This window comes from Papaver somniferum, chromosome 10 (genome assembly GCF_003573695.1).
Source record: "Papaver somniferum cultivar HN1 chromosome 10, ASM357369v1, whole genome shotgun sequence".
In the NCBI taxonomy this organism is placed as follows: domain Eukaryota; kingdom Viridiplantae; phylum Streptophyta; class Magnoliopsida; order Ranunculales; family Papaveraceae; genus Papaver; species Papaver somniferum.
This window is the reverse complement of record NC_039367.1, coordinates 29,788,877-29,849,824: the sequence shown is the minus strand read 5'-3', so window position 1 is coordinate 29,849,824 and position 60,948 is coordinate 29,788,877. Positions and strand designations below refer to the sequence as shown.

The window sequence follows — 60,948 nt, the reverse complement described above, 5'->3', positions numbered from 1 at the left end:
AGACCCAAATTCGAAGACTTGACAATAAACAAATCCGTCTCACACATACAAGTCTATCAAAGGATCAATCTGTCTCCCATAGATAAACCCTAAAAGGTTTTATTTCGTCTTTTGATAATAATCAAGGTGAACAGGAACCGATTGATAATTCGGTCTTATATTCCCGAAGAACAACCTAGAGTTATCAATCACCTCACAACAATCTTAATTGTATGGTAGTGAAACAAGATGTTGCGGAATCACAAAAAATGAGATGAAGATGTTTGTGATTACTTTTTATATCTTTTCTATCGGAGATATCAATCTCAAGCCAATCAATCTGATTGTACTCGTACGATAGAAGATGCAAGATCAGATCACACAACTACGATAAAAGTAGTATCGGTCTGGCTTCACAATCCCAATGAAGTATTTAAGTCGTTAACCTGGTTTTAGAAGAACAAAAACAAAGGTTAAAGGAGAACCGACTCTAGTATGCAAACTAGTATCACACGTGAGGTGTGGGGATTAGTTTTGCACAATACTAGATGTCCCCTTTATATATTCTTTCAAATAAAGGTTCTCAATTAAGTTACCTTGGTAACAAAGAAATCAATATCCACTGTTAGATGAAAACCTGATTTAGATTCAAGCTAATATTTCTCAACCGATAGATCCAAAACTTAGCTTGTTACACACACTTGACAATGCACGCTTCTAGGTTTGTTAACCGTACCCAAACGTATGCACTTGTTGGTTTAACAATAGTTAACCAAATGGTTAGCCATATGATCATTTCATATCAACCATGTTCTTCTTCACCATAACTAGTTCAAATGACTTCAAGATGAACTAGTTAGAGAGTTGTTCAATTGCAAGGAAATCTCATGTACTACATAAGACACAATTGAAGCAAAGATGATTTGATTCACTTGAATCGGTTCATGAAATTTTATAGCCACGGTTTGCAAACTGCATTCCTTAGTATTTTTAAGTTTAAGTTCAGAAATCATCTTCAGATATGTAACCTTCTCAAGTTCGCAGACAAGGTTCGCGGACTTAAGTTACCGGGTAGAGTTTACAAACTCCAGCAGAAATTCTCGGGTTTGCGGACTGGGTTCGCGGACTTAGCTTCACGCAAGTAGTTTGTCAACTCCATCAGAAATTCTCGGGTTTGAGAACCTCGGCAGTTCGCGGACTTGGCTCACGCCATTCTTCCGATTCTCTTGACCATTAAAGTTCGCAAACTTTGGTTCAAGGAATAGGACTTATACATAAATGTGTTTCCACAACAATTCTTATGTCCACCATTGTCTATGTAATTTAAACTCTCATTTCAATCATTTAAACATTCTTAGAGGACGTTATGTAGTTGTTACACCATTTCTCGTCAAAGCAATTTTCAAGATGATTGAAACATATCATGACTTTCGTCACATGGTAAAGATAAACTTGGTTAAAACGAAAAGCTTACAAACTCATATTTCGAGATATAGATAGGCGAGGTATACTCGGTTCGAAATACCAAATGTGTATAATCAAAGTCTATATATATAGCATACCACTTCTTGTCTCAAAGAGTAGGATATAGAGTATATAGACTTTTGAGTTATAGATAAGTTCAAGTCTCCACATACCTTTTTGTCGAGAAGTTCCACCGGTTCCTTTAGTAGTTCTTGTACTTGTATGATGAATCGTCATGAAGTCCTTGATCTCAACTACACTTTCTATCCTAGTCCGAGACTTAGGTATAATAGACTAGAAATCAAGACTTATAGTTTTGATCACTAACATTGACAAACATGCTTGAGATAGCAACGCATGCGAGTTCGACCGAGCAATGCTCTAACACAATTCTCCACAAAAGACGATATCGCGACGCGATCATGTTACAGCATTGAGTTCTCGGCAGCATTAGATAATACCGAGTTAGCTATAAGTGTCTTGAACCTTCCATATTCACCGTTTAAAGACCAGTATTTCAATATTTTTGATGGTGTGGCAGTGGTTTGAGCAGACGAATCGCATCGGAATGATACTATTAAACACACAACACATTAAAAAATAAATATAGTAGAATTACGAATTAAACGACAATACGTAATAAAAATAATTTGATTATTACCTCGGTTTTGTAAATTTCTTTGTCCCAAGAGTCTCAGAATCCAAATAGCAATGCTCCTCCATCTCTAGGTAGCCTAGGGATTTCTTCTTCAAAGAAATTGGAGCAAGGTGTGATGCTTTCTTCGCGATTGTTTTTCTTGTAACTCCTCCTTCTTCTTGTGTACTACTTGGTTGTCCTTCTTCTTGTACTCTAATTTCAGGACCGCTTGGTTCTATACCTTCTTGAGTTACTGGTGGATCGCTTGGTTCTACCATTTCTTGAGTTACCAATAGAGTGCTTGGTTCTACTCCCTATTGAGTTCCATCATTCCTTGAATTTACTTGACCACTCCTTTCTCTCCATGCACTAACACTTAATTTGTTACCTCCTTTACGACGAGGCCCTATAAAAACTGTATCTTGGGCGGTTTTCTTACTTCGCTTATCCCTAAAAACAATTGGTTCGTAAGAATACATTTACAAATTACATAATCGGAAGTTAAAGACCACACACAACAACGGATTGTATATAATCGGAGTCAAAGCTAAACTCATAACAAATGATTATTAACAGGGATATTTTATAAAGTACCCCTTTTTGAAATGCACACTTCAAAAGTACCCCCGTTTTTTACAAATTTTCTAAAGTACCCCGTTTTATTCAAAAGGCAAATTCCATCCAGTTAAGTGCTAGGTGGCAGTTATCTTTCCTATTAAAAGTCCTATTTACCCCTGAACTACATCTCCTTGGTAGAGAGGATAATGATTCGACGATCCTGAAATAGGGTGTAACGATCCTGAACTAGGCTCGACGAACCTGAAAGTGCTGTAACGACCCTGAACCGGGCTCGACTAACCAGAAAAATATTGTAGAAGATTGATTCTCCACCAACCAAAAACCCCAAGACACTTGGGAATGATGAACCCTTTCAAGGAATCATGAAACGAACCTGAAAATGATGACACGATCCTGAACCGAGCTCGAGAAATTGAAAAAATGATGTAGAAGGTAAACGTGCTAACAAGTAAAGGGTAAAGAAGTAAACTTTAAAGAAAGTAAACTAGTATTGACTAACTAGGATGGAAAACTAAACAGTTGGGGTACTTTAGAAAATTTCTAAAAAACAGGGGTAACAAAAAAATGAGGTCAATAAAACGGGGGTATTTTATAAATTCTCCTTATTAATAATCGGTAGCACGAGTTAAAGATTACCTACTGATTATAGTTTGATTATCAAACGAAAATATCTAAAGTCATGAAGGTATTCATAATCGTAAGATTAATAAACAACCTAACTTCCGATTACAACTAAATCGTAGGATACCAATTATACATTTCTTCCTATTAAGATGCATTTTAGAGACAGTAAATTCTAATTTGATGAGGCAAATATAATCGGAAGCAAAAAACAACAACCTATCTTTCGATTCCATCGAATCTATGTGTCTCAATATTGTCTACTCATCTGTTATAATCGGTAGACAAAAAATAAATTGACTTCCGATTAAGGCCAATTTAGGGTTAAATATTATCCTGCGTATTGAGAATCGAAACTAAACTTAAAATTATATCACCCGATTATGATCGATGTTCACGAAGAATGGAGAACACGAGCATAATCGGGCGTTTAAAAACAGATCTATCTTCCGATTCTGGGCAAAAAACAGAAAACCCTAGAAAATCTTTTCATCAACTCGTCGAATTAAAACAACATAAACCCAAACAATGGTAGAATCTTACCTAATTGGGGCCATTTGAAGTTGTTTGAAAGGACAAGTATCAGAATCAACACCACCACCTACATCAGAGGCTTCTTCATTATCAGCTTCATCTTCTTCGTGTTCTTCGTCGGCAGTTACAATGGCTTTGTTCTTTGATAATTCTCCGATTTTTGGATCGTCACCACGGTAGACATTTTTCACTCGGGCTTTATTGGGCTCACCTATTGTCTCCATCATTTTATAGAACAATCGACGATGTTTTTGATTCAGCGATGAACGACGACGATGAATTGAAGTCGAATAATGGAGAGAATTTTTTTTCCTCTTTACAATTGGGAATGAAGAAGAAGATGAGAAATGAGTTGAAAAGAAAAGAAATGAGAATGAAATTATGTTTTGGGTGGTTTTATTCGTCGAAGGGGTGTATATGTAATTGTATAATCGGTAGTTTAGAACCAATACATATCTGCCGATTTAATTCTTTGATCGGTAGTATTATTAAATCTATTGGCTATCGATTTTTAGAGGAGCCCAAAATTCAAAACATCAAATACATATGAAATTCGAGTTTTCTACTTTCACAATCGGTAGTTATGATATGTTTTTTACTTGCAGTAGCCCATTTTTAAACAAACCAATAATCGGTTGCTATTACTACTATAATAACTGCCTAGTATACAAGGACATTTAGGTATTCAAGGAACCGTTAGGACATTCTATAATATTTTTTATGAATTGGGAATAAAAAAGTGGCCGCTAAAAATGCCATGTTGTTACGAAGTCACAGTACATATTAGTCATCCAGTTCGTTGAGATCAACCTCTAGCCCACTCTAATATTACCACTAGAGTAGTAGATTCAACAAATGACACGAACTAAGATAATTAATTAAGATACATAAATTAATGAAGTTGAATGGACACAAAGAAGAGGATATATGGGAACCGACGAATTGTATTCCCTTCTTATCTTATTGATTTTTTTAAGTCTCTCAGACCATTACAACAGACCACCAAGAGGGATATATATAGGTGATGCTACAAAACACTAATGTGCCACGTTTGTAGTTAACGTGTCACAGTACATTAACGTTTTTCTGCTGATGTTTATCAACTTGGGATTAATTGACCAAGTCAATGCACTATCCACGAAACACTGGAATATTCTCGATGGTGGGCCACCAGTCTATGTTTATACAACACTCCCCTTGTACCACCATTACTCCAAATTAAATGCGTTGTCTTGTCGATATCTTGCAAGAATAACTTTGCGTCAGGAAAACCATTTAGGAAAAAACCTGAGCTTAGAGTGAGGTTGGTCGCCGCCACGAAATATGTTCTTTGACAAAATTGTGCCAGGAAAACTCTCTTGGGACAAAACCTGAGCGCTAGAACATACTTCCTCCATTAAAATTGTGTTAGGAAAACCACTTGGGACAAAACCTAAACGCCTGCGCTAGGAAAACCATATCGGACAAAACCTGAGCGCTTGTGCCAGGAAAAACTACTTGGGAGAAAACCCGAGCACCCAAAATTCATAATAATTTCGACGTCAAAGTGCATGTTGCCTCGTTAAAAACCTCGTCTGGAAAACCACGTGGGACAAAACCAGACTAAAGGAAAAGAGTACAACGGACGTCGCCCCGATAATGGTGATGGACACGCATATGCTGCCTCGTTAAAACCTTGACAAGGAAAAACCCAACGGGACAAAACCTTGGTGAAGGAAAAAGAGTACAACGCGTTTAAGTCCAGCCAATGATTCTACGAGTTTACTCCCCCTGAAGCATGACATCTTAAAGCGGTTGGTGGTGCAAATATTATATGGCCTTCAGAAAACTGATTTACCATTTGCAGTTTATGGAGGATTGACTGCAGGTCTTGCGCCGAGTGTACCACTAGAAATGTACACCTCGCATTTAAATCCTCCATCATTGCACACCAAATTCATTTTTCCGCTTTAACCTCAGGCATAATAATGAAAGGCCTTTTGTAAACTCATAAATACAGTTGAATAAATTTCAGCCTCTAAAAGTATAACCTGCAAAACAAAATTTAGAAACACAACAAGATAATGCATGCATTATATTCGTATATGGTACTTCTGGACCATAAATTATCATTTCTACGTACGTATCAGATAGATCAATCACTTCCCACTTTTGGGAATCACATAGTAATGGTGCTAATGTTAGTAGCAAAATAAGTATTACCAGTATCAAAAATTAGATACTTTAGTCTGTGCTAACATACTCTCGAACTTCTGGCCGAGAAATATTTTAATTTCAACGAGATTTCAAAATTTAGTTCAAGCGTGGATTTTAGCGCTATTAGGTGCTCGTTAAGAGGCCAAGGATAATGCCATCAACTTATCCGGAATTTAGTCATTTTTCAACAATTCAAAACACACAAAGGATTCTTCACAAAATTTCTCCACTTCTAACTGGTGATTAAGACTTGATTTCAAGCCTGACATAGTTCAAATGTCAGGTGGCTGCCTGAGTTGGAAACTCGAATCCTTCAGGGATTCATTACATTCACTAATCATAACAAGATGCAATATGAGTCCTTCATGGAATACCACGCTAAAGTGAATTTATATTAGGAGAATACCGTTCGTTTTATAGACTCAATCCTGGGGGGTTCAGCAGGAAAAACCCTTAAATCGCACCTTGAGCGATTATATTACTCTCTCTGCGCTTCATCTCAAACACCAACCTGTAATATTCAGGCCTCATGATTTTTACGGTGTGAGTCGGATCCGATCTTTTGCGATTTTTGGAGAGATTCCATCCTCTACCTTATTTTGAGGGGAATAGACTATATGCCTACCAATCACGATGTCGATGTTCCTCTGCAAAGGGGTACATAACCACCATTGTAAATAGATAATCGACAATCATATACAATCTAACACATTCTCTAGTGCATGCACACTTAATAAAAGTTTCACAAACTGGTACCAGCGCCACTTCAGGGGCATTGTCATCTCCTCATTTTCAATGAGGGGTTTCAAACTTAGAGAATGCGGATCATATTTTGATAGTCTCCACGAGCACTATCTGTAAGTCTCTTTTCAAGAGCACTACATATTAGAAAAGTGATTGGACTCTCTTTTGAGAGGCATATATATGAGGCAGTTATTCAGGCCTCAAGCGTGTTTGAATACACGACTTGGTCATTGCGAGATGCATGATTTAACCTGCTGTGACAACTTCTTGTGTCTGCATCCTCAAGCAAGTGACAAACGAAATTTTCCAAGAGATACTACAGTTATTTGTTTTAATCATGAGTAATCTCCAACACCTCAATTACATCCAATATCTTGGTGTGAGAAAACAAATGAGATTGTTTCACGCCAATTCTAGTGGAAGACGAACTTTCTTTGATCAGGATAAAAACTTAATCGAATAACCTATTTAAATGTCGACATTGCTTACTGCAACCTTTATGTGGTGCATGTCATCTCCATGACTTCAAGGGAAAGCCCTTAAATTTGTCGACACAATACTCGCCATCTTCAGGTGGCAGTCTTTCTCCCCTGGTTAAGGCGGGAAAACCTTTTTAGGTTATCAACATAATTTGCACCATCCTCTTGTGGTGACTTTTCTCCCCCTGATTAAAATGGGAGAACCTCAAGGGTTATCAACCCTAATCTTGCCAAAATTCTGGTGGCGGGTTGTCATGCCAAGTTCTGGTGGCATTTTAGTTTTCCTGATCATGGCGGAAACATTACTATCTCATTTCTGGAGTTCCATAATTGCCTGATTTTCAAAGGCAATTTTGCTCATGATAGTTTTTGGGTTTTAATTTAACTACACAAAAAGTACCCAAAAGCAGCTGCAGGCTCGACAAGAGATGAGACATTTCACGTCATTCCTTTTTGACGACTTACTTCCTCCCCCTAACGGCGGGAATACAGTCTCATCTTCAATACGACATTATCAGTTCAAGGTTTTAAATGTCTTATGAACTGAAAACCAACATGTATATTTAGGTGACGCCACAGACTAAACACGTAAATACGAAATATAAGGTTGCTTTCCAAAATAATATTGATGGTAAACAGTTGGTCGAGCAATCAACTAAAGATGCTTAAATAGAAAACTCAACTATACCATGTGGAGTACGCACATGTGCTATTTAGTGCTCGACATAATACCAACTGAAGGCAAAGAATCAAATGCCTGTAAATTTACCACCAAAATAAATGTACTTAAGTGGAAAGTCCAAAAATGGATACGCAACCACAAGATTTGCACAAACAGTTTGGCAAAATCTAACATTACGTGTTAATATAACAAGAGACCATCTAATAGATGCGTCTATGAAAACAATAAAGTATTGAAATAATTGTCCTACTACAGGGTGAATAAGTTCTGCATACGCCACCTTGAATCCTTTCTAGGGATTAATGTTGGTGATTCAACAACAGGTTACCATAATGTTAATATTAATGCAATTTAACAACTAATTGTCTCGGGGATCAACAACACAATTTACATCCCCATCTAATAGAAGCTTCAGGTTCTGTAAAGGATGTCCATGAGCATTTTGAATCGTCTACTCATCTTGGTAAAATTTGGGTGTCCAAACCACACATGACCAAGCATGAGTAATTCAAGGGTCATTAAACTTCTGTCCAATGACACCGTGGAATTCGATTGTTCGAATTCTCCTATGGCACACCCCATAAAAGAGAGCCTTACGCTTCTTTGCAACGTGCTTCTGGCACAAAAACAAATGAAGTAACAAAATACTCCATGAAAATGCTCATTTATCGTTTCAAGGTGGTAATACAAAATATTTCTAAAACTCAGCAGATTTTTCTGGAACCTGATAGAATATAAGGCAAATACTATACCACCAGATAAAATGATATACGTTCTTCTGCAGACGTCTATCATACTATTCGAACCTGAAATGATATTTTTACATTTCCCAAAACCTCTACAAGGTTATATAAGTGGTTCGAAAATTTGTGTTTGTTGTTCTGCTATCTTTGAGACAAATATCTCCATCATCCATATCTTTACTGGATAGATTACTTTTGGAATCCATATCCTTTAGCAAAGATAGACGAGAGAAAAATAGTGGATTCATCAACAAAAATATTTGGTAACCATGGGCTACTTCGGGAACCCAAAATTTAATGACTATTCCTGAAATCCAAAAATTTCCATAAACCACTTCTGGGGTCCGTATTCATGGGGTATTACAGGAATTAACCATTTCTATGTTGGACCGCTTCCGGGGTCGACAACATCTCATGGATTGCTTCAGGACGAATCCATTAATTGCGAAAATGGATACGCTCTGGCAAAATAGCCTCAAAATCAGTTGCAGGTCACTTCAGGGACTGCTGATAGAAATCGGCTAGCACTTTGTGGCGGGTCACTTCGGGGACCGACCGACTGACGGAACGCGCCTTTCGTATCCATATCATGCCACACGATATTCCAACTTCTGGTGGAATAATTTTCACTTCTGGAGGTTATTGTAGCGAAGGAAAATCAAATTTGTGCCATCCATTAAGGATGCAAGCGATCCTTCACTTTAATTAATTAATTAAAATGCTTAGTACCAAAAGCAGAAAAGGAATAACACGGGAAATTATCCATTGTTAGTGCATGAACTCACCATGGTTATACAGTTCCTTTAATTAACCTACCCACAAATATCGACCTTTGGTTGATGTCTTTAAGGAAGAAACAAATTAGCCGTTGTTTGACGATACATGATGGGGACAGGATTGGGTGAAGCAACCAACCCATCCAAAATCAAACGGTATCCTACACTCAAAAATAATAATCAAAGTGAGATACAACATTAGGCAAGGCTATATACGTATATAAAGAATAGAGAAAAGAAATCAAGTAAAGAGAAGAAGAATATTTGTCTATCTTCTTTATGCGCTCAGCTCCCTGTTTTCTTTGCTTGTGAATTTGAGCTGGCCAATTCGTAGTTCGTAGATTGTTCCATATGTAATTGGACATCAAGTGAATCAGCTAGTATTTGTCAAGAGCAAACTCGTGCTGATAACGTGTTACGAAGTCACAATACATATTAATCATCCAGTTCATTGAGATCAACCTCTAGCCCACTCTAATATTACCACTAGAGTAGTAGATTCAACAAATGACACGAACTAAGATAATTAATTAAGATACATAAATTAATGAAGTTGAATGGACACAAAGAAGAGGATATATGGGAACTGACGAATTGTATTCCCTTCTTATCTTATTGATTTTGTTAAGTCTCTCAGACCATTAAAACAAACCACCAAGAGGGATATATATAGGTGCTGTTACAAAATACTAATGTGCCACGTTTGTAGTTAACGTGTCACAGTATATTAACGTTTTTCTGCTGATGTTTATCAACTTGGGATTAATTGACCAAGTCAATGCACTATCACGAAAAACTGGAATATTCTCGATGGTGGGCCATCAGTCTATGTTTACACAACACATGTTTTTTACTTCTGATTTCAAAAAACTACCTCACGTGATATCCAAACAGCCTTTCAGTATTTCCGAATCCGAACACGTGCATTTGTATCGCCCTCCAAATTGAGTTCCACAGTACACGAGGTCGTGTTTGGCCCCTTGGAAATGCCTATCCTACGTTGGGTTATCAAGAAAATACAATTAAATTATGTTTGTTTTGTTATAATTCTAGTCTAGGATATGAACAACTAAATCTTCCTTGATTTTAGGAAGCTAAAAAAGCAAGGTTATGCTATTCTCCAAAATAGCCAGGATACCAATATCCTTGACTGGGTTAGACGGTTATAGAAGTAGTTATTTTAATTAATCAAAATATTTTTAATTTTTTAATTTTATCTTTTATTTTTTTTCTCCGACAATTTTATCCATAATACATAATTATTTTATAAAAATACAGATTTAAAATATGGAGAGACAAACATAATACATGATAAACCCGTGATGGATATAACGGAAAGACAAACATCATCTTTATTAATACATCTTGAGATAATCCTGCTCAAGTTAGAGAAAAAAATTCCCTAGCTAAGCTTTATGCAGTGAAATGAGCCCAAACACGGCCTTAGTCTCCCTCAATTTCTCCAAAGTCCTAACCCTAGTTTTTTCCTGTTTCTTAGTAAATCTTTCCCCAAGATTTTTGATGGAACTCCCAGACGACATCTTAACTCGTTTGCCCACCGGATCATTTTCAGAATCCAAATTGGAGAGATGTTGTTCATCATCCATCCATCATTCTCTCAAAACCATTTAAATCATCTCTATTCTTCAGCTAATGATTCAGGTAACTTGGGTTTTCTTTCGACTGAGAATTAGCCATTCTACTACTTTGATTACTATAATGAGACACCCATTATTAGCACTAGAAGGATCAATTTAACCCCTGAATTAGATTTTTTTTCTTATACTGATATTGTGAGTTCATGCAATGAATTGATCTGTCTTGATGGGAAAACAACCTAATTTCAGCGAAAGAATGTGACACAGATTGGAGTAAACTGATTAAGTGATTATGCTTTCAATATCCTGCACTTACTATTTCATTGTTGCAATAGGTTAAGGATAGCGCAATTGCGTTAGAATTATATTTATAGTACTGTGCATACTGCGATAAATCTACCGAATGAAGTTAAACTTGATTGCTCTCGTATGCTGGTGCTAATTTTGACCACTAGCAGCACGCCTTTTAAGAAAATGCCGATACCATCTAATGCCTTCTTTATATGCTTGGAGCAACTAACAACCAAAGATTACGATGGTGCAGTATGATATGATATCCGTTAATGTGCATGAATGGGATAATATGTACCAAAAAAATATTGATGTCGATAAACACACACATTGCCAGAACTTAAGAGCCTTGAGCTCTATTTAATAATGAGTATGTATGTTTGGTAATTGGTTAGCAATTAGAATCTGATTACCTGCTGTTTGTTTCCTGCTCTACACCATTGCCATTTTTTTAAATAATTTAATTGATTAAGGTCAATGGTGTTAAGATAAGGATAAGTAGTAAAAATAGAGTTCAGTAATAGTTACCGATTGTATCGTGGTAGAGCAAAAACAATGGAGATAGTTAGTAAATTCATGATTTTATAGTGCAAGTAAGCCGATAAATTGCAAAATTTCTTGTTCAAGCATATGATTTGGTTGTATATAAGGAGAATAAATATCATGGGACATGGAACTAGTGAATATAGACAAAAACATAAGATGAAGAACACATATTTGGAGTCAAATACAAAATTCATTGACATTTTCCTGAATTAAGTTGCTGATAAGTGACTCCTAAGTGTTGAAGAGATTAATGTCTCCTATTGTTTAAGAATGTTGAAAACTGAAACTCTATTCTTGAACAGATTCAAGTCCACTTTCAAGATCTTGGAGATTCATCTCTACTACTTCCAATGGCTTTTTGACAACTCTGATTTAAACTTCTTTGGTTTATAATGCAACTTTGATAATTTGGTGCGCTTCACCTTTGGTGGACATCAGTTTAGAGATCAAAGACTTGTTCTGAAGATCTTAGTCGGCACCAATACATGTACGTATATAGGAAAGAAAATCACTTTGCAGGTTAGTATCTTCAAAGTTGTCGCTTTGTCACAACTAAGAACCATCAACCATTTATGGCTGTAAATGCATGCATAACGTAATTGTGCACGAGTGGCTACTCTTTTGGTGGAACAGTCTCGACATTAGGAATCTTGACAGCCTTGAATTTTTTTAACAATGTGATGCAAACGTGTTATCCTGAATAATTCATTCGCATCTCTCGCTGATCAACCTATATATATGTTCCCTTGTTTCTCTAACAATTAAAATCTTGACAACCTTGCATTTGATACAATCAATGTGATGCAGACGCGTCATCCTGAATGATTCTTTCATATCTCTCGCTGAACAGCCTATGCATATATGCCGCTTGTTTCTCTAACATTTAGAATCTTCACATGTTTATCTCAGATATTAAAAGCAATGTCAATGCTCCTTAATCATTTAAACAAATCCAGGTAGAACAAGGCCTTCACTAATTACTGAGTAATACATTTACGTTAATGATGGATCGTGTAATTACTGGAAAAAAAAGATAATTTGCAAAAATTGTTTCGAGTAAAGTGATTTCTTATATTAATATACTTTGTTTTTCATTTGTATACAGTATGTACAGTAAAAATTCCATGAGGCATTTCCTAATAAAAGGCGGAAAATACCAATGGGAGATCAATATATCTATGGATCTATTGGTTGAGGATGTTAAGAAGTGAAACTCGGTTCTTGATCAGACACCTAAAGACAGATTCTAGTCCATCTTCAAGTTCTTGAAGGTTCATTTCAAGGGAAGCCAATGACTTCTGCACTTCTTTTGCTTCAATGGCTTTGGATTTCAATGCGACATCGACCTTGGTTACTTCATTGACAACTTGTTGGGTTGCACTTTTGGTGGTCAACTTTGAGACTAGTGACCTTTGCTTTGGTGCAGATAAGAAAGACAAGATAGATTCAAAGACTGCAAGAGTAATTGCTTCAACTTCTGTTAGGACATTGGTAACGAGGTCATTGTTCTTGTTGGTATTTTTTTTAATGTCTGAAAGGCATTTTTGAATGACTTTGCAGGCCTTTTTTCTTGAGGTCATGTATGCATCTAATTCGTTTGATTGCCTTCGGATAGATGATTGAAGATCTTGGGCAGATTGCTTCATTTGAGAAGAAACATCCTTAACGGCTCCACAGACATCCAACAACATGACAGATCTGTCCAAGACTGTGTCGAAGCATTTTCCATCTTCGGTAGAGAGGAAATCCTCAACACATTCATACAAGTTTGTTAGAGCAACCAAGTTGTTGGAGATGGATGAGGTGAGAACCGAAGATCTCAATATGCAGAGTTGTTCTTCAACTGCAGCAGTGAATGGGTTGGATCTGGTGGGCAAACTGATTGAACGAGCATGGAAAGTTTTGTTTGAGGAAGACATTTTCGCCTATTTTAAAGAGGAAGAAGATAAAAGTTAATGTAGAGAATGATGTTTTGATGATGGCTATTGGTTCTCACCTGGTGCTCCTTTTATAGTCAAGACACAGGCTACAATGTTCAGCAAGGGGATGTATATATTCATGTGGTGGAACTTCCTCTATACATGCCATTGTCTCCGCACTGTTCCCTCCATAAATGACAAATAGTACGTTCCCTACTGACTCTATAGCATCAATTAATGTATGAATTTTATATCATAAATAACGAATACTATAGAATTAGCCAATTGTGCAAGTACGTGCATTAATGCGTTACTGCCTTGAAAGATTTGTAATGATACACATAGTGATCGATATATACGTTTCCCAACCATTGGAATCTTGACAGCCTTGTGTTTTATTATAAATGTCCGAACTTAGGAACCAAAAAGCATGTTAACAGATAGTGTAAAATGATATTTCAACTTACTAACACTGTGCAATTTATTAATTATCTCTGTCTCGGAAACAAGATGAATCAAATGGCTCCTCCTGTTGTCTATATTTGTTTGGTTGTTATGCGAATATCTCTCCATGTAGCATATCAAGATAAATAGTAACTAAAGAATTATATATCCAATAAGTTGCAAGGGACAGTCAATTGAACAGTCACAAAATCAGCCATTAGTCCGCGGAAGATTAGCAAGCTGTTCAATTTTTCCTGGATACCCTGGCCCGTCAAAAAAAAAAGTGACAAAATTTGGAACCTCTATATTGAAACTTTTCAGCGAAGTCTAACCTTAAGATATAGCTTGTTAATAGTTTGAAGGCTTTCAGCGATTTTTACTTTAAGATTGGGTACGTAGCAGCATCCAGTGCTTACAACAAGATAGGGAAGGGAATGCGAAAGGCTTGGGAATATTGCAGAAGCAGCTTATATATGCAGGCAGGTGGCAATCAAGATGATTGCATGTTGCGTTACCTTTCCTTGGAGGCAATGCTTCTATTTGGACAAATTTGGAAGAAATGAATGGAAGATCTAGAGTTGCCAACTCCAACAGGCGCTGCTTATATATTTTGATGCACACCACATGAAGAATCGGGTAAGCATTTGATTACTGTCCAGTTTGCATACCGTTCTAAATTGATTAATGCAGATTTATTCATTTAGGTTGTTTATTTATAAGAAATTGCACGCCGTCGCCTTCAGAGAATAATGATACCCATATTGCCTTCTTACATGCTAGGAACAACAACCAAGGATCGATACGATGGTACGTGCAATATGATGTGATAGCCGGATATGTGCATGAATGGGATACTAGGTACCAAGAAAATACTGACATTGATAAACACACACATTGCCAGAGCTTAAGAGCTTTGAGCTCTAGTTAAAAATGAGCAGCCATGTCTGGTAATTCATTAACAATTAGAATCTGACAGCCTTGAATTTGTTACAATCAATCTGACATGATGCTAACGCGTTACCCTGAATAATTCTTTCGTATCTCTAGCTGATCATCTTATAAATATGTTCCCTTGTTCCTCTAACATTTCGAATCTTGACAAACTTGAATTTAGTACAATATGTGACACAGACGCGTCAATCTGAATGGTTCTTTCTTATCACCCGCTGGATGGCCTATGCATGTGTTCCCTTGTTTCTCTAACATTTAGAATCTTAACATGTTCATCTCATATATTTAAAAAAAATGTCAATGCTTCCTTAATCATTTAAACAAAGACAGGCAGCACAAGACCTTCATCAATTATTTGAGTGATTCGTTTGCGTTAATGATGGATCGTGTAATTACTGGAAAAAAAAGAAGATAGATTTGCAAAAATTGTTTCGAGTAAAGTAATTTCTTATATTAATATACTTTGTTTTTCATCTGTGTACAATATGTACAGTAAAAATTCCTCGAGGCATTTCCTAATAAAAGGCGGAAAATACCAATGGGAGGTGAAATATCTATGGATCTACTGGTTGAGGATGTTAAGAAGTGAAACTCGGTTCTTGATCAAACACCTAAAGACAGATTCTAGTCCATCTTCAAGTTCTTGAAGGTTCATTTCAAGGGCAGCCAATGACTTCTGCACTTCTTTTGCTTCAATGACTTTGGATTTCAAAGCGACATCGATCTTGGTTACTTCATTGACAACTTGTTGGGTTGCACTTTTGGTGGTCAACTTTGAGACTAGTGACCTTTGCTTTGGTGCAGATAGGAAAGACAGGATAGATTCAAAAACTGCAATTGTAGTTGCTTCAACTTCTGTTAGGACATCAGTAACGATGTCATTGTTCTTGTTGGTGTTTTTCTTAAGATCTGAAAGGCACTTTTGGATGACTTTGCAGACTTTCTTTCTTGAGGTCGTGTATCCGTCAAATTCATTTGATTGCCTTCGGATAGATGATTGAAGATCTTGGGCAGATTGCTTCATTTGAGACGAAACATCCCTAATAGTTCCACAGACATCCAACAACATGACAGATCTGTCCAAGGCTGCGTCTAAGCATATTCCATCTTCGGTGGAGAGGAAATCCTCAACACTTTCATACAAGTCCTTTAGAGCAACAAAGTTGTTGGAGATGGATGAGGTGAGAACTGAAGATCTCAATTTGCAGAGTTGTTCTTCGACTGCAGCAGCGAGTGGGTTGGATCTTGTAGGCAAACTGATTGAACGAGCATGGAAAGTTTTGTTTGAGGAAGACATTTTTTCCTATTTAGAAGAAAACTAAGAACAAATTTAATTAGGTATACAAGTTAATGTAGAGATGATATTTTGATGATGGTTATTTGTTCTCACTTGGTGCTCCTTTTATAGTCAGGACTCAGGCTAAAATGTACACCAAGGGGATGCATTCATGTGGTGGAACTTCCTCTATACGCGCCACTGTCTCTGCATTGTTCCCTCCATCAATGACAAATAGTATGTCCCCTACTGACTCTGTAGCATCAATTAATATATGATTTTTTTTTTCTTACATAAAAAATGAATCTATAGAATTAGCCAAATGTGCAAGTACGTGCATGAATGCATTACTACCTAGAAAGATCTGTAATGATTTTGAAGGCTTGTTAATTGTTTGAAGGCTTGTTAATTGTTTGAAGGCTTTCAGCGGTTTGTGCTTTAAGATTGGTTACCAGCAACCAGTGCCTACAAAAAGATAGGGAAGTGAATGCCAAAGACTTGGGATTATTGCAGAAGTAACTTATATACGCAGGCAGGTGGTAATCAAGATGATTGTATGTTGCGTTACCTTTGCCTTGGAGGCAATGCTTCTAACTGGACAAATTTGGAAGAAATAAGTAGTAGATCTGGTGTCGCGCCAACTCCAATGGATGCTGCTTATTTGGATGCACTCCACATGAAGAATGAGGTAAGCATTTGATTACTTTGTCCAGTTTGGATATCGGTTCTTAATTGATTTAATGCAAATTTATTTATTTTGGTCTTTTATTTTTATTTGTCTCTTGACTGAACTAAGAAGAATACGACATATACTAAGTTGCACGCCTTCGGAGATTACTGATACCCATATTATACCTTCTTACATGCTTAGAACAACCAACAACCAATAATAACGATGGTACGCGCAATTTGATATGATATCCGGATGTGTGCATGAATGGGATACTATGTACCAAGAAAATATTGACATTGATAAACACACACATTGCCAGAACTTAAGAGCTTTGAGCTCTATTTAAAAATGAGTATCCATGTCTGGTAATTCATTAACAATTAGAATCCGACAGCCTTGAATTTGTTATAATCAATCTGATGTGATGCTAACGCGTTATCCTGAATACTTCTTTCGTTCCCTTGTTAGCATATAAAATTTGAAATGCTGAATAAAGAGCAGTTCTTGGTTTCGTTAGCATCTCTCGTATCTGTCTCTCTTTGTCATTGCTTAATCAATACATGCTAAAATTGCTATTGTGTATGAAATATGCATGTGTGCTCGAGTGGCGCTGTTTGTGCATCTACCGTTTCGTACCTGTCTTTAAGAACCTTAAGCATTGACCTTGCAGAACAAGATTTTGTATGATTCCTTTTGTCACCTCTCTTTAAATTAAAGATATGTAGAATCCATTTTTTGATATTCTACCAGCTGGAACTTAATTGATTGTCAGAGCTCTATTTAAGATCAAGAATGCAATGTTCCCTTGCTATCTCTGACAATTAGCATCTTCACATGCTCATCTGATATAATAATCAAATGTCAATGCTTCCTTAATCATTCTGGATCTTAATTGAGTAGTTCATGTGCTTTCATGATGAAACATATAATTAAAGAATGTAAATTTGAAGAAACACCAGAAAAGAGGATAAAAAAAAATAATGAACAATTGTTTGAGTAAAGTGTTTCATGTATTGATTTACTTTCGTTTTTCATTTGTATACAGTATTTACAGTCAAAATACCATGAGGCATTTCCTAATAAAAGGCGGAAAATACCAATGGGGGGTGAATATAACAATGGATCTACTGGTTGAGGATGTTAAGAAGTGAAACTCGGTTCTTGATCAGACACCTAAAGACCGATTCTAGTCCATCTTCAAGTTCTTGGAGGTTCATTTCAAGGTCAGCCAATGACTTCTGCACTTCTTTTGCTTCAATGACTTTGGATTTCATAGCGACATCGACCTTGGTTACTTCATTGACAACTTGTTGGGTTGCACTTTTGGTGGTCAACTTTGAGACCAGGGACCTTTGCTTTGGTGCAGATAGGAAAGACAGGATAGATTCAAAAACTGCAAGAGTAGTTGCTTCAACTTCTGTTAGGACATCGGTAACGAGGTCATTGTTCTTGTTGGCGTTTTTCTTAAGATCTGAAAGGCATTTTTGGATGACTTTGCAGACTCTCTTTCTTGAGGTCATGTATGCGTCAAATTCATTTGATTGCCTTCGGATAGATGATTGAAGATCTTGGGCAGATTGCTTCATTTGAGATGTAACATCCTTAATAGTTCCACAGAAATCCAACAACATGACAGATGCGTCCAATACTGCGTCTAAGCATTTTCCATCTTCTGTAGAAAGGAAATCTTCAACACACTCATACAAGTCCTTTAGAGCGACCAAGTTGTTGGAGATGGATGAGGTGAGAACTGAAGATCTCAATTTGCAGAGTTGTTCCTCGACTGCAGCAGCGAGTGGGTTGGATCTGGTGGGTAAGCTGATTGAACGAGCATGGAAAGTTTTGTTTGAGGAAGACATTTTTTCCTTATTTAGAAGAAAACTAAGAACAGATTTGATTAGATATACAAGTTAATGTAGAAATGATATTTGATGATGGTTATTGGTTCTCACCTGGTGCTCCTTTTATAGTCAGGACTCGGGCTACAATGTACACCAAGGGGATACATTCATGTGGTGGAACTTCCTCTATACGCGCCACTGTCTCTGCATTGTTCCCTCCATCAACGACAAATAGTATGTCCCCTACTGACTCTATAGCATCAATGAATATATGAATTTTTTTTTTTATATAAAAAACGAATTTATAGAATTAGCCAAATGTGCAAGTACGTGCATGAATGCATTACTACCTAGAAAGATTTGTAATGATACACACAGTGATCGATATATAAATGTTCAAACTTAGGAACCAAAAAGCATGTAAACAGATAGTGTAAGATGATATTTCAACTTACTAACAGTGTGCAATTTATTAATTATCTCTGTCTCGGAAACAAGATGAATCAAATGGCTCCTCCTGTTGTCTATATTTATTTGGTTGTTATGCGAATATCTATACTTTCCTGTTATCCAATAACATGTAGCACATCCAGATATATAGTAACTAAAGGACTATATATCCAATTAAGTTGCAAGGGACAGCCAATTGAACAGTGACAAAATCAACCATTAAGCCACAGAAGATTAGCAAATTCAATTTTTCCCGGATACCCTGGCCCGTCAAAAAAAAAGTGACAAAATTTGCAACCTCTATTCATCAAACTCTAACCTTAAAATGCAGCTTGTTAACAGTTTAGAGGCTTTCAGCGATTTGTACTTTAAGATTGGTTACCAGCAACCAGTGTCTAAGACAAGACAGGGGAGGGAATGCCAAAGGCTTGGGATTATTGCAGAAGCAGCTTATGTAAGCAGGCAGGTGGTAATCAAGATGATTGCATGTTGTGTTGCCCTTTCCTTGGAGGCAATGCTTCTAACTGGACAAATTTGGAAGAAATGAGTAGTAGATCTGGGGTCGCCAACTCCAATGGGTGCTGCTTATTTGGATGCACTCCACATGAAAAATCTGGTAAGCTTTTGATTACTTTGTCCAGTTTGCATATTGATTCTTAATTGATTAATGCAAATTTATTCATTTTGGTTGTTTATTTACAGTCATCTCTTGATAGAACTAAGAAGAATACAACGTATAGTTACACGCCTTCAGAGAATAATGATACCCATATTGTGTCTTTTTATATGCTAATAAACAACCAACAACCAAGGATAGCGACGGTACGTGCAATATGATATGATATCCGGATGTGTGCATGAATGGGATACTAGGTACCAAGAAAATACTGACATTGATAAACACACACATTGCCATGTCTGGTAATTCATTAACAATTAGAATCTGACAGCCTTGAATTCGTTATAATGAATGTGATGCTAACACATTATCTTGAATAATTATTTTGTATCTCTCGCTGAACTTCGTAGAAATATGTTCCCTTGTTTCACTAACAATTAGAATCTTGACAACCTTGAATTTAATTAGTACAATATGTGAGACAGACGCGTCATCCTGAATGATTCTTTCATATCTCTCGCTGAACAGCCTATGCGTATGCCCCTTGTTTCTCTAACATTTAGAATCTTCACATGTTCATCGATATATTAAAGAAAAAATGTCAATGCTTCCTTAATCATTTAAACAAAGACAGGTAAAACAAGGCCTTAATTAATTAACGAGTAATTAGTTTGCGTTATTGGTGGATCATGTAATACCGAACACACACAAAAAAAAAAGATAATTTGCAAAAATTGTTTCGAGTAAAGTGATTTCTTGTATTAATATACTTTGTTTTTCATTTGTATACAATATGTACAGTAAAAATTCCATGAGGCATTTCCTAATAAAAGGCGGAAAATACCAATGGCAGGTGAAGATATCTATGGATCTATTGGTTGAGGATGTTAAGGAGTGAAACTCGGTTCTTGATCAGACACCTAAAGACAGATTCTAGTCCATCTTCAAGTTCTTGAAGGTTCATTTCAAGGTCAGCCAATGACTTCTGCACTTCTTTTGCTTCAATGACTTTGGATTTCAACGCGGCATCGACCTTTGTTACTTCATTTACAACTTGTTGGGTTGCACTTTTGGTTGCCAACTTTGAGACTAGGGATCTTTGCTTTGGTGCAGATAGGAAAGATAGGATAGATTCAAAAACTGCAAGCGTAGTCGCTTCAACTTCTTTTAGGACATCGTTAATGAGGTCATTGTTCTTGTTGGTGTTTTTCTTAAGATCTGAAAGGCATTTTTGAATGACCTTGCAGACTTTCTTCCTTGAGGTCATGTATGCGTCAAACTCATTTGATTGCCTTCGAATAGATGATTGAAGATCTTGGGAAGATTGCTTCATTTGAGAAGAAACATCCTTAATGGTTCCACAGACATCTAACAACATGACAGATCTGTCCAAGACTGCGTCTAAGCATTTTCCATCTTCGGTAGAGAGGAAATCCTCAACACATTCATACAAGTCCTTTAGAGCAACCAAGTTGTTGGAGATGGATGAGGTGAGAACTGAAGATCTCAATTTGCTAAGTTGTTCCTCAACTGCAGCAGTGAGTGGGTTGGACCTGGTGGGTAAACTGATTGAGCGAGCATGATAAGCAATTTTGTTTGAGGGAGACATTTCGCTTTTTTTTGAAGAGAGAAGGTAGTAGCTAAATATACAAGTTAAGTAATGTTATGTTTTGATGATGGCTATTGATTCTCACCTGGTGCTCCTTTTATAGTGAGGCTAGCTACAAGGTACAACAAGGGGGCGTATTCATGTGGTGGATCTTCCTCTCTATTCTCCACTGTCTCTGCATTGTTCCAAACATGGATGACAAAAGTGTGGCCACTAATAAATGAAGGTATCATGTCAGATCTTAAGTTGTTACGTATCATGAATTATAAATTATAACTAAAACCTATAGATGAAGACTTGGTACAATGTCTTAACGTACATGAATAGACTAATACCAATTAAAAAAAGATCTGTAATGATATAGTACATGCTTGGTAGTTAAGTGCGCTGTTATTTAATGATCAATATATATTTCCCGACTGTTGGAATCTCGACAGCGTTGGTTTCTTACCGTATACATGCTGTATATAATATGTTTTGGTTATATCTTCTCGATCTATGAATATGCTTGCATTATGTTAAACTCTGTTCCCTTACCAACAACATAGCATTATTTAACAACCAACAAATATGATATTTCGACTTACCACAGTGTGCAGTTACATGAAATCAAATTACTTAATCCTCCCGAATCCGCTTGTGGGTGCCTTGTTTAGTTGTTATAAGAACTTCTGTTTCTACTACCAATTGTTGTAAGCAAGATGTTCCATTTTTCAGGGACATACATATGCTAATAATATACACATAGCTATAATGCAATTCATTGGTTTTCTTATGTTGAAACTTAGAATTGATTTTCTTACTGATGCAAATTCTTATGTTGAATTCCACTACTTAATATTTGCATCTCATTTTGAAACATGGATGAATTTACACTATAAGCTTGATGAAAGAGTAGCTGCTTATCTCATAGAATGACAACCAGTATAATTACAGCTTAAGTACAAAAACTGAATCAGCTAGTTAAGTGAACCATTTCTACTCCCAACCCCAATCTTTTCATGTAATCTTGATTCTTGATGTGTACCATGAAATGAAGAGAAGAGTCTTGTCGCCAAATTTGCATCAGTAGATTCAATGCCAATTGAAACTTAAGAATCCGATGTATGCTTCCTCTCTTACAAGGGGTTGCTGGTGTATGCTTCACCAGAAGGGGTGTTATTTTTTGCCTTGGCAATGACATGGGTAGTAAAAAAAAGGGAGGTTCTACCGAGAATTGAACTCGGGTTACCAGATTCAGAGTCTGATGTCCTAACCGCTAGACCATAGAACCTCTTTCGATTCTTAAAACTGTTCTTTTGGCCATCTCATGCGCACAACCAAAAATGCACCCGTAACAACTTTCTGGCGCTTCATTTTGTTATACTGGTGTCTTCATTATTAGGTCATTCAAATTGATTGGATCGATTTGGTTTGCTTAGTTAAAGTTCCTGTTTAACTTTTCGGTGGGCGTTGGTGGCTAATGAAGAATTCATCTTTTCATGTCTAGGTAGAAAATGGGGTTTCCTAGGATATGCTGATTATATATGACAGTGCCAGTGGACATTGAAGGTCTACTGCAGGGACAAGTGTGATATTGAAGATACATGCTCCCGGGTGATGCTGCATGATGTATATGATCCAAACAAGGTTGGCATATGGCGCTGTTTATTTGTATTTATGCACAATGCTTGATATTCTCCAGATCCTTGCTTTAATAGCTGAATATTGACCTTTCATCAACTCTTTGTTCAAGATAAAGATTGTTTCTGGATCACCTGTGTAGCGGTGGCTGCAGAAGCCAAGGGAACTCAAGCTAACTGGGACCTTCTGGATAGGTAACAAAGATTCGCCCTCGCTTTTTGGCTTTAATGCAAGTGTTTTGATGTATACCATGAGCTTTTAACTGCAGAATTTGTTTTGTCTCGTTTCTTGCTGAAGCATTCCTCGTCCATTTTTTGAACCCTCAAATTTCAAAACTAGAGAGTCATAATTAGCAACTGTTTTATAATTTTGACTCACAATAGTAGGAAGTAGAAATAATTCTCTGATGCCATTTATTTTGGATGGCTTTAAGTTTTCGGGTTGTATTGGAATCTAATCACAGTATGCAAGCAAGTATGCTTCAAAAAAAAAAATGCAAGCAAGAACTGCATCCCCATGTTATTCTCATAAATCCAAAGTTATTCTTAAATATTCAAAAGAAACATTTAGCATGAACTACAATCTCCAGCTTCAAGTCCCCCAATCACCAGAGGGAAAATTAGCTATCACAATGGCATTACAGACATAGAAATCTCTAGAAATGAAAGAAAAAAAAAACTAAAAAAAATGCAACAATTAATTAAAACAATGAGAGCATCTCCAATCCAAAGGGTCAAGGTCATCTAAGGCGGAGGTTTTGTTATCACTTTTTTTTTGATGGGTTATTTGCTAAAAGACAAAAATAAATAAGATAAAATTTTTGATCTAAAGTTCATCTCCAATCTTCGAGGTCTTACCTACACCTTTTTATTTAAATTTAGAGACAAAGTGATGATGCGGATCTAAGACCCAAGGTCATGAAGAAAGTCTTATTTAGACTTTCTCATTTACCCCCACTTATTCATGTCATCCTTTTCTATAATCTTTGCCCTTGCATTGGAAAAGAAACTTTGGTAGAAAATGTCTTAAATCTTACGTATCATACTAATTTAAGACCTTTACCCCTTGTATTTGAGATTGTCCGATAATGATAATAATATGAAAGACGAAATTGCTCGGGAATTTTGTGAAAAGCATACCTGGCTTGGGTTTCTCAAAGAGACTTCGCCAGAGTTTACATACTCTTCTGCATTGCAAGATGGATTTGATAGGCAATCGAGGACGTATTTCTGATGCTATATCTAAACTAAGTTCTCCATCACTACAGGGACGGATGCAGTTTCTATCTTCTCCAGAAATTGATCATTATCTCTTGTTAAATAGCTGGGGTTTGCTAATCGGAATTTTTTGATAAGCTCTTATTTGCCGATCAAAAAAAAAAGAATAAATATCGCACTCTAAATAGAAGCTACGGCTTTGCATTTCAAGTGCAACTACCGGATTTGTCCCTGACTTTTCATAATGATGGAGAAAAAGTCTTTAGACGTGGTTTATGTCTACCCACGTTTTTAATTTCTAAAAAATCTGTGACTTTTGTTTCCTTAATACAAATATAAACGGAAACAAGAATAAAAGTTTACCAAATACATTTCGAATATGTGGTTTCGTTTTCTTCGGATTTTGATGAGGGCTTTATATGTTTGGATGGAAATAGAATAGAAAATATATACACACACAATGTTTTTACACCGTGAAATGCACAACGAGAGCAATGGACGGTTTCGATATGCGTGCTTAGCATCGGGATAGGTGCGGGCAGAAATGATCCCCACCAGGCTTCTCAACGCGATGCTTCGATGTACCCCGCGGTGTAAAAACACGGTGTGTTAATCATTTCTGAAATACATACGAGTATATTTTCCATTTATTAATATTTCAGTTCTTTTCAAATACAAAAAAAAAGTCAGTTTTGACCTTCGAAGTTCAGATTTGAAAACGTAACAAGACTCATATAGGCTGTCAACGGGTCCGGGTCCTCCCGGGTAGTACATGGCCCAGAACCGGACCCGACATATCAGCGTCGGTTTCGGGTCCTAACGTTTTCGAGTCCGGTTCCATAATGTGTTGGCCCAGAACCGGACCCAGTAAAGGTCACGGGTAATCACCGGGTCCGGGTACCCATCGGGTAAAAAACAAACTTATATGACTTCCCAATTTTATGGCTCCTGAGTACTGAAAAAGGATTATTCAACACCTGAAAAGTGACCATCTTTAACATACATACAAAAGTAGAGTAAACTTGAGCTTAGAATCCTTAGATTAGGAAAATCAAAGTTACTTTCCTAGCTATAAGTAAGAATCTGCCATTATATATGATAAATATTAAATACAAAAATTGGCAGACATTTTTTTAGCCGATAACTACAAGTAACGCCAGCCCTAATGGCTAATATAGTCTGTCGTATTATAACCACAAAAGTTGACAGACATATCATTCTATAAAGTGTAGAAGCCCCAAAAGATAAATGTGTTTCCTTCACAAGTACATATACAAAAAAGAAGGATGTAGTTCGCACTTCGCATGTTCTTTGGCTATGCCTGTATAATATATATATATACCGAAAAGAAGTTCCAACCAGTTCACTGAAGATTTCACCATCATATTTCCAATTGTTCCTGCAAGAGAAACAAAAACAGTTGATCATATTCCCAATTTTTCCCAATTCAGAAACCACCTCAAAATTATTATCACTACCACATTCTCTACCAAGTTTAAGGAAATACATTACGTAAAGACAATGTGCTACGAGTAAAAAAGTACAAATCTTGCATCTTCAACCAAACAACGTGTACAAGTAACCATATCACAATCAAAGACCTTGCCTGTGATGAAGCAAGAGTTGCTTCCGTGATTGCACTCACCAAATATACAACTAGCTAGGGCCAGGACCACAAGCAAACATTAAAATTCCCAAATATACAACTAGCTAGGGCAAATATTGTATAGACAGACACAAGTCAAACTTTCTTACGAATGTAATTCCTTATATTGTACTACTACTAATCACATTTCGACAAAGTTTAAGGAAATACAAATTTGTGCATTCCAAGGTTAGCTGGTTATTTTACCTTAAATTGATAGTCAGTCAGTTAGACAATGTGCGATGTTGCATCATCATCGTCTGACTCGAGCTCCTCCATTGCCTCCAAAAGAGTCTGAAGTGAAGTACTACCTAACCCAAATCCCTCATCTAACACAATAAAATAGTTAGTTGACGTACAAGAACCATAGTAAATGAATCACTAACTAAAATTGATATAATAGCAAACATGAATTGAATATGTTACTTACTCTTCAGCGCACTTCTTATCCAATCTTGTGTGCATATCAGAGCTTCAATTGTTTCTGGAAGCATTGAAGAACGAAATTTATCTACAACTCTACCACTGGTGCTGAAAACAGATTCAGAAGCCACCGATGACGCAGGAATTGCTAATATATCACGAGCTATCACTGCTATAATTGGATACATTGGTCCATGAAATTTCCACCACCCCAAAACATCAAAACTAGAATCATTCAGATCAATACCACTTCCTTTTCTAATAGGGTGAACATCAGCTGATAGGTATTTCTCTAGATCTGTGCGAACAACGTCATGTTGTGAACTTTCTTCCAGAAATGCCGTCAAACCTTTCCTTCTAGAAGTAAAAGAACTTTGAGAAGATGAAGTACTACCACTACTACCAACTGAATCTTCCATGTTCACTTGATTTGTCGAAATGTTTGCTGAGTATACATGAGCTGAAGAAGCATAATGTGTTGCATATTCATTATACAATATTTTCAAGACTTCCATAACTTCTAACTTCTTCTCCTCGCTGTTACCAGGATATATTAATGGGAAATAGTAATCCAATAATTTCATTTTAAACCGAGGATATAAAATGGAAGCTATTGCAAATGTTTTACTAGTAAGTTGACAATATCTTTCAAACTTTTTCATCATATTCACTGCCATTTTTGAGATTAATGCATCATCGGAATCACACCACTCACGAAGTTCTAAATACAAAGAACAAGCAGTATCAAAATAACGATTAACTGTCACGTATGACGTACCTGAAAAGAGAATGGTGACTTCATAAAAGAACTTCAAGCAAATTGAAAGACTACTTGCATTATTCCAGTCTTCACTCGTTGGAGCAACATTAAGAAAATCAGATTCAATCTTCCCGAACCGGTTAAATGCTTCCCGAAATAGAAGTGTTGTTTCAAGCATCAGATAGGTAGAATTCCACCTTGTATCAACGTCTTGAATCAACTTTTTATCAGGAGCATTGACTTGCAAGCAAACTTCTTTAAATTTTTGTTGTCTTTGTGGTGAACCTCTAATAAATTTCATTGAATTTCTAATTTTCTGTATTTCTTCTTTAGTTTGCAGCATCCCATGATCAACAATAATGGCAACTACATGAGCAGAACATCGAACATGGAATAATTCCCCATCCAAAAGTAATCCATTATCTGGTTTTAGCTGAGCAAGAAGTTCACTTACCACGACTTTGTTAGTTGAAGCATTATCCAGCGTAATTGAAGCTATCTTCCTATCTATATTCCACTTGTACAACTGCTCCATCAGTACCTTTGCAATGTTAACTCCAGTGTGTTGCACATCCACAGCGTTAAAAGATAAAATTCTCTTCTGAATCTTCCATTCTTCATCAACATAGTGAGATGTCAAAGCCATATAACCTCTATTCTAGGTGGTACAAGTCCACATATCAGTAGTAAGGCTTATGCGACTCTGTACCTTACTAAAAATCTCGTACAAATGCTTCTTTTCCATTTGATAAATCTTTATGCTACTTCGTAGTGTTCCGCTTCACAAGTTTAATATTGGGTTGTAATGAAGTCAGCACCTTTCTAAAACCAATGTACTCTACAAATGAGAAAGGGAGTTCATGCAAGATAATCATTCTTGCAATACAATCACGAGTTACTTCTTGGTTAAACTTAAAGTTGTAAGCATCTACTGACCCATCTTGTGTTTCACTAGCTTTCAAGAACATTTGGTTAATTTGCTGTTGTGCTCCTTTGTACGCCATACAACTATTTAGATGTTTCCTCAAACTGCTTGTCCCATTTTTGCTCTCTGCACCAATATTTCTCTTGCAGTGCTTGCATTCTCCGTGTGTTTTCCCTTTTATCAATACCTCTTGAAATTCAGCCCCATACTTTGAGGTTCTTTTGCGTTTACGTGTAAGTGACGGAACCACATCTGTTGTTGCCGCTTCTATATGATCAGAATCAGAATCACCAGAATCACTTGACTCACTGGCTACAGTTTCTACTTCTTTCGGCTCTGCTGAGTTTACAACTTTACTCTTCTTTGCAGCCTTCGAAACGGCAGCTTTAGGAGGCGGCATACACGGGGATTTCGAAACGGTAACTTTAGTCTTCTTTACAGGAACACAATGACCACCAACACTATTTCATGTTTGACTTTTCATGTTGCCTCTGCAAGGAAAAACCAACAAACATCTGTATCAGCCTATCAGGTGTCATAAAGTATAAACGATAATAAATTTAACAAGCATATGCAGTAAGAAAAAGACAAATGTTCCAAGCATATACGCATAAACAGCATACGCATCAACCACACACAAGGAATTAGTAGTTTATGACTTAATTGCCAAAATGGCAGTAGAAGACTTGCTCTTGTGCATGTTTGCTGCAATCTACTGAAAACACCCAACCTTCGAGCTATCATTGATTTCTCACAAAAACAACCATAGAGTTCACATATCATTGAGATTATAGGGATACCCATTCAAGCATAATAAGTTTGCCTTGTCTGTGCAAGAGAAATCATCAAGAACAAGGAAAAAAATTGATACAAAATGAAAGAACTTAAACAATAGACTAATAAGAGATGAGCGATACATTTCAACTAGACAATTAATAGATAAGAAATAGTATAATAACTAGACACAGCAACAAATCTAGGCCAGCCTGTTTGACAACTCTACCCACAAATCTAACTTCACTAGCAGCAACAATTAGAGCCATAAGTTCAATTATTGAATTTAGAGAAATTGAGCACACCAAATACTGATTAAAATTGAGAAATTGAAAGATACCCACTGATTAAAATTGAGAAATTGAAAGATACCCACTGATTAACCTTATCACCCCCTGATTTTTTTAATTGGAATCTCTTCTAAAATCATACTGTAACAGATTCAAGAAGATTCAAAAGCCTCTAAAATCGATTCAATAAAAAACACGCGCATCACTTTAAGAATTTGTAGAGTAGCATATCATACTTTTCTTTCAGTGAAAGAATTTGAGAAACAAAGGATTTCCACTTCCAGTGTGTAGAAGTAGTTGCAGGCAGGAGAAGAAAGTAGATCGGCTGAAATGGATGGTGAGCTTCTCATCCTTTATATATGACCTAATTTTTGCTGGGATTTTTACAGAATTAGCCTTTATGAAATACCCGAATACCCGCGGGTACCTGACGGGTAGGATTTGGATGGACCCGTTTATGATGGGTAATTACCCGCCGGGTCCAAAGTGGTTAATGGGTCTAATTTAAGGACCCGGAACCGGACCCGAATCCATCGGATCCGGTTCCGGACCCCGGGTAATGGGTACCCATTGACAGCTATAGGTCATAACCAACTAACCAAGCGAATTAAACTGAACCATTGCAAGGGAATGACCCTAAATCCAAGAATCAAGTGTCTACAACAGGAGATTAAGTCAATGATAATTAGCAACTGTTTTATTTATTGCGTGCACATTACACACAGGTTCTTTTTTTTTCTAAAGTAAGTTAACAGGTTCCTGTTGTGTCATTGTACTATAAACTTAGCAAAACTGGCCAAATTTAATGCTATTTTAGGGCAGCCCTATTAAAGGGGACCTGTGGTGTTAGTGGTCACTTTAATAAAACTCAAACCCAAAGTCCAGAATCATTATTATTGTTGATCATTCGCAGGCAATCAAAATTCTCGATGCTTCATATATAGAGCATATACATTGTTATCCTGAATTCCACGTTATATTAATATTAGCTTTCTTGTATCTAGAAAAGCTCTATTGGCTCACAGATCAAAATAATTCAAGACCAGAAGATGGCACTAAGATATGCTGGAAGATTTATCTCTCGGGGGCTCTTTGGTCAAACTAGAAACGGGAATGTTTTATCCGTTCTCCATCCCTAAGATGACAGTCGACTTTGGACATATCCCCAATATTCCCTTCCCTATTTTACTTTTGTGTGATACTGTGAAGTCACTATGATGACCATTAGTCGGTGATTAACCAACACTAAAACCAGCATGGTCCCCCGTATTTCAACTATTCGACCAATGGTAATCCTTGATTTTGCCGCAGTGCAGATCATGAATGCAGAATCTCTAGCACTGCAGTTGAGTGACCTTCACACAATTAGAAGACTGCCAAACAACAGTTAGAGTATCATTGAAGACATTAAGAACCTTTTTTCGTTTTTGGAGTAATTGGGTTTGTGAACTAAGTAGTGCTAGATGTGCAGATGTCTAAGCTAAGTTTTCTTGTAAATCAGTTTCCAACTGTTGTCACTAATCAAGCCTTTGCATGAGGACACCTGTAACTATTGCTTACTCTTTCAATGAAATTTCCTTCCATCAAAAGATAAATCTGACGGGTACCACTGAAGTCTGAAGATAAGAAAAATAACAAAGAAGAGAAAAGAAAGAGGAAGCTTATATACAACACATCAAACAGAAGTTCTTGTAAGAAGCAAGAAGCACAAAACTGCTCAAAGATGAAGCTGCTTTTCAAATTCATATCGACTTCTAAAAGTCATTCAAAGCGTGGTATTCATAGTTACTTGCATTGTCTATTTAAGCCATTAAATATGATGAGGAAACTAAACATAATGGTGACCTAGAAAACGGAGGGTCTTGGTTAAGCTAAAATAGACAAAAACTCCCACCTTGGCAAGCAACTACATATAACAAAATCCAAAACAAACCAAGAATTGAAATTGTATTTTAGAGAAAGTTGATTGATGAAATAAACGAAAGACTGATTAAAATACAAAATCTGTTCCAGTGCGAACAAAAAACACTTCAAAGATTCACCATGTTCTAATAGTATCGGCAGAATAATTTGAAACATAGCATCCAAAACCATAATGTTGAAATAACAACAAAACTTGCCTTATTTCTTCTTCATCCGAAGATACAGGTCGACTCCAATTAGTGGCGAAACAAGAGTATCCAGACTAGCTATTAGTACTGGTGTTGTTGTACGGAGTCGGATCGGTCAGTGATCAGAGTTAACTAGAGTAGTTGGTTAATAAAGCGGGCAACAGATTATAGTAACAATAAGCAAATATTTGCCAGCAAAGATGCCATAGCAGGAGAAGCCGGTTACCCGATAGAAAATAGAGTCACGAAATAGATTGTGGACATCCTTGTCAGCCTGTTGTTTTGCTTGACGGAGACGACGAGCCTCTCTCAAACTTGAATTGCCCGATGTGTGGGTGGTTTTTTCCTTGTGAAAACAATAAACATAGATACACAATTTAATAACAAAATTAAGAGAAACAAGCCCACAGAAATCAATACAGATTAGCATAACTGATGATTTTTTGATAGTTTTGATGATCTTTGGAGATGTATGAGCATATGATTAGTGTTGCCCATATAGAGCTCCTAGTATTTGGAACAAGACTAACACTCACTTTTTATTATGTTCTTGTTCAGGTTTTACAAGTGACACTCACTGCCTATTTAAAGGCTTACATTTGCCGACTTGACTCTCCCAGAATTCTCTGACCAATGCTGCCATCAATCTACTAGTTCGTCGGTGAAAAGAATAGATGAAATCAATGCAGACTAGAAAAAAAAAATTGATCATCAACGACTCCGCACAAGAATAAAAACGACAGACAAATCCTCACCTAATATCAATAAATTGATTTAATTTTAGACTCCTCGGATAAACAAAGTTACATGTTTAATCGTGGAAAATTTAAAAAACCCTAGATAATGAAACAGTTAGAGACAGAGAGAGCGAAGTAGATGAGATGATGAATAGTGTTGGTACCTGGTTGAGCGCGATCTATGATTTTGCTGCTGCTTCTTGTTTGTCCCGTCGGTGCAAACTTCAACCTTCCTTTCTCCAGACGGCGTCTCTCGGAGTTCTTGTCAGGTGTCAACCTCTACTAACTGCTCTTCAGATAAGTCCCTAATTGCTTTGGTTTGGGGGTTCATATTCATCGTTCAGGGTCCACGAAATTTTCATTAACGGCATTAAGGCCGGTTCCTATGGGCTTGGCGAAGGGGTGAGTTTGTCACATTTGTACCCACTAGGGCATGCAAAGAAGTGAGCAGACTTGGTTAAGTAACAAATTTATTATTTTGCCAGACAAGGTCTAATCTCTAGTCTCTACGGAATGGTGGAGAATTGCCCAACCAATCAAATGTTGACCGAACCTAGTATTGATCGCTAAGTTGATAGCTGCGTAATATTTTTTATTATTTTATTTTTAATATAGGGTGTGTAGGAGTTATAGTTTTACACGGCTGAAACTGTAGTATTTATTATTTTTTAATATAAAATATCTTATACGATGAAAAAGAGTCAAAAATAAAATCAACTCATCTAAATCTAAGAGTTTTTAATACCATCTCCAAGAGATTGAGAATAGGAAGTGAACGACGAAAGAATGAGGTCATTCCGAGTTCGAACTAAGAAGTTAAGGGAAAAACAACAGAAGGGAAAGAAAAACGATCTACAACACACCCATGCCGGCACATATGGAACCATGTCGGAAGTTACACTATTTCATATAGATTTTACGTATGTTTAAGTTCCTAAATCGGCATGGTTCACTTGGGGATCGACCATGCCAGCACAAGCAAGTTTTGGGACAGTGTTTTTCTGAGCTATTTTAGTCCTAAGTCAACACAGTTCATCGGAGGTTGACCATGTCGACATTGGCGAATCTAGGGGACGTATTTTGACTTCTAAAACAAGATAACATGGTTCGGGATGGATTTTAAACCATAAAATATATGAGACTTGAAGGCCAAGCATCGAGGGCTATAAAAGAAGACATCCAAAGACCTAAGTAGACAATCTTTTACATCTTTCACAACAATCTCTCATTCACATTATCATATTACAATTCTACATCTAAACCTGTGGTTTACCCCTTTAGGAGGAAACCATCTACTTTTCCATTTTTTTCTTCTTTGTAATGATAAGTAGCTAAACCTTTGTTGAGCTAAACCTTTGTTGATTAATGATGAGTTCAATGTTCTAGCATGAAGCTTTATTAGTTATACAAGTTTGTTTGAAGTTTTTATCATCTCATCGTTTGATTTCACTATATCTAATGTTCATGAATGATTCTTAGATTGATTTGGGAGGCCTACTAGATTAGTTTATTTATTATTGTGTTGCTAGTAGAGATTTTGAGCGATACGTAATTGTCGTGCATCTGCTACACAAGTAGATAACGTGAGTCATCTGATTAAAATTTTTGATTGTGATTGTAGTAAATAGGATTCGTTTCAGACTTGTGAAGGAAATGGAATTTTAGATTTAATAAAATTATATATACAAAATATTAACAATGGGCGAGAGGTACTGGGACTAAGGATTTGGCCGAATTCACTACACAGGGTTCATTCATATATTCTTTGACAATTTAAAACTCAATAAAATTAATATGGACTCTAATTTTGCCAAGATAGATTCTCAAAACATCGATTGTAAGTCCTAAGCATGATGTATCAAAACACCTAAGCTAAGCATACATCATCAAATTAAATACCAACCAATTAATTCAAATCATATTTCAATTTTAGATTAATGCAAAAGTCATAAAAAAGAATAAAATAAATTACCCCAAGGATGAAATTCAGCCTCCTCCGTCGTCCCAGTGTTGGGTTTTAGCTCCTCATGATGAAAACACACTCAAAATATATTTTTATAGCTCAAATGATGTTTACAATGGAGAGAAAAGGAGAAAATGGTGTAAAACTGTAATCTGCGACGCACAAAAAGCGTCACAGAATGAACGATAAAACACAAGTGTTGCTGCTGATTAGACTGCACTGCGACCCACGGCTGTGCGTCTTAGACATTGTTGATAAACGACTGTCCTTGCGAGTCTGTTCTTCGTGTTCTTGGTGTTCTTCATCATCAGCAGCAGCAGAAACAGAGTTTCATCAACTCTTGATTTCTGCTTCTCTGGACCTCCTCTCGACCCCAAACTCTCGACACCCTTTCTACTCAACCCCAGCAACCTATTTATAGCCAACAGACCCATCGAATCTCGCTCATTCACTCCATATAATTCTCTTTAACTCGGCAGTAAAGAAAATATTTATGGGAATATTTTCTTTCATGTTTCATCTTCTCACGCGTTTTCAATCCTCCAAATTACCATATTTAACTCCTTCACGCTCCAACGGGATGTGAGGGTCTTCCATGCACGCACAAAACACGTTGAATCTTCTCCAAATCACGTGAAACCCGTGATATACACGAACTGCCCTGTTTTCAACCCGTGAATTGTTTAGCTGATTCTAGACAATTCTGGTCGAACCAAACGCCCACAGTGTGTTTAATAGGGCAAATCACAACTATCTACCAAAAATCAGCCATTGAATCTCCCTAGAACACGTTCAACAATTCGATCAAAAATCTGCAGAAGTGTTCTCCATTTTCCCGCCAAAAACAAAATTCAAATGGAGAAGATGACCTCCCCTTAATCTTGTACTGGGGTGCGAATAGCAGATGCCTTTTGGGGTGACCTGGGGTGCCCCTTAGTAATTGAGGTGCCCCTTATCCAACGGTGAGAGTCCGAATAACACTGTCCTTCGGGGCTTTTACCAACTTTTCGAGCCGAATTTTCCAAAAAATATTTATTTTCCAAAGGTGCCTACAAACACATAAAACACCAAAATTAGTACAAACTCGAGTGCCAACAATATATAGTATTGAGATCAAATTAAACACAAAAATGTGTTTATCATCATCGCAGAGGGATTCTATGAAGCAATCGTGTGTGAGGACAACACTAGTACGTGGACCTTGCGCTAAGAGTCTAACTACTAGGATCAACCTAAGTTCAAACTTAAAGCTTTCAATTGAGCTTGAGTGCACTACTACTTGGTGGTTCAGTTGGATAGGATCCGATATGCGAGTGCTTCGGTATCCAGTTACACAAGGAACTTTGGGGATAACACTGCTCTTGTTGTTATTCTACGGTTGGTGGTGAATGATTCTGACAAAAGATGGATAAGTATGCTAATTCAAATAACCTATCAGTTGCACAACTATCTGTGGGAACGATCCTTACTACCGCTATATTACTAGTTAATTTGTAGGAAATATATCGACTAATTTGTTGCACCTACGACATGCATCACATTCACCTCTATTATTCTCTATTTGTAAATCAGTTTTAAAAAAAAACTTTTCTCCATTACTCTTGATTTCATATATTTCTAAACCAATTCGACCTAAAATTAAAATTTTACGTACTCAAATTCAATTTGGTTTCTGCAATGGCTTGTAACCCAGAACTCACACAATCATCCAATTTTTATAGTCATATAAAAATAACATCATAGACGTAGATTTTGTCACTGTTGCCAAGATCACATGATTGGTAAAGGCGGGTATGACTCATATTATAGGGTGGGTACCAATCCAGAAACCCATCCCAGCAAAATTTGATATTCAACTCAAAATGTGCCAAGTCTTTCGCATTTCATCGTTAAATTTTAAAAATATACCTTTGCGAGCATGTTTTTGTCTCGTACACACTAAAATTTACTTCCAAATCTAATATTCCCATAACATGTCTATTAATCCAAATACTAGCCCAACCCCTATGGTTTTACACTTATACTATAATCCAAAACATATACCTTATTCAAATGTACAATGTAACACATACAATATTATGTGTCATGAGTTGAAATCTCCCTATATGAACTTAAATCTACTTCATGAACTAAAATATATGCCTCCAGGATCCAACTGATCCAAAATATCCAGCTTTATCGTTAATTTGTCACTGCGGCTCAAAATCTGTCACATGAATATTATGTGCATGTGACTCCCAACCTATAGGTTGCGGTTCAATTCCGCGCTGATAGTGAAAAATAATATATGTTTAGTATCACTGACCCTTCTCTTTTTATGCGAAATAAGGGTATATAAAAACTCTACCTTGTAACTCAAAATTTACAGTGTAAAAGACCTAATATTCATTAGTGTAATCCAAAATATGTCTGTGGATCTAAAACCTCTGCAAACTGTGTAAGAAATACACCACCACATTTACATATTCAGGAGAGTAACCGAAGTGTGATTAACTTTTTTTTGTCTTATAAACACTAAAATTTGCTTCACAATCTAATCTTCCCATGACATGTGTATTAATCCAAATACTAGTCCAACCCTATGGTTATACTATAATCCAAAATCTATACCTTATTCAAATGTATAGTGTAACACATACAATATTATGTGGCATGAGCTGAAATCTCCCTATATGAACATAAATCTACTTGATGAACTAATTAAAATATGCCTCCAGGCTTCAACTGATCCAAAATATCCATCTTTATCATTAATCTGTCACGGTGGTTCAAAATCTGCCACATAAATTATATGTTCATGCGACTCTCAACCTATAGGTATCGGATTCAATTTCCCGTTGATCGTGAAAAAGAATAATATGTTTAGTATCATTGTCCCTTCTTTTTTTGTGCGAAATAATAAAGATATACAAAAATTCTACCTGGTAACTCAAAATTTACAGTGTAAAGGACCCAAAATTCATCAGTATAATCCAAAATATATCTAAGGATCTAAAATCTGCAAATTGTGTAAGAAATGCACCGCGCTGCATTTACATATACGGGAGATGTAACCGAAGTGTGATTAACTTTTTCACTTGTCTGTCTATTTACCCTAACTATTTAAGCGCTTGTGCTACTACCCTCGTTATTCTTCTCACTGCCTCTTCTACCTCTCATCCTCTCTTACACGCCGCCCTCGCGAGAACCACCGGCGACACAAAATCATGGTATCGGATGTTGATAATCAACCACAACAAGATCAAAACCCTATAACAACCATTTCTCCTCTCATATCAAAATCATGGCATCGGATGTTGATAATTACCCCACTTCGTTTCACTTTTTTCTTTCCTTTTTATTGTCGATTTGAAAGTTTTTTTTTTTTTTTTTTCTTTTTTTTTAGAAATAATGGTGGTAATGAAGCCCCTAAAAAGATTAAGTGAGGCGGAATTCCAAAGCAGGATGCTGTCGGACTTGATGCGGTACCGATCGATGCATCTGTATTGGGTATCTTTACCAATATCTGTGTATTCTTCGCCTCTGGCTCTCTCTTCCCTTCCAGGTTAATTTTGTTTAATCTCGTTCCTTTTTACTGTCATTTACTGACCCTTTTATTCCCAATGATATGAGTCTAATGTGCTGATTTCATGTTTATCGTATTCAGGTGATTTCTAAGAAGGGAACAAGACAATGAAGCATATATTAGGGATCTATGAAGCTATGAAGAATCAAATATGGTCACCGGTGGTGAGTTTCATGATTTTTTATGAAGAATCAAGTAAAATGTTTGGATTTGGCAGATGATGTTTTATTTCTTCCTTGGAATGATTTTTTTTTGAAGCAATCAATTAACATAAAAGATAGATTAGGTAGAATTTGTAACTTGTGATTCTTGAATTTTTCTGAATTTCTTTAAGAAGTAAATTTCGACATTTCTTCTTGTTGGTCGAGTTGTCAATGTGTTTGATGTGAATGTTGTTGGTCTGTCATACAGGTACTGTGGTTTGTTACAAGCAGCTCATTAAAGATCATTGAACAAATAATGGAGTGCAACTGGTGGGGTTAGCTACGCAGTATATGGAATACTTAGCTCTTCAACTATGGGGTCTGTATTGAGAACTGCCAATCTACTAGAAGGGTCGGAAGCAGGAACAGACCATGGAGTCTCATTTCTTGATTCAATTACAATGCTAAGTGCTCAGAAACTTTTTCATGGTCAAATATTCTTCGCCTCTTGTTCTCATAATCTCATTCATGTAAGTTTAATATTCCTGTTACTTTACATGTAGAATAAAATAATTGTGGATTTAAAAGACTTGTTCTGATTCCATATTGATTATATGCAGGTACCTTCAAAAAGGTTCGTCGCAAAAAAAAAAAAGGCTATGAAGAATCAAATTTCGTGACTAGTGGTGAGTTTATATATCGTTGTGACTGTCTAAGAATTAGATAAAACTTTTTTGAATGTGGTGGATGATAGAACATAAGATGATATAAGATGCACATTCGACATGAGATTTGACTTGTTGTATAATGCTGTGGCTAATGAGTGTTGTGCCTCCGTCAGGCAAACAAACCGTAGTTGATTATTGATTTTTTTACTGTACATACCTATGAGAAAGAGTGGTGACCTCTCAGCTTACAAGTTTAGCATGTAAGCTGTCACCACTCTGGAATATCATTGCAAGTTGAATGTATGATTGTAGCTGATATAATTTTGATTTGATAGATGATAAGATAAGATAAAATGCACATTCGAGATGAGATTTGATTAGTTGTATAATGTGATGGCTAGTGAGTGTTGTGCCTCAGTCAGGCAAAAAAAACGTGGTTGATTATTAATTTACAGCATATACCTGTGAGAAAGTGGCGACAGCTTACAATTTTAGCATGTAAGCTGTTACCACTCTGAAATATCATTTGTAAGTTGAATGTAGGGCTGTAGTTGATATTATAGTAAGGCACTAGTGAATTCGTCATTGTTCTGTAAATGCAGGATGCATAAAATATTTTAATTTTTCTTGAAACGAATATTTGAAGCAATCAATTAACAACCGAAAGATATATTAGGTATTCATATGAAACTTGTAAACCACCCAGGGTTGGAAGTTATCTTCTCTCAACATGACAGGTAGAGATGTGCTCATAAAATTTGTTCTTGTTCCATGTTTAAATCATCTGACGTCCACTGTAAGAATCCCTAGAGGTGATTCTTGTGGGAAAATAGAGAGACTTTGCTAAAATGCGTGCCATTGGTTGGGATAAAACTTGTGTGCCTATAACTGCATGGCATTATAAATTTGGAATTCAATGACTTGGCTATCCTTGCTAAAACTGCATAACTGCATGGAGGACACTTATGAATTTTTAATTGCAATTCCTTGCAGTGCAGTACTGCAGTTGGTTTTATATTCACAGAAAAGTATGCAGGCAACGGTTCTTTATGGGACCATGACATGCCATCTTAATTAGTATTGGCTTCTTACTTACTATCATTGTCACCTCAAAACAATTGAAGCATATGTGCAACTGCATTATACGTCTTATTTTATGGTTCATTTGGATCTCCATGAACCAAGTTAAATTCCACCACCAGCAGTTTAACATCGAGTCAGTTTTGCATCATTTAGTAAACTACTGAATTTAGCTCTGTTTCAGATTCCAACTCTCATATTAACCCTGTGTTGGATGGACTTATCCGCCTGCAGGTTAGTACTGATGGAACAACCACTTCTAATCATCTTGCAGGTAGAGGTACCTTCATCAGGCTTCACAAAAGACATTTTCCACAATGGCGGCAACATGGCAGATTTATGGGCCATTAAAGAAGGTTTGTTGGAAGCTTCAAGTTGTTGGGGAATCCATGCATATTATCAGTCTTGTAAATGGTTTCTGTAAGGTGCCCTGGTTTTTTGTTCACGCGAGGAAGGCAGAAATTTTTTGTATTATTTTCCATTTAAGCATGATTACAAGAAAGATTAAATTCCAGAATTTTAAACTTGATAGATTTTAAGCATGACCAAATTTGAATGTGCTGCTGGGATCCTACGGCAAGGTGATAATCCTACCGAACGTTCGGAGCCACAGACACCATTGTTTGGCATCTATTTCATGCATTATAGTGCAAAGGGCAAACCCAAACTTTTCAACCCGTTTATGGTGTTGTAGGTGACAAAGCAATGATGCAGGGTTCCATAGAATGATACTACTACTTTGGCACCTTCTTCACCATAATCTTGATTGAATGATCGAGGTAGAAAGAGGTGGAGAAGGCTGTAAATCTGAAATTGAGAAAGGAAAACAAGCTACAAAACCATCAATTGCAAGCAAAATTGTGTTGAAAGGCCAGTGAGGCAGTAACTGCTATGTCAAACATTCAATGGATTTCCAACATAATCCTAAAGTGAAGCATCCTCATGGGTTCTTCTTGAAAATTTCCATCTGGAAAGTCACTCCTGCATTGGAAATTCAAGAAAGTGCATATAAAAATTCTTCCAGTAATTCAAATTTATTCAAACCCAAGATCGGCAAAAAGGGACAACAAAGGATATACAGTTGCTAATTACAAAAAAGAGAGTCGAGAAAAGAACTACTATGTTTAACTGGTAGACCTTGGCAAACTGATCTCAAAAGTACCGATAATCATCTTCATCAATGTAAATATAGGATCAAACTACAGATTACGAAGACTGTCATATACCTTTCAAATTTGAGTTTTATTTTCTTCCCTTGGAGATGGTTGTCAGTGTTGCTTTTACTGTAAACGGTGAGCATCCATGTTGACTCTTGAAAGACTTTTCGCTAGGAGGAGCACATAGGCGTTGTACAAATTCTGATTTTCCCGTTGTGCAGTCGAAAAGCAAAATTTGCTTACCACAATCCAAGACGACAACATCACGATCCATAGGACTGAAAACCATGACTGAAATCTTTCTCGAATTAAAATTTGGTAATTCAATCTCATACCTTAAGTTCCAAACAGATTTTTCAACAGAGTCATCATCCTCCATGAGTACCCAAGTTTTCAAAGTGTTTCCTAGAATTTCTCCATAACAAACATAATATTCAGACACCCCAAGACAATTACTCAGAAGGACGGGAACGATGGCCTTGACGTTCTCCTTCGATAGGCAAATCGAGCGCAATGCAATGATGACTACCACATTCATAGCTGTTAATTTCGAGATCATACGCAACAACCCTACATTTATATCCCTCCTCCAACCAATACACGACTCCATTATGAGTAATGGCATTGCATTTAGATTCATTACTCCTGTTGGAAATATGGGCACCCATTGTGTGTGTGCATGCCCAAAGTCCATCTTGGATGGATGAGTAAAGTCATATGCTTGATTTTGTCAAAGGAAAAATGCTTCTCCAACTAACCAAACCATGGTGAAACATGTGTATTGTTTCTTGCCACCATGTGTTTGCATGATGCTAATAAGTATTTGATCACTTATTCCATGTGTTTGTTTTTTGCTCCCAAATGCTTGACACTTGCCAAGAGAGGATACTTGAAGTTTAAGTATAAATAGGCTTCTAGTTTCATTTGTAGAAAAATAAGAAGTAAGAAAACAATAAGTTTAGCAAGTGTAAACTAAGTATGGAGAGTAAGCAAACTAGCTAGAGAGTATGTAAGTATTCAAAAAAGTCTTCAAGTGTTCAACATTAGTTGTGTAGAACTACCCAAATTTTTTAGTGTCTTTTGATGAGAAAGTTGAGGTTTTACAAGGTATTTAGTTTGTGGAAATATAGGTTGTGCTCATTTTTGTGGCACCTACTCACTGCCGAGATTGAAGGTTCAAGAACGTGAAACGCAAGTGATCCACCAGTTCTAATTCATCCGCATTTGGAACGATTATAAGGTATGAATTAATAACCCGCTTTTTCATTTGATTTGTTCAATTAAGATATATATCAGTTATATATGACTAACACCTCCAATAATGGAGGTCTCGATACTGAAGGTATTCTACAGAATATGTTCTCCACTCATCCAAGTCAAAACAGTAGATTTCAACCTCGAAACGACTACCAATCTCTATCGAAGTTCGTGTACACATTACTTTGAAAGTACTCCGTGGAGACGAAGAGCATGTCTCAGAGACAACACAGTGTAAAAACTTACCAAGACCTTTTCTAGGGGTGGAGGGAGTAAAACACCTTTATCGTAATCGGATTGCAGACAAAATAATCCATACTTCCCTTAGGATAATCTACAACAGAACAAAGAACTAAACCATTGCTTGAAGCTAAAAGATGAAGGTTCGGATGTTCTACATCAAATCTGTAGTTTGATTTAAGGAAATTAAAGGAAAATCCATCGTAACCAGATAACTCATTGAAAGGTGATAAAAACTGTGTATGACTAAGTTGGCTAGGAATCTTCATATCAGGCGGGTGATGTTGATTAGGTATAATGTGGTTTGAAAAGATTGCCTATGGTTTAGGTTTTATGAATAATGTTTTGAATTTGTTTTGCATAAGATTAAGATCAGAGAGAATAGATAACCATACGTTTGAAACACACTTCAACCTGTTTATTGATTTCCGTGGAAGTTTAAGAAAGATTTCAAACAAGATACCTTCTGGTAAAGTTGGTAAGCTAGATGAAGAATCCACCATCAGCATACACAATCTTCTTCTACCTCTCTATACGTATCGTTTGTTGGTTTTTTAGGGTTCACCACCGCAATGGTGCAGTTGTTAAATATAGGATTAGGGTTAATGGGTGGAGACGTGTCTATAGATCAGCAAACTGCAATATTTATACAGAAATCCCTATCTAGTCAGTAAAATGTAAAAGAACAAAAAATTGTGGTAAAAAATATGTTTTACTAGCGAGTCAAACACAGTCTTTATCAGTCAAAACATCTATTACAAAAAGTCTCAAACGAGTCGAAAACAATTTCTATATTCTTCACTCCCTTCCCTCGTTCACAGCTCCACCCCACCACCATCCACCACCGCGAGCACTACCACTGCCTCCACCACCTTCAACAGAAAACTCGAGGAACTTAAAGGTACCATATCTAGACATATATCTTGTATTCTGGTTTTGTGTTTAATGTTTCGATTTTTGTTTTAATCTTACCACATTTCTTCTTTCATTTATAGAAATCGAACTTGGGGGGTTTCATGAACGATAATCACCATCAATCGATATCCTTACTTGTCATTTCGATTTTTTTTTAGCTAATTAAATTTAGGATTTTCATGAAAGCCAGACCCTAGGTTTGTTACTGCCTGTTTTCAAAGTTTAGGGTTAAAACAATTTGTGGAGTTGGATTTTGAATTACTTGTGAGAAATGGGTATCAATTTGTTTATTTAAGGTTTAGACTAATTCTCCGACTAGCTACAGCAATCGAAGATACTTTTGGTTGCTAGTGTGATTTGTGCAAGACTGATTTCTATATTATAATTTAGCTAAATTTGTGTTAGGCAAATGATTCTTTGATACCTATGAATGTGTATGTTTGAGTAATAAGATCACTTATTAGTGACTGACCTAAATGTACTTAAATAGCCCAAAATTCGTCAAATCCATTGTTATAACCAGAGAGAGTAAATTAAACCCAGTAGCTCAATCATTACAATAGTCTTTTGCAGTTAACAGCATTTTTTTTCTCGGCAATTTCTGGTCATCTCTAAATTATGTTTTCTACTTCTTTTTCTCTCTCTTTGCAGTTAACAATTTTTTGCATTGCAAGCGAGGATGATGTTCAATGATCTACATCATCAGCGGCGGCTGCTGCATCAACAGCAACAGAAGCACCAACATCAGCATCTGCAACAACAACATCAACTGCAGCAACAACAACACCAACGCCAGCAACAAAGCCTAGACTTCTATAGAGGACCGCCAATGCGTCGACCATCAGGCTCTTCGACTAACCTCACATCTGACTGTCATCCCACTGGTCCCACTCCTTACGATGGTAGCATTTTAAATTTTAACATCTTTCCTATTCTTTGCGCCTGATGCGTATGTTCACTGGCATTAAATATTTTCTTTTTCTTTAGAGCTAAAGACATGTTCCTAGCAGTCCTTACTCCTTAGATGAAAAAGCTTGTACGTAGCCTTTGAATTGCGATTTGAAGTTTGCGTGTCGTTTTACGATATTTTAGGCTAGCGTAACATTACCAATACCCCACTATCGGAGTATTACATTTTGGCCTAAGTTGCTAGAAACCACAAACAATATGGATAGAAAGTTGAAAACAACATGCCACTCTTTGATCTCAATTAGGCATAATTATTATTAACTTGACACTTGTTAGCAAATACTAGTAATTGTTCATGAATCATTAGTACTGTAAAAAAGAAATAAGTACTTAACGAAAATAAAGAAATAGAATATGAATAGTTACTGTTAGGTTTTAATTCTATCACCTTTTGCCTTTTCCTCTAATATGGTATGGATAATGTATATCCTAGCATATTCGATACTTACTCTTGCGGCCACTTTTGGGAATGTGTATCGCATACGCAAGCGCCTCGCAAATCCGGTAACATTGTGTAGGCTTATCCCTCCATCAATAAGTTGAAAATGCATGTTCAAGCAACTGAAGCAAATTCATATGATTTTTAGCTTTGAGGACAAATAAATTGTTCTTGTTAGTGAAAAAGAAACTATTTACAAGGGCCAAGGTTATATGTTCCAATTTTTAGATTATTTGGCCACACCAGAATCCTAATAGGTTAGAAGGCTATAGATTGCAAACTGTCTAATTTGAATTGGTAGTTTTTTTTTGCAACATGCATGGGTAGCTTTTGAAAATGTGTTGTTCTGATGTAATTATTATTATCAGATATAATTTTTCTTTTTGCTAGTATAAATTAAGTGTTTTTGGTGTTAATGTGTATGTATGATAATTTAGTCGCTTCTCCTGTAATTGTGGAAGTTTTCATGATCTTTCTTCAAATTTGTCGCAGCTCAAGGAGACAGTTTTGCTGCTAAACGAGTTAGAAAGCTTGTCCAGAGGAGATGTGTTTTCTAGCACTGTGGTTCGCTATATACAGGTGCATATTTTTTTCTTCTAGTTTACGCATATTTCAAGATATGTTTTCTAAATAGCACTTTATTTTTTATTTTTGCTTTATGATTACATATCTGCAAGTAGCTATTGTGCATCCAGATTCTTGACATGCATAATAATGTGGCACTATCTGTTGTGTAAGAACAAAAACCTGCTGGATAAGTTTATTTGTTTTATTAGATTATGTGTATATATTATAGGTCTCTTTTTGGATCTTCAATGTTCATCGGGAAAGGTCAGTCTTTGGTGTTATCTTTTGTTTGAGTGCAGGTGTACTATTACTTGTTGGAAACTCACTTTATCACCTAGTTTTATATATTGGAGTAGAAAATCTCTTATTTTACATGATTGCAGTTCTTTTAATTTTCTTAATTGCTTTTGTTTAGGGTGGTGTGAAGTAACTAATTTCGAGTGTGGTTCTCAGCCAGTTGATAGGCTAAGATTGGCAATCAAAGTCCATGATGTGTATATGACTCAGTACTGGACAGTCATTTAACTCTGAGACGATTCTTCAGGTCTGCAGAGTTCAGTACACCTGTTTGTTTCGTTTTGGAGATATTTGTTCTGATCTAAGCATCTACATATTCAATATTCTTTTTGTTGGATGTCCGTTCATATAGGCTCATGATCAAGCAATTAGGTCTATGGTATGGATTCACAGCGAGAATTGGATGGTTACTGGGGATGATGGAGGCGCAATAAAGTGTGATTTTCGACCTATTACGTATGATTATTTTGTTACTCAAATCCAAAATTCCTGATTTCTGTAAACCAAGAACACAGTTTTTGGAGTTTTTCTTAACATATTTATATTTGTATACTTACTGTCAGGTTAGGTATTAGCAAAATAACATGAACAATGTCAAGACAAATAAATCTGCTCATAAGGAATCAGTCCGTGGCTTGAGGTACATCTTTGTAATCTTGAATGAATTTAGGAAATCAATTGCATTTTAGCTTTTTTATGTGTGGATCTTTAAAAGATGTATTTTTCCTCAACAGCTTCAGTAAAACTGATCTGATGTTCTGATCCTGTTCTGATGATAAAACTGTTAAAGTTTGGGATTTTGCACGGTGCCAGGATGAGCGTTGTTTATCTGGTAATGTGCCTTCAAAAACTTGTTGGTTTTGTCAGTGACTGGTGCATATGCATCCACGGAAGTGTCATTCATACATAATGCTTATTGTACCATGTGGTTATGCTTTTATCATAGCAATATCAATTGGTGTTGTGAAGTGCTTGGGCTTATTCTTTCCTTGTCAAGTTTATTTGTTAACCATGTCGATCACTGTATTATCACCGAATAGTGTTGGGGATCCTTGAAGATATACATTAAGCAAGAAACTATAAAAATTGCTTGCAGAATGAAGTTAATAATATTTGTTTTCAAAATAAATGGATTGATCTCATTACTTTATCAGCCCATGCAGTGTTAATGTTCTTTGACATTGAATATGATAAAGCTATTTCCAGATTAGTCGATTTGTTTTGTAAGCCGGTGCATTAATTTTCTGAATGGCAATTTTAGTTTCTAATTATCAGATTTTCGTTAGCTGTGTTGGTTTAAGCATTCTTCCCTGTTTTTATCTCCATATTAATGTTTACGGCATCTGATGAACTATTTCACATCTCTATCTTAAAATCTTTTTGCTGTCTGCGACATAGTACTGCTTTCTTCTGCATGTGTCAGAGTATCATATGAGCTTTAAACATGCATGAGAAATGCTAAGAGATATGAATGTGTTTTGAACTCTGGCAGGCCACGGTTGGGATGTTAAGAGTGTCGATTGGCACCCAACAAAATTGTTACTAGTTTCACGTCAGTACATTTTTGCATACATTTATCACTACAATTGTTCACTAGATCTGGGTAAGAACGTTCTTCGTGTGTGCTATTGGTCTCAAACTAACTTGATTACCTTTGCATTAGGTGGCAAAGACAACCTTGTAAAACTCTGGGATGCTAAATCTGGGAGAGAACTCTTTTTGTTGCAAGTACATTTTGATTATTTTCTCATTTGAAGCTTAATTATTCGCATTTCCATATGCTGTTTGGTTTTCCATGCACATTAACCTAAACTTCTTTTGCAGCCATGGTCATTAATTAAAATATAGTGCTTTGTGTTAAATGGAATGGCAATTGGGCACTAACAGCTTTAAAGGATCAAATCATCAAGGTGCAGTTGATGAACTAATATTAATTATAATTCATGCCTTGGCATACATGGCGATTTTGAAGTAAGCTGTCTTCAATAGAAGGTAGACTAAATGTTACATTATTTTACGCATGAGAAGGTTGACCTAAAACACCATATTCTGAGACAATAAGATTTCACTTACTAGAAACAAAATGCGGGTGTTGAATTCAGTTGTCTGGTTGGGGCAATTGCCTATCCGATTGGTATGTAGCTAATGCTAGTCGCCAACACCTTTGACAAGGCAAACATTGATTAGCAATAAAACTTTTAACATCTCTTCTCCACAGTATATAGCCAATAGTATAGAAAAGTAAAGTTTTAAACATGTTTCGCCTGATAAAGAATCTAGTCTGTAGGTTTTTTGGATTTTATTGTCATTGGCAGTCAAATAGGTTGAACCACATAAGGTTTGTGCTTTTCTTTTAGTCCGGAGATGGAACTTTCTCCCCTTATGCTCTTTCTATTTTGAAAGCTCTTGCATGGCATCCTTTCCACAAAGAATACTTTGTCAGTGGCAGTTTTGATGGGTCCATCTTCCATTGGCTCATCGGATAGCACTGATTACTTTTTTGTTATTTTCTACTGACCCATGCTAGTAATGCTCATCAGGTAACTATCTTTGATGAACAGGCATGATACTCCTCAGGTCGAAATAACTGGGGCACATGAAAACATTGTGTGGGAGTTTGCATCGCATCCTATTGGCTATATTCTGTGCAGATAACTTTTCATGGTTTTTGTAATTATTACTGAAGATGAGCTTTAGTCTTGAGTTCTTACGTTAAATGGTCAAACTGAAGTGCACTTACATTTCTTTATACATAAAATATATAAAACATATCGACTATGGTTGCCTGCCAGTTTGACCAGTAACTACAACCTTTTGTTAGTGGTAAGCAATAGAATGCCCACTAGCGCTTGTTAGTCTCAAACAAAACTGGTATCTGAGATTATGATACTTGATTAGTTGCTTTGAAAGAAAATAAATAATGATGTCAGTTTGCTATGCTGAATCATGGGTTGATAGAGAGTCTAAACCAACACCTGAACTATGTATTGGTTCAAAATTCATAATTGAGTTGGTCTTAAAGAAGTTAGAATTAATTTTGAGCATTTCATTTGACGTGCAGAACTTTTAATTGTCAAAGATTTGATAATAGAAAAATATTGTCAAATAGTTAAAGCTTGAAGTGACACATATAAAACTTCAATGATGGAAGTAGTTTCCCAAACCATTGCATGAAATATTAGAACTATCACGACAACAGATCTTGCAAGTTGTTAGCTCTTAGTTCGGTCAAATACAGCAATAGATGTTCTACACTAATATATAACAGGCGAATTCTGCTCACATGCTGGGAGCTGGCCATGAAGTCGTGTAGGCTTTCCATAGAGAGGGGTCGTCTATTCATGTGGAGATATACTTTGTTTAACTACACTGGAACGTCCTTGTCCATAAAACCTAGTTATACTTATATGATCGATCAAAGAGAGAAAAAAAAAATCCTTGTTATATGGGTAGGTGTTTAGGTGTCGAAATTTTGTGCAAGGTGTACAGTGAGTGCAGACACTGTTACAGACACGGACATGAATGTTTACTTGTATGGGTTATTATGTGCTTTAATTTTCAGCTGTAATTTGTTTTTATTATTTATTTATGCCGTTAGCGCTGATATATATGCTTCAAATACCGATGTGCCCAAGCACACCAGATATGCTTGCAACATCTAACTGAACAATGCGCAAGTACCTGCTGAAGTGTCAACAAGTGTGGGCACAATGTCTGTCTGTCACAACTGAATCCAGGAAATGGTGTCCAAGCATGTTAGATAACTATAGGTGAATTAGTTATGATTGTTATATTGTTTTTATACTTTTATGACCAAATGAAGAGGGCAGAGATATAGCACTGAAGTTGGTTTGCAGTATAGTCTTTGCTTGGATCCAGGAACGGAGCTAGAAATCTTTTACAAGGGGGGCTAATTTACAAAACATATATTTTAGGGGGGCAGAGATATAGCATGTTAAATACATTTCCTCAGATCAGCAAATTGCTGACTGATTTTAGTATTTTAATCATCATTTCTAGTTCTGTGTGCTCACAGGAGGGGCTTAAGCACACCTTTATGTGATTACCAGCACAATGGTGCATGTACTGTATTTCCTGCATCAGGATTTGGGTCACTTACCTTTTAGTTCTAATGGTGCAGTGGTAGCAATGATCATAACAAGGTTTTGGTGTAGAAATGGACCAGGATACAACCAAGGTTGCCTTTACACCTTCTTTATGGTCATTTTTTAAGGTTGTTTTAATGAAATGTTCATCTTGTCCCTTTACGTTGAGACCAGAGCACCATTTGTATGCTCCTATTTATACCATGTAATTCACTGCTTTGCTTGTCCTTGTTACCTCCATTTCTCTGTGACCATTATATTTGCGAGCATTTTCAGGATTTGGTGAGCACAATCCTGCTCTGGTGGGTCGTGTGCCCAGTAATTTCCCAGTACCATCAACTCCAGGACCTTTCACTACTGGTCTGCCTCGAAATGAAGGAACCATTCCTGGCACTCAAGTCGCAATGCCATTATCCATACCATCCATTGACACATCTGATTAAGGAGAGGAGCAACAGCAATCTTTTCCAGTTTCTTTGCCTGCTGAGGCTCCTCCACTTCCACCGGGTCCACATCCATCCCTTCTTGCCCCAGGTCAATCTTATCAGCAATTTTCTCATCATATGCCGCCTCAGCAACAACAGTAACATCATCCATACCAGCAGCAAATACCTTCTTTACAAGTCCCACTCTCAAATATGCCGCAGATGCAGCCACCACCATCTCATTTGTCATTCCCACCACATTCTCTTTTGTCTAGCCCTCCCTCAGTGGCAGGTTCTTTGCCCATGCCCTCGATGTCTAACTCACCACAATTGCCACCAATGCCCAGCCAAATGGTATTTTATTCTTTGTCTCTTTCAGGTTATGCATGAGTTTGGATCTTCTTATAAAGTCTTTATGTGTAAACTATTGTACAAGCTTTTGCAAGACCCAAATGTAGTTCATCTAGGGCTGATGTTCGTGAATTTGTTATTTTCACCATGTTCTTCGTTCTCATCTAAAGCAAAACCAAAATTTTCAATCATGCTAAAAGGTTGCTGACTTTTAAGCCGTCTATTGCTTATCAGACATTGAAACCATCTTTTGTTGCAAAAAGACTTCTTCACCGTGGTCTTTTTTTGACTATATCTTAAAGACCTTCCTCACGCCTTTGGAGGATCCAATCTTGATGGGTCCACATAATTTTTTGTATAGAAGTTCATACCAATTTATAATGAACACATTTCTCAGTTAATAACTTTTTCGATGCATTTTCTCGTTTAGGGGATGCAAGGTTCGGCGAATCAGATGGTCCAGCCCATGCCACGAGGACATATGATGGGTATGAATCAAATGCATTCAGGATATGTACCAGCTAATGCTCCACAGCAACCTCCACATAGTGTTTATGCGAGTGGGATGCCTAATATTCAGGTCCCTTCAGGTCCAAGTGGACCAGGCCAATTGTATCCTCCATTTGCAGTCCATACAACCTGTTCAAATGTCAATGGTTCCAGCACTTCATCTGTACCAGGTAATAGTAATATCTATTGCAATTGGTTTTGTTTTCACGTTTATGTTTCTTGTATTTTCTTCTGTTAGATATACTGTATCTTGGAGGACACTGGGAAGGTTGTACATGCCTAATCTCCCTCTTTAGAGAAAACCTTGATTAATTGCATGAAGCTCCATTTACCGTTGTACTACGAATATATGGATTGCGTGGGTGATCATTTAGTTCCACTGGTGGCAAGATAATTTGTTGCAAGAATCTGGTGGCGAGAAAATTTATTGCAAGAATCTGTCATTTTTTTTCCTTAACATTAAACTCCAAGACTTTTTGAAGTATTCTTTGCCAAAGTATCATAGTTTTGCCAGAATCAACTTCAAGAATGTTAGGATAGTGATCTGATCTGGTCCTGATACAGAATTTCCCTGTTAGTATTTGTTACACTAGCAAAAGCTGATTGGCTAATTTATTTGTTTCACAGACTTTCCACATTAGGAAAACATAAGAAGTTGGCAGCTTGAGAAATATTTTTGATAATGAGTGCAATTAGTGGGGCTAGATACACAGTGTATGGAATTCTGAACTCTTCAGCTATCTGGTGGGTCTGTATCAAGAGCTGCCAATCTACTAATAGTATTGGAAGCAGGAACAGACCATGGATTCTCTTCTCTTGATTCAATTGCAATGCTAATGTGCTCAGAAACTTTGTCTTCATCAAATTCTCCGCCTCTTGTTCTTCTTGTCCCTTTTCATGAGCTAGACTTATAAATGTTAGAGCAGAACAACAAATAATTGTGGATTTGAGAGACTTGTTCTGATTTCATATTTGTCAAATGTAGGTACCTTGAAGAGGCTTCCAAAAAGAATAGACTGAGACTTGGTCGCAAAACAATAAGGTTACGAAGAATCAAATCTCGTGACTAGCGGTGAGTTTTATATCCTTATGATTGTCAGATGAAAGCTTTCTGAATGTGGTAGATGGTAGAGTATAAGATCAGATAAGATAAGGTGCACACTCAACATGAGATTTGACTTGTTGTGTAATGTGGTGGTTAATGAGTGTTGTACCTCCAGGCAAACAAAGCATAGTTGAGTATCAATTTTTACTGTATATACCTATGAGAAAGAGTGGTGACAGCTTACAAGTTTAGCATGTAAATTCTGAATTCTGGAATATCTTTGTAAGTTGAGTGTAGGGCTGAATTCTGGGCTGTAGCTGATATAGCAAGGAACTAGTAAATTCATCATTATAATATGGTTTGATGAGTCTTTGCTGCTTATAATTGTTGATAAAGATCTAGTCACTTTTCTGGCTGTTTGTTTAGTATATCTGTTAAAGTCCTACAGGCTACATATTTCATTCATCTGTTTAGGTCATACCTTTTTTTTATCGAATCTGGAATTTCATGCTATTTTATCTACGAGTTTTGACTATCAGCGATGTGTATCAGACCATGCAAGTTATGATACTTCGATGAGGGTAAAACAAGTCAAACAAATTCTTGAAATAAAGAGTGCACAATTTCTTTATGAGAATCATCTGTTAACATTGACACGAAATCACTGCTAATACTAACGACAATAATACAACTTCGGGTCTTATATGACCAACTTTGGGTTCATGATACCATACAGCTCAGAAGACCATCATCAGCTCTTTTAAGAAATCAAATAACCTAAACATGTATTCATGAAAAAGTCAGAATTACCGAAATTAGATACGTCACGCCACAGGCCAGAAGCAAATAGCTTGATCTTTTCTGGCTCCATTAACATCAGGGAAAGCTCTTGTCATCACAGCAACGCTGAAACCATTGATGAATGCATGTTAATCACAGCAACCAATCTTGTTGTAATATTAATCAGTTTCTTATTAAGCCAATTTTAAAGAAAAAACAACAAGGGGATTTTCAACAATAATCTGTGTAAAAGGACACTTATAAGATCTGAAGCATTCCTCTACCAGCCCAATATTCTAATACCTGCAACGTACTAGTTTTCTATGTTTAAACAGTGAGAAAAAATATACCCAAAAGATTCATAAATTCATTTCATTACCCTCCAAAACCTTAAAATGAATCTGCATTCTGTTTCTGCGACAACAACGAATACTGCGATTGCAACTGCATAACATCGGAAGACTCCATCAAAGATCTACAACAAAGTGTTTGAGAAAAAAACTTGGTAAAGAAGTAATCGAGGATTTGGTAAAAGAAGATATTAATGAATGTGAGAAAATACTCACGTCTGATCCATTTTTGAATGATTTGAATACAGAAAGGATATTAACAAGAACGCGGAGAATTGCAGCCAAGGATACAAAGAAGCTGAAGCATTTGCAGGCAAGTATTTGAATAGAACTCTATATCGTACTTACAAGAAAAAGAAAATGTCCGTACCTTAGGTTTTATCAAAACTTCTTTACCTACTGATATGAAAATAAATTTCAGTACAAAAATGCTACTCAGAAAGCAAACAGAAACCATATTAGCGGTGAAGTGAGGGTGTCCAGTGGCACCACACACCACGTGTTTGGATTCTTGCCTTGCAATTCTATCTGGCGTTCGAGTAGCTGGACTTATTCAGGAATTCGCTTTATCTGTTAATTTCGAGCTTGTTAGACCAGTAACCAAGTTGATCTCTTACACACTCTGAACCTGTTGATCCATACGAGCGGAATTTCTTTACTGAATTCTCTACACCAAGGTACTCGTAAACATCCTGCTCAAAAATTGGACTTAAGCTTTTCAATTCATCCAGGGACAAGTCTTGTAGCTCGCACTTTTTTGAAACACACAATGCAACTGATCGTCCAACTATATCGTGCGAAGTCCTAAATGGAATATTCTGCACAATAACAAAAGATGTATCAGATTCTTTTTCTTCAATAAATCGGAAAGATTTACCAGACAACTATAAACACAACCAACACTCTACATTCTTCCTTCGCTAACATCTGCCAGTTTTCTATGCTCATTCATGTACAGGGGGTTAGTCCACGAGTGAGTTGGGGGAGTTTAATGTATTTTGAATCTTACAGGGGGTTAGTCCATGAGTGAGTTGGGGGGAGTTTAATGTATTTTGAATCTTAGAGATTTTGAGGGAGTGTAAGAGAGTATAGGGAGTTTGAGAGACTCTCCCCAAATCTCTACTTTTTTGAGAGATTTGGAGTGAGGCAAAAATACACTATAAACTCCCTAGAACTCCCCAAAACTCTCCAAAAAAACCCAACTCCATAACATTCTAGTTTTTACCACTAACAGGGATTTTAAGAGTTTCTTTCAAACTCCCCCATGACTAACGGGGTTTTCTAGGGAATTTGGGAGACTCTTCTAAACTCTCCCATGACTAACAGGGATTTTGAGAGACTCCTTCGAACTCCCCCATGACTAACGGAAAAAAACCAACTACACTCAACTCCCCCAACTCCCTTGAGGACTAACACCCTGGTAAATATAAGAATTCATAATGAGAAGGTCATTTTTATACGGAAAACCAAGAATTTGGAACAACATGCCTTGTTTACTAGATAATCTGCAACTGTGGTAGCATCGAGATGCCCAGCTGGTAAAGCCCTTTGAATCCTTTCGCGGTTAAAGGTGATATTTTGCGCAAACTCTGTAGACACTTCAAGCATTCCTATTATTGTTTTAACACTGTCGAACAGAGGCTCCTTGTCTTCCTGTTCCAAGCGAAAATAGCTTATTTACTCAAGATGTATCCCAGATATAACTACACATCCGTAATGCCAGAAGTATTACCTGTAGATCACGGTTGTAAGCTTGTGGAAGTCCCTTGCAAAGTACAAGAAGGGTGACAAGGTCTCCTACAACTCTGGCAGATTTTCCACGAACAAGTTCCATTGGGTCAGGGTTCTTCTTTTGAGGCATGATGCTACTACCGGTGGAGACTGCATCACTTGGGGTAAGGAACCCAAACTCCTCTGACGCCCACAAAACCCATTCTTCACTGAGTCGAGAAAGATGGATAGCTACAATTGAATTCGCTGACAAGAATTCCAGAACAAAGTCACGGTCTGAAACCGCATCAATGCTGTTTTTAAAACCATGGAAAATAATCACATATCTTAACCAGCTTCTGAAAATCATTGAAATGAACGCAACTTTACTAAATTTATATGCTAGACAGATAGTGAGCTTGATGCCATTTCATATGGCATTTATAGGTGGTTCATACAGGGCATCCTCGAGGTTTAAAGTCTAAAGCAACCCAAACAGATGAGTAAAACCGTATGCAAAAACATTCTTCTCCTACCGCAAAGAGAATGACGAAAATGGTGGATGGTCAAGAGAAGTCCACATAATGAACTGTGTTACGAGATACCCAGTTGAAGCTACTGTTCGTATGAACCCTTACTCTACCGTTAAGGATGCAATGTTAACATGTTTAGTCAAAATATCGTGATATTAGTAATGGTTTCAATATTTACCTATTCCTCATGGGTGCAGTAAACCCCAGAGCATCAGAGGTCATAAATCTATCTATAGGTAGACCGGTACCCGCTAATGCACATGCTCCAAGAGGGCAGAAGTTTAGCCGACTTCTGCAATCTGCTAATCGTCCAGCATCACGTTCAAGCTAAAAATAGCACCATAGTCACAAGTGTTAGTTATTAACAACTCACCAGTTCTATGAACAGAGAAAGCAGCAATCCGCCTAAGAAAATATGAAATGAAAATCTTGGATGGAAAATATACATTTGTTAGAAATATCCCTTGCGTCAATTAAGGAAGGTAAGATAGAAAATGAAATCAAAATCACTCCCTATGAAACTGTAATTTAGGTGGCCACTAGCAGTTAAATGACACATTTTACATCAAAGTGTGGTGTTTTCTGTTTCTTCTAAGTTCCCAAATCAAACCTGCTCAACATATGACAAGAGAAGATGCTGCAGTAACACAGGTTGGGCTCTCTGTAGATGAGTATAGCCAGGAACAATGAGACCTTCATTTACTTTAGCCAGGTTCACTAGAGCAACCTTCAGAGAAAATAACAAAAAAATTCAAACAACAAGAATAGAAGAGACAATCGCATTATACGGCCACAAGAAGACAATCTACAAGAAAGACAAATATAATGAAGGAAAGTCATGAAAACCTGTAGACGTTTGATGCATAAAAGGATCTTATCTATAGCATCGCGACACCACAGTCGTAGATCTGTCACAACTTGATCATTTCGGCTCCTAGCTGTATGAAGCTTTTTTGCAGGTTCACCAATCAAATCGGTAAGAGCTGCTTCAATGTTCATGTGCACATCCTCCCTATCTGTTCTCCAAACAAATTCCCCCCCTTCAATACACTTGTCTATTTTGTCAAGACCTTGCAGTATGGCATCCCTGTCACTGGCAGTCATCAACCCCTGCATACCCATAATTATATCAGCAAAAGCACCAAATATATGAACCGTGATATTGTCTTTACCGAATAATGTTTCCAGATATCATAAAATCACAAACCAGCTAGAAACATTTTATAACACAGGGTCAAATGACTAATGTGACCAGGCCTAAACGTATTCCCAGCTAGAGGCTCCTTACATTCCCCATAAAAAGGAAAAACATCCCTTAAAGTTCCAGATTTCGTTAGAAGAGAATGTAAGAAACATTAATGAGCCTAAAGAAAAACTCATGACAATTTGCTGAGTCTGTAGAAATGACAATAGAACCCCCATAATCATATTTTTATCCAGTCAATACAAGTCATGGCCTTAAACAAGAACCCAAGGCTGAACTAACAGATATCATGGAATATATGTAACAATTACAATCTAAGAAGGAACAGTACACAAGAAGCCCACTATGTAAACATGCAATTCCCAGTCAGTCAATATAATTTCAATCAATTTGAATGAACTAATGAAATGGTTATACCAAAGAAACGATCGAACCTGTTTAGCAAGCATAGTAGCATGAGCTTTACTTTGCTTAATATCTTGTTTATACAAAGCTTTGTCATAAGAAATTGATTCGCTAAATTTCTCGACAGTATCAGTAACACTTTCTTCAAATCTACCTCCCCAGAGCTTCACTTCTTTCTCATTTTGTTTCTTCTCTGATAATATTACTGAAGAAGAAGAAGAATCACTCATAGTTTGATGGACACTAAAAATCCCAGTTTGGGTATTTTTGCAAAACCCTAAATGAAATCGAGATTTTGAAATTAAACTGATTTGTTGTGGAAGTAACAATGAGGAGTTGATCAATGTTCCTTGCATATCTTCTGTGATAAACCCTAACAGCTCTGTGGAGACTAAAGCAACGGTTTTCCAATTTTCTGCCAAATAGTTGATTAATATCTCCTTATTAATTCTTGATGCTGTGGTGCAGAGACGAAGAAGAATTGGGGTTAGGGTCTAGTCGATTAAACAAGGAAGAACACTTGCTGCTGAAATTGATGGGTTTGTGGTGTTTGAATTGAATTATTGGTGGAATGATGAGGAATTAGTCTTCTTCTAAAGATAGAAATAGACCAAGAAGAGATGGTGGTCGCTGTTGTTGATGGTCTGAAGCTGTTCTTCAAGAGAAGAAAGAAGTTGTCGCCATTGGTATAGTTCAGAAATCTTGTACATCTTTGGGGTGCGGTATAACAATAGTTCGGCCCGGTACGAGTTCTTCCGTTCACCTGTTTCTGGGCAGCCCTGTTAAGGGCCCTGTGGTGTTGGTCACCTTATATAAGACCCAAAGTTATTGTCGTTAGTCTCAGAGGAGTACTGGTATAGTTCAAAACTTAAAAATAAAGAACCAAAATTCTAAAATTTTCTATCGAATTCACAGGAACATCGATTAAAAAAGAAAAATGCAAAAAATCAAAACCAAGTTACAGTTTCTTTTCAATGTTCACAACTCTTGACAGTGGATGGAGATGGAGATGAGGACAGTGGTAGTGCATTTTGATGGTTATAATGATCAAATTCACTTTCCTCCTTGTGTTTATCCACTGTTACAGTGAAACAACCATCTTCCTCATTTGGAGAAACTGCTGCATTCTTTTGGACCCTTTTCAAAGCTTCTTCAATCAATCTTTTCCTAGAAAATTTATCCTCAGCATCTTTCAAGAACTTAAATGTTGGCGAAGGCGATGGTCTTATTATCTTACACATCTCGGGATCAACAGATGATTCAAACAAAGGATTAGTCCCAGCATTTTGGTTATAATGAATTGGAGTAAGAGGAGGAGTTAATCTTGGTGAAGCCATTGGTGTCAAGAATGGTGTTTCAACTGCAACAAGAAGAAGATCAGCCAAACTTCTTCTTGATACTTTGTTGTTATTGTTTCTAGATCTTCCATCTTCTGACTCCAAATCTTCTTTCGTTTCTTCTTTAATGGTGAAGAGCAATCTTGGTGGTCCTGAAAGGTTATGCAATCTCATCAATTCAGCTTCAATACTATCTTCACCAAATGAGCTTAATTTGCTTGAGCTTGAATGTAAATGAAGCTGATTATTTTCCTGTTCAGGATCAGTAAAGAGACCTGTAGAACTCAAAGAAGATGGCTTTTTCCAACAAAACAAATATAAAAACTCTCTTGCACTTGATGAACTGCTGCTGTAATCATCTTGAATATCATTGATGATTGCTCGTTTCTTCTTCTTCCACCAGAGTAAATAGTATAACTCTGCAATCAGTGCTAGTAAGAGTAAACTGAAAACTAAGCTTAACCCAATACCTAAATTGCTCAGAGATGTCATCCCTTTACAAAATCAGATCCCAAAAACCACAACAATTTCAATTCAACAAACTTAAGAACATCTTGTAAAATCTCACTTTAATCCAATCAAATTCGGCTTAAAATCAAAACCCACCAGAACCCAGACTCAAAAACTAATTCATACTGCCATAGCTGCTGAAACTCATAGAGAAATGCTCTGAAACATTGAAAAGTTTATCTTTTTTACCTTAAAAAACCATGAGCGTTCTTGCTAAAAAAAAAAGACTGACCCGGGTACCAATACTGCAGCTCATTAAACTGATTTTAAGTGCTGCCCACACTAGTTACTTACAGTTACAGACACTCACTCAGAGAAACGGCAAGTGATTTTCCATTTTTCTAATTTGTTTTGTCTATCTGAGAATATATTGTATGGCTGGAGATGTGGCACCGTCGCGTCCTTCGAGGTTCGCTCACATGGAGGCACCAACGGAAAGAGCCAAATTTAGCGGTATATTTTATTTATGGGAAATGTACAGCCATTTAAATACTAAAATAATTTCTTTTATGGGCGCCTTGTGGGACATGGTTTACTTCTTCTATGTAAATCCTGGTGGTCAAATTCTATAATGGTGTATTCACCAAATGCCTTGGCTAAGTTTGCTTGTAAAATTTGTAAAACAACACATCAAATAGAAGTTCTGAAGCAAAAAAAGAAAAAAAATGCTCAAAAATGAAATTGCTTTCGGAATTCATGTAGACACATCTAAGTCATTTAAAAGGGGTATTCGTAGTTCTTGCTTTTCAATTTCAAGGAACAGTTAGTCCTCACAGAAGTTCTTCACGCCTTCAGCGGTTAGTCCCACCTTCTAGAAGCACCTGTAACAAACACCAAAAAATAAACGAGAAAAAAATGATTAAATACAAAATCCGTTCCATTGCTAACAAAAAAACTGGCGAGATTGGGGTATACTCAAACTAATTGGGGTATATCCGATTAGACAAAATCTGATTATTTTGAAGTAAAACCAAGACATTCCTTAACCTTGTATTTGCTAAATGGCTAATATGCCCTTGGTTAACACTAAGATTCTGATTAGGTTAACTAATTGAGTTTAGATTAAAATTTTGTAATTATGAATTCAATAGATTAAACCTTTCATCTGTCTTATGAGTTCGATTTCGATCAAAAAATTTGGTTTTGAAAATGCATAAGGTCGGCAAGGTAAATGTTTGAATAAGGTGCCGACCAAAGGTTGTCGGCAAGGTCTACTTTGAATAAGCTGCCGACTAAGAGAGGTCGGCATGGTTTTCGGATGCAGAATACTCCGACTGATTTTCGGCCGGAAGGGTCTTTGAATGAAGAATACGCCGACTATCTTCGGCCAGAATTTTACGGTCGGCATGGAAAATTTTCCTACAATGCCGGCGATCATATGGTCGGCATGCACATAATTTTTAACACTACCGGCTGACCTGTAGTCGGCATGATACGAATTTATAACCATGCCGGCATGTACTTATATCAAACAGAAAACAGAATATAGGAAGATGTAATTCACTTTATTCATTCAATTTTGGTTACTACATTGATTGAAACATGAAACCTAATCCTTGTCGACGGAAAAACGAATGCACTTAGCATGTGCATCAAGCCATTGAACCCCTTGACGACCCTAGTGGACGAGTTATAGTCTCGTGAGGGCTTACATAGAGGTATACCCACAAAACCTATACAAAAACTTCTAAAGCCATCAATCTTCCTTCGACGAAGACGATACAACATCCAAGTAGTCCGGGTTATCCTCCGGGATTCTTTCGGCCAAGAAGTGATAGCTTGCATCGAACGCGAATGCTTCCCCCTTTACCTCCAAGTAGCGCGCTTTCACGACTTCGTGCTACAAAAACAAACTTGCATTTGTTAGTGGTGTTTCATTGGAAGATAAAACAACATGGATCACGTAAAACAAACCACAAAAATACTCACAAATTGTGCAATGGACAAGGTGAAGGGGCGAGTGTTAAAAATCCGAGGTTGGGGAGCTAAAAATGCAAGTATCGCATTTTCAATGACTAGGTGCCTCTCATGCACTTGTTGAACATTTCTTGTATTTGGATTCCCAAAGTCTTGGATAAATTTGTTGTGTACCCTAGCCCAAAAGGTTGTGGAATCCACCCTTTCGTAGGATTGACGTCTAAGTTGTTTTTCCGCATACCATGCTTTGGTGATTGCCAAATCTTCATTTGAATCAAATGAAGTCATTGTTGTTTGTAGGGAGCTATTAGGTGAGTTAGATGGAGTGTATGATGATATGAGCTTTGGA

General features: G+C 36.8%; 5 protein-coding genes, 2 long non-coding RNA genes and 1 other non-coding gene across 16 annotated transcripts; 2 read left to right on the top strand and 6 right to left on the bottom strand.

The window, feature by feature from the left end:
* Positions 1 to 10,671: 10,671 nt before the first annotated feature.
* Positions 10,672 to 14,576, top strand: LOC113317610. The gene is made up of 5 exons (XR_003343769.1): positions 10,672 to 11,096; positions 12,172 to 12,356; positions 12,779 to 12,825; positions 12,975 to 13,330; positions 13,430 to 14,576. It is a non-coding gene; the product is annotated as an uncharacterized LOC113317610 (long non-coding RNA).
* A 1,169-nt stretch (positions 14,577 to 15,745) lies between these two features.
* Positions 15,746 to 16,480, bottom strand: LOC113315463. Its single transcript, XM_026563739.1, has one exon. The coding sequence runs from the start codon at positions 16,478 to 16,480 to the stop codon at positions 15,746 to 15,748; it is 735 nt and encodes a 244-aa protein (XP_026419524.1).
* A 1,776-nt stretch (positions 16,481 to 18,256) lies between these two features.
* LOC113315462 lies at positions 18,257 to 18,991 on the bottom strand. Its single transcript, XM_026563738.1, has one exon. It carries the CDS (start codon positions 18,989 to 18,991, stop codon positions 18,257 to 18,259), a length of 735 nt encoding a protein of 244 aa, XP_026419523.1.
* Positions 18,992 to 20,913: 1,922 nt separating this feature from the next.
* On the bottom strand, positions 20,914 to 21,651 carry LOC113315461. The gene has a single exon (XM_026563736.1). The coding sequence runs from the start codon at positions 21,649 to 21,651 to the stop codon at positions 20,914 to 20,916; it is 738 nt and encodes a 245-aa protein (XP_026419521.1).
* A 1,201-nt stretch (positions 21,652 to 22,852) lies between these two features.
* On the bottom strand, positions 22,853 to 22,924 carry TRNAQ-CUG. Its single transcript has one exon. It is a non-coding gene; the product is annotated as a tRNA-Gln (tRNA).
* A 14,327-nt stretch (positions 22,925 to 37,251) lies between these two features.
* On the top strand, positions 37,252 to 40,120 carry LOC113316949. 3 transcript variants are annotated; one of them, XR_003343117.1, is made up of 6 exons: positions 37,252 to 37,328; positions 37,505 to 37,663; positions 37,766 to 37,848; positions 38,096 to 38,357; positions 38,448 to 38,513; positions 39,810 to 40,120. It is a non-coding gene; the product is annotated as an uncharacterized LOC113316949 (long non-coding RNA). The 3 variants fall into 3 exon arrangements; XR_003343118.1 differs by having other exon boundaries at positions 37,258 to 37,663; positions 39,850 to 40,120; XR_003343116.1 differs by having other exon boundaries at positions 37,258 to 37,663.
* Positions 40,121 to 52,464: 12,344 nt separating this feature from the next.
* Positions 52,465 to 57,523, bottom strand: LOC113318685 (argininosuccinate lyase, chloroplastic-like). 7 transcript variants are annotated; one of them, XR_003344763.1, is made up of 10 exons: positions 56,865 to 57,523; positions 56,073 to 56,336; positions 55,837 to 55,953; positions 55,405 to 55,553; positions 54,716 to 55,007; positions 54,472 to 54,636; positions 53,499 to 53,801; positions 53,354 to 53,382; positions 53,013 to 53,108; positions 52,465 to 52,759 (listed from the first exon to the last, which is right to left on the bottom strand). XR_003344763.1 is itself a non-coding variant. In XM_026566901.1 (7 exons), the coding sequence occupies exons 1-7, from the start codon at positions 57,189 to 57,191 to the stop codon at positions 53,550 to 53,552; spliced, it is 1,566 nt and encodes a 521-aa protein (XP_026422686.1). In that variant the 5' UTR covers positions 57,192 to 57,523; the 3' UTR covers positions 53,272 to 53,549. The 7 variants fall into 7 exon arrangements, 1 of the variants encoding a protein (XP_026422686.1); XR_003344765.1 differs by having other exon boundaries at positions 53,354 to 53,379; XR_003344766.1 differs by having other exon boundaries at positions 53,013 to 53,077; positions 53,354 to 53,379.
* Positions 57,524 to 57,680: 157 nt separating this feature from the next.
* On the bottom strand, positions 57,681 to 59,034 carry LOC113318686. Its single transcript, XM_026566902.1, has one exon. The coding sequence runs from the start codon at positions 58,662 to 58,664 to the stop codon at positions 57,807 to 57,809; it is 858 nt and encodes a 285-aa protein (XP_026422687.1). The 5' UTR covers positions 58,665 to 59,034; the 3' UTR covers positions 57,681 to 57,806.
* Between the last annotated feature and the right edge of the window lie 1,914 nt (positions 59,035 to 60,948).

Coding starts and splice junctions, on each gene's coding strand:
- LOC113315463 (XM_026563739.1), bottom strand. CDS start 16,480: ATGTCTTCCTCAAACAAAACTTTCCATGCTCGTTCAATCAGTTTGCCT.
- LOC113315462 (XM_026563738.1), bottom strand. CDS start 18,991: ATGTCTTCCTCAAACAAAACTTTCCATGCTCGTTCAATCAGCTTACCC.
- LOC113315461 (XM_026563736.1), bottom strand. CDS start 21,651: ATGTCTCCCTCAAACAAAATTGCTTATCATGCTCGCTCAATCAGTTTA.
- LOC113318685 (XM_026566901.1), bottom strand. CDS start 57,191: ATGCAAGGAACATTGATCAACTCCTCATTGTTACTTCCACAACAAATC. Junction 55,954..56,072: donor TATGCATCAAACGTCTACAG/GTTTTCATGACT, acceptor TTTTCTCTGAAG/GTTGCTCTAGTGAACCTGGC. Junction 53,802..54,471: donor CAGATTATCTAGTAAACAAG/GCATGTTGTTCC, acceptor GTTATTGTGCAG/AATATTCCATTTAGGACTTC.
- LOC113318686 (XM_026566902.1), bottom strand. CDS start 58,664: ATGACATCTCTGAGCAATTTAGGTATTGGGTTAAGCTTAGTTTTCAGT.